Consider the following 72,089-nt stretch of genomic DNA (forward strand, 5'->3'; position numbering starts at 1 on the left):
TAAATCCGATAATGAAGCGTAACAGAGTTTCTGACACAGTTTGGAGGGTTATTACTCACAAGTGGCTACAAAAACTGCTGAAATGAACATATGTGCACGTGTGTGTGCTTGTGTGTGTGTGTGTGTGTGTTGGAAGTAATCCTTTAGATGGTCTGCTTTGTGTTAAGCAGAGATGAAGCAGGGACACCTCAAGGTCAGAGGCTACACAGATATTGAATTGCATTCTCCATAAAGACCATCTGCGGTACGTGGGAGAGGCCGAATGATAATGTCTGGAAGAGCGACCATTCAGCATCCTCCTCCTCGCCCTCAGATTTCACCTGGAAATAGAGCTATACCTCACAATAATGGATCCTCATTTTCATCTCAATGTTAAAGCCACAAAAAAAAAAAAGAAAAAAGGATGCAATGGTCTATATGATGGCATCTGAGAGCTTTTCATTATTCATCTCCACCGCTGCTATATGCAGAAAAAAAAAAAGAAAAAACCTCAGCAGCCTTTATAGGATGATGATTATGGTATATGCAAAACACTCACGAGGGACTAATTTAATGTTTTTCTGTCTATTTTATTTCAATCATGACCTTCAATATGCAGTCACTTAAAAATCTTCTCCAACATTGTGTTTCTGGGTGCAGAGAGGAGATTGAAATGTTACACCTTTAAATGAAACCACCAACCCAAAGCACTATGATCAGTTTATGAAGAAGACAACAAAACCTCTGTGGGCACAAAAACTGAGGACGAGATGAAAATGCTGCAAGTGGGGATGTCAGGCGTATTTTATTCCTTCATATCCTCTCGCTCCACCTCCTCCATTCATATTTCCCTGCATCCTTTCACTATCGCGCCAGTTTAAAAATAACGGGGAGACCTCGCTCTGGTCAGCGTCACTGACGCCTACACACAGTCACCGCCTTCCCTTTCAGGACCAGAAGCCTCCTGCAGCATCAGAGCGACTGAGCTGCTAATTAAGACACTGTGACCTTGATATAAATCTCTCAGAGCGATTACCGTGAGCTCGTCACGAAGAAACACACATTCGGAGGAGAGAAGAACGCTTGGTAATTACTACACCATGAAATAAAAATCAGCTGCCATTTAAACCATGCAAGATTAATACTGAACATACAGAGCGAAGGAGTCTTATATCAGGAGACATGTGTTAAATATTATGTTAAATTTAATAAATAATCTGTAACACTGTATTTATTTATTTTCCCATGATAGACTTGTAAATAGATTTAACCTATAAAGCTCTTTTCAACCACTTCAGCAGCTCCAAAGAGCTTTACGTTGTCAATCGCATTCACACACCAATGGATTCGGCTGCCATGCAAGGCGATGAATCCATCCACTGGGAGCAGTTTAAGGGCTTGGTGCCTTGCTCAAGGATGAGGATCGTCAGGCCCCACTTTCACAGTCTATATTGGGAATAAAGGAATTCTGAATTCTGAAGCGTTTATTCACTGTGATGAAGATAAAGAACTTCATCAACTCAGCAATATGAGTCTTGCAAACAGAAATCAAACAAGGCGAAAAGTGCAAACCTGTCTGTATTGGCTCATCTATTTTCACACCAGTCAACTAATCTACATCTTTCACAGTCTCAAGTTAGGTCTTTTATTAATGTCCTTCAAAATATTAGGAGCCATTTAAAACCTTCCATGAAAATTAATGTCAGGCTCTTTGATGAAAGACACGATTTGAATTTCAGATGCGAACAGGATACATAGTAACTGCTCGTTATAATACTTAAAATGTAAAAACTGTTGTAATCCGGAGGGCTTGTACATTTCATCTGAGAGAAAATACAATAAAATCTGTCTCAACCACTTATAAAAACCACTAAAGAACGAATCGAATGTGAACGAGTTGCCTTGCAGCAGCAGGTATTGAGTCAGAATCCAGGGCTTTTTGATGAAAACCCACACATGAAGTGGGAAAAAAACATGCAGATGCTTCATCCTATCGTCTAAACTGCGCTTCATGTTCTTGGCTGATTTTAAACTGACTGCGGTCGTGAGCAGGCATCTGTTAGAAACTCTGCCCTTGACAGAGTGATCACTAGAGTCAGGATTAACTGAGTAAGTAGATGGATTGAAAGATGGATGAGGTCTTGTCTCAGTCGTTTATCAACCCCCACCGGCTGATGCTTTTCAGGTACTTGCTTGCGGCAGCCCACACTGGTAATTTCAGTTTATTCTTAGTCCATTCTATGTGAATGTGTTGTGTTACAGCATGAAATATCTCCTCAGAAGTAGTGTAATATTTTACTGACTGGTCAGATCACGTCATACAGTGATGCTAATCTCTCTCTCTCTCTCTCTCTCTCCTCTCTCTCTCTCTCATCCTCTCTCTCTCTCTCTCTCTCTCCTCTCTCTCTCTCTCTCTCTCATCTCTCTCTCTCTCTCATCTCTCTCTCTCTCTCTCTCTCTCTCTCTCTCTCTCTCTCTCTCTCTCTCTCTCTCTCTCTCTCTCTCTCTCTCTCTCTCTCTCTCTCTCCCAAGTGACCATTCAACCTTTAATGTGTCTGATTCGTGCACATTAACACAAGACTTTTTCTGTGTCTTATGTGTAATTGACTTCTGAGCATCACTTTTAAAAATACCCACAGTTCATGTTTAACGGTTAAAGGTCTGTGCAGCCCTTTCACTTATTCCAGTTGTCTGTAATTTCCTATGGTGCATATGTTAACATGTGTACTCTCAGAGGAGGTGGGGTTGGGGTGGGGGGATGATACATTGGTGTTTTCAAGTCACTTTATTCATGCCTCAAAGACAAAAATGAAAACATGAAGGCAGACATAGAAAACTAGCGTATAAGCGGATAAGTTGTATAAATAGCTCACTATAGTACAGAAAAAAAATTACTAGAAAACAATCAGTAATAAAAAAACATCAAAACATTCAAAAAATACTTAAAGTGAAGCAAAGAGACTTGTGAGGGTGATTGAATGTGTCTAAAAATCATAACTGATGATGAAGTGGATCTGGAATCTCAGGTTTTGGGAGCTGGGCTCAGTTCACAGAGAATAGTTTTAAATAAAGCTGTTTCAGTCTCATTCAGTGATGGAAAGTTTGTAATCTGAGCTTCCATCACATCTGCAGCTGGTGGATTTATGAGTATCTGTTTGTTCTCGGTCTTCATCTTGTCCCTCGTCTTGCTTCGAACCTCCAACCAGAGCAGCAGAAAGTCTCCTCCGAGTCTGGTTCTGCAGGTTTACATGCATATGAGGCTAATCTCCAGTAGGAGAGTTTGGGCCAATGTTAGAAGGGGTCTTCTGTAAAAAAGATGGATGGGTGGGATGTTTGAGACAGCAGAATGTGCCATGGTTCCAACCATCTGTCACTGTTCAGAAAACATTACACACACATCCATAAAGCTGTATTAATGTCTTGTCATTTGTGTTATTCTGCATATGAAGCTTTTCATTCTCTTCCACCCACTTTAGACACTAATTTTCTGAAGTTACCATCCCCTCATTTTAAAGATGTCCTAAAGAAATATCAACATTTGGAATTTCATGCACTGAATGCTTAAAAAAAAAGATTTTGGGTTCTGAGGTCAATAATATCTGACTTGAGCCAGAGGGGAGAAAGAAAAAAATAAAGCTCATAAAGCTGCACACATGAAGACCTGCTCTAACAGGAAGCTCAAGTAAATACTTTCACAATGAAGGCGTGGATCAACTTGAAATATGGAACGTGAAGTTTGTATTTTGGGTTCAACTGAAACCATTTTGCTTTGATTCTGTTATTATTATTATTATCATTATTATTATTATTATTATTATTATTCCTCAAGGCATGTACTCTTGTTTTGATGGTCATAAGCTTAATTTCATTCAATAAATATATATCACACCATACACAGTCATGGATTTTCATGTGCATGTTCTTGAGTCCAACATTAGATCCAAAATTACATGATCTATCGTTAGATCCTGTAATTGATCATCTAATCTGTATATTCTTGTTGTTGCAAAAATGTACACTGCACATTTGCAGATTTTCATGCAATGGTCAAAATCCATCGATCGTGCAGGTTTATAATGGTACTTTTTATTAATTTTACAAAGGCCAATATGTGAGTGAGTTAGGATGTTGGAACATTACATGTTTCAGACGCCGCCCTCCTCTGGGATGCTGTGAAGTTGATCCATTACTGGCTGGATTTCCACTGTAAAAACGCGGGCAGGAAGCGGCTCGGTTCATTCTGGTGCGCTTCCTTCATGTCGGACCTCCGCGCGTCACAGCGGCTCTTTGCGCTGCGGCACGAGCGGAATATCATCAGAGAGGGAGGAAAAAGTGACTTACAGACATCTCCATAGAGCAAAACATACTTTTAAAGAAAAGTAACAGTTGGGATTGGACTGCTGACTGCTGCACGGGGACAACTTTCCAGATCGGGGTCTGTCCTCCGCTGGACGCGGTATGCGCCCCGGCTGCGCGCTCCGGACCGGACCTGTGCTGAGATGAGCAGCGGCCAGTGTGGGGCTGCCAGGGGCGCACGAGGAGGTCCGGGCGCACCGGTAAGAAGTGATGTGGTGGAATATTCCCCATTCTTCATCCCTCTGCCTTCAACTCACACAACTTTGATTTAATTGGTGCTCCATGGATCCGAGAACTCATAATCAACTTCTGAAGCGCTGCGTGTCTCTTCCACTCTCTTTATCCTCTGCAGATCCCTGCTTTTGTGTTTCTGTTCAGTTTATTTTACTCTTCTGTATTTTAAGATGAAGACGTGCGCGCGAGTGGGAATCGGATGCAGAACTCGCGCCACTTTAACGCATTGACCGAGAGAGATAAAGTCATTAAATCTGGCTTTTCCACCAACAGTTATTCATACCGTGATCTGTCACGTTGTTTGAGTGCTGTGTTGTTTTTAGTAGAAGTCAATGGAAAGCTCAGGATCACTGCTTGTAATCCATGAAATGCAGCTCTGGATGAGATGAAGATGATGCGATAAGGACATATGCAATAATTCCAAAGAGCCCATTTAGACTCTTTCTTCTTTTGTTGCAGTGTGGGTGGTTTCTTGGTTTAATCACGCGTGGAAGTGGAGCAAACATTTCCCAAGTATAGTATCTCAACAAAGGAGAATCCCTCATTACGACCTTATTTTCATGCCTGTGATCACTGTTAAAAGACACACCAAGAAAACAGTCTTGTGATATTTGATTTGTTAATCTGACATTTTTAATTAAAATTTTTCATTTTCAAATAAATATTGCACTGAATTTAGCCACAGGTTAGTTAGTATTGTAGTTACGATAACAGTGGTCTACATGGTCCTCTGTTTGATCATAATACAGATTTACATATTTACGAAGGAAAAACACAGAGAAGCGATCACTGTGGAAATAACCAAACCCACTCACTGATGAAATCAGACAAAGTGACGTCTGTGTTAGAAGCAAGTTAATAATAGGGTGAAATCAATGAAGTTGGAAAACCTTGTGGCAGGTTAATCTATTATTCGGTGGACCTATCGATTGATTCTTCAGTCAGCAGTGCATTGATTGAAATCTGTTTTGATCATTTCTTCAGTCCATTTATTTCCATGCTTTTGTACTCAGTGTAATTCTCATGAACCTGAGGATTTCAGCTTGAACCTGCTGATCCAGAAGAATAAGACATTTACACACCACTGGCAGCAGGTTTCTTCTATTTTTTACATCTAATATAATTTGATTGACTGAGAAAAATGGTTGAAAAGGGAAGCTTTAGCTGCTTTGTTATCTCAAGAAACAGAATCAGCTTGTATAGATTTTTTGCAGATTTGCCTGCTGGAGGAAGGGTTTATGTTTTCTCTCTGCTCTACATTGACTGAGTTTCCAGCACAATGAGCTCAACTTGAAGTATTTTTCATTCCAAAACAGCTTGATGCTTTTTTTCAAAGGTTATATGATTGGTTTGAATGTGAGTGTTTGGTGCTAGTGATTTCCCTCACTTTCTCCCGGCTGGTGTCCGTTTGCCCCCTTCTGTGTTTTTTCTTTCACTCCGCATGAAGCGAGACGTCAGTCGTTGTGCCAGAGGGCTCGGCGCTCCACCTCAGACATCAGGCCACTCTCTTGCGATGGCATGATGGCTGGAGATTTGATTTGTCTGGTCAGGATGGACCAGCGCACATGCAGGGAACGCTTCCAAAGGACAGATATTGATTCGCTTACAGTGTCCTGCAAACATGAAACAGGGTGAAGTGAGTCAATTTCTGTTTTCCCTTTGACTTCCTCCACCTGACTCAACATTTTCAACCCGTTGAGTCTTTATGCAAACAAAGACAGAAGATTGTTTTGGAGAAACGCTCCAAGATCTACTCTGTAATCTCAAATAGGCTCCAGTTACCCTCAATAAATAACAAATGTATAAAAGATGGATGGATAAAGCTGTCATGTTTCACTGGATGTCATGGAGAGTCATGTTCAGAGGAAGTGACCTTGAGTCGACATAAATCTTCAGCTCACACACGCAGCGCCTCGTCCGAAGTGATTCTACAAACGTCTAAATAGCGTTACATCCTGCTTTACAGCTCTAGCTGTCATAGTTTTTATCTAAACAATGGCTGTGGGGTCTGAAATCTTTCACAGCAAGACAGACTATCAGTCGGCCACACACACTTATTCAGACGGCCAATAAAAACCAAAGACACACAACCTGGAGGATCTGTGTGCTGCACAAAGAAATTTATCGTGGCCCAAACAGAGAACCTTCTGGCATTGTGTTGTTCAAACCAACTGTTACCCTCCATCCAGCCGTCCATCGTCTCCACTGGTCCCAGCTGACTGGCGTTCCCTTGTTCCTTTGATTTAGTGTCTGAGTGATCTTCAGCGTTTCATCGGACGCGTTCTTCATCAGATTGTTCTCGGGAGTCGCGATTGGCTGCTGGTGTTCTCCCACGTCTGAGCGCCGTGGAAAGATGATGAAAACACACACTGACGCACGCCGCTGCTCACCCGGTTATTGTTCTCTCAAAACGGGAGAAAATCAAGGCTCACGGTGCTGTGTGAATCCCGAGAGGAGGTCCGGGATGAGCTCAATGACGTTCCTCCTGGAAGCACACCAAAGTCTGCTCAGCATTTTAACATGCTTCTTTCTATATTTAGTGAACTGTGGAGTATGTCTTCTTTAATACGTTTGGCAATAGAAGAAGAATTACATTTTTTCACAGAAGCACAGGCCTGGGTGACAGGGTGGTGCCGTGTTAGCGGTGTCTCCTCACAGTGGGAAGGTAATTCAATTAGATTTGATTCAAATAGGGTCTGAACCCTTCTGTGTGGAGTTTGCATGTTCTCCCTGTGTGTGTGTGTGTGTGTGTGTGTGTGTGTGTGTGTGTGTGTGTGTGTGTGTGTCTGTCCTGTCCAGCTCCACCCCGCCTTCACCCAGCAACACCTGAACAGGATATAAGTGGTAAAGAGGATGGATGGATGGAAAAACATACTATAACTAGCACGATAACACACACATATGCAAAAGCAATAATATTAGAAGAGACTGTTTTACACACTAAAGGTCTTATTTTAAAGGTCTTGAGTTTCTTGTTGCACGTTCAGAGTTTAAGCGCAGCGGCGGCGTCAGAAACACCATGTGAAAAGGCCGTCCTGCATATTTCATGCACATTCTCTGTTGCAGACGACAACGTTTGATCTGTCAGTGATTTATTCAGCAGAGTGGGTCGAGGATCCGCTCTGACACAGGAGGCCTCGTATTAGTCCGTCTCCTCTGCACTCGTGTGCGCCCGCCGTGAATGTGCACTTAACTTCAAGCTGTATTTAAAAACTCCCTTCCTGGTCGTCCCTTTGCAACAGGAGTGCATTAAAATTCACACTAAGTGAGGTCCTTGAATGCATCATTTTAAAATGAACTACAGTCTAATTCTATGATTTTTCTAAAAATACCTGCAGAGGAACTTTTTTTTTTTTTTTGTCATGTCAAGTACGGGTGTGACAGCATGTTGAAAGGTGTATCGTGTCAGTGTGTGTGTGTATGTTTTATGTGTGTTGAAAGAAGAGCTGCTCTATAAACAGAGCGGTTTATTTAATCAACACTGACCCAGACTGGTTTGTGACGTAGCACAGACACACACGCACACACACACACACACGCACTAAGAGCACATTAGCATCACACTGCATGTGCCTGTGTTCTCTGTCAGTGTTAACGTCCCATTAATCCATCTTCTCAGCCTCCAACCGACGCCACTGACATGAGAAACTCCTCCAGCCCGGTCTGGGTGTTTACACCACAACATTTTCAGGCGAAAAGGCCAAAATGTTGCGGTTTGGGAGTCGGTTTGCACAGCGGTGCTCAGAGCCACTGAAAAGGCAACATTTTGAAAATGGCTCCCATGGTGGAACTTTTGGAAAACACTCCGACTCCATCGTCACGTAAACAGGAGACTGTCTCTTCATAGGCAGCGGAAACAATGTGCGAGTTGATGGAGAACAGCGACAATCGTGGCCTCCAGAGCGTCACGACTCCCCGTCCATGTTCTCCTGGGACTTGGTTCTCTTTCAATGTATTGATCTTTTTTAGCATATTGATCACGGCATACCTGTATATGGCATCATTTAAAAAAGGAACAACTGCCCAACATGAAAACTGCATCGTTCTCAGTATTTCATCCGTCCAACAAAAAATGTGACACAGCGAAGACTAAATGATCACGTGAAGGACGCCTTGAACTCCTGAAAGCTTTCTCTGTTTCACAAACCCTGTATGGTCCAAGGCTGTTTGAGCTCTATAACTGAAAAAAGTAGCTGTAGTCAACACAGAAGAGATCACACACACACACACACACACACACACACACACACACACACGAGCATTATTTACACTGAAATCTGTGAATGAGAAACTGAGGCAGTTCCATATATAAGTGCCATTGCTTGTCCTGTTTGTGTAATCGTACTTGAACCAGAGGAGATTTATATCTCAACAAAAATGTAAATTTCACTCAGAACAAGCACAAACTGTTGCAGCTTTATGTACAGGAGTAAGATAACAACAGCAAAGTGAACATTTGTATTCAGGGCACTGGCTTGATTTGATTCTGCAGGAACACCCAGAGAACAACATGTTAAAGCTTGTTCCACATAACAATACCAACTCCACCTCTGCTGTCCTCCATCACAAGCTTCATCTTTTCTGTCTTTTCTGCTTTTGTACCGTCTGATAACAAATGGAATTAAAAAAAAAAAGAAATCACAGGCTTTCATGAGCAGTACATGACCTAGCATAATTCAACTTTGTATCTATATGATGTCCTAAAGTTCAAATCATTTGTTCCTGCTACGAGGATAAACCCTGATAAGACCTCATCTTTTTATTAGTGCTTTAATTTTTTTCAGTAAGATTGATATATAATAATTACATTGAATTATGAATCAGTCTGCTGGAGGAAATATGCCCAAATAATCTAAACCAGATCGTCTCCGTCGCCACAGTTTGTCATGAAATACATCAAGTAGGGAAGAAGACATGTGACTATACTGGTCACATCAATGTCCGTTCTGATAAAATGTATGTTTTTTAGACTTGAACAGATGAAACCAAGTGACGCCATGAACAACATGCCTTTAAACTAGGAGTCAGAATAAAGTGAAATGTCCAAAAATTTCTACAGCTGCTGCATTATGGGTGTTTTTACAAGCTCACCCTGATGGCGTGACTTTAAGGACAGCAAGGAGGGAGCTGTCTGTCATGGCGGAGTATTGTGTTGTGTCCGTTCTTCTGTTTTCTTTGGAATTTTAACAGTTTTCTTGGCGGCCGGATTGCAGCCTCCTGCGTTCCAGTTTTGGCTCACGGGCTTTATGTTTGACACTCCTGCTTCAACCATTTATAACCAAATGATACAGTCTGCTCCCTTCGCTCCATCCTGTGTGTATGTTAACATATTAAAATGTATGAGTGAGAAAGTTTTTGAGGGATAGAACTACGCAGCTTTAAACGTCCTCCCACTGGTTTCAGCCACGTGAAAACATGTTTTTAATATCAGCAGCTTCTCTTCATTTCTCTTTTTATTTTATTTAATGGAGCAGTTGAACCTGGTGTAGAAAACCGTTTAACTCTCTTCATTCTGCAAAGTGTTTTATTTATTTTTTTCTCACAGTTTCCAGTGTGTGATGTTTGCGCTCGTGTCTGCGGCGGCACGGCGGCTCCTCCCACCGATGCATATCTGGGTGATTGGGGTTTTTTTTTTTTATTGTTGCTGCTCAGTCAGTTTCTCTGACTGACACTGAAATTAAAAGTCATGAATCAGAGCATCACATTTATTACATTCTTGCACCGCTCTGTGTTTCTGTCAGGCGCCTTCCTCTTATCTTCATACTTTTGTGGCATTAATCCCTCCTGGATGGGCTAAATACTCCCCCTCTGTTCTGCTGTGTGACTTTTTCCTTCCCTTTATTCAATTATCTCTTCACACTCCACCCTCTCCCACTCCTCCGGCGCTCTCTCACTTTTTCTTGAAGCGTAACATTGAAACTCTCGCGCCTCTGCCGATCACACTCTGTATTGTACGTGCGCAGATGTAACCTGCTCGCTCTTTTGTCAGCCTTTGGCTGTTATGTGACCCGGCGTTTTCAAATTTCACACTTTGAAAGCATATGTTTAGGAATCATCCAGACAGATTCTTCTTGTTTTGTAACTTAATCTTGTTCAACTAGTTCATAAAACACTGCAGGTTTGATATGTTTAATCCATATTCCTTTTGATTCAAGCTGAACACACAACAGTCTCATGTTTCTGGTGTAATACTGACTCAGAACAGCTGATTTAGCTGATTCTAGAGCAATAACATTTTATGACGCCTGGCCAGGACGGGATACTTTTAATTTGGAGGTATTAATAGCTCAGACAGAGTGTGTTTTCATCCTTATTGGCACTAAACAGATGCTCCTGGTTTTGCATTTGCAACCTAATTGCTGCATTTAGAACTGAAAAATAAGTTTTACACAAAACAGTTTTTGGATTTTTTTGAGCATAAAATGAAGCCAGATCATGTTTTGGTTCATTAGACTTCAGTTCTGTACTCATTATCCAGTCCCTCACGTGGTCCTCTAACTCAAGATATGACCAGTGGTGAATGTCATCTGTATTCCTGAAAGTTGGCGGCAGCTAGAACGAAGAGTTACCGTCATAAACAAAATCTACCGGGAATCAAAAGACAGCAGAGAAACCAAGAAGCGAGTGAGACAGACTGAGGGCTTAAGTACTCACAGTGGGAGGCAGGATGGATGAGATGCAGGTGGAAACACTCGAGGAGTGATTACAGAGTCGAGCCTCACAACACAAGAGGTCCTAACACACACCACACAAATTAAGAGTAATTAGGGGAGGGAGTCAGAGATGTACGAAACAAGACGGGAGTGAAGGAAATGACAAACAACAACAGAGGAGAACGTGACACCAAGTGAGACGATTGAATTAAAAATATCAAGCTGCTTTTGTTTTAATCTAACGAATCCAAACACTCTTGTCATTTAAATGGGAACTCAAAACACCATGAAAGTTGTGTGTTTTCACTTGAAAGCATCGTGTAAAAGGACCTAAATGATCTCGGCCAGATTTGTAAAGCAGCTAATGATCATACATATCGTCCAAACCGCCGAAGGTTTGCCAAAGTAAATGTGCACATGCATGTGGAAGCTGCTTTTCTAACAGGATGCACAAAGCAACACACAATAACCATCAAAAAGGTTTGCTTTCAGAAATATGTACGATCAGGCATTTTTTTCTAGGTTGTGCAGAGATCCTGGGTGGAGTTCACGCTAATAGATTAATGTAATGTAATAATTTAATGACAGCAGTGAAAATTTTTTTCTTTGAAGCGTGTCGGCTTGCCGTCGTTTCGTTTTTTTGTTCTACACAGGAATGAAAAATCACGAAACACACAAATATAATCTGTAAAGCAAATAAATAAATGTTACCAGTGTGTGATTATGTATCAACTAATCCTTTGAGGAGAATGTTATGGTTCTAAACATCTGAGCTGAATTCCCAGGAGGCTTTTTAAGGCTTCCATGTTCCACTAAATGCAGCAAATGGGCTAAAGATAGTCTTGAAGCGAGAGGATGTTGACCCAGCATCCACAGAGCGACGGTTTTAATGTGCCATGGCGAAGCCGACGAGGCGGGAGTGAGGAAGGAAAGACAGACGCCGCTTCCAGGAAAAAGGATTTCAGGCAAAAGTGCAAAACTTTTGTTGCGTTTTGTGTCTGTTTACATGACTCCCCAGGTTTGTCAGCACAGACATGTAAGGATTATATCCACCGAGTGAAGGTCTTCCCGGCTGGGGCCTCTCGCCCGGCCGTGCATTCCTCTGCAGCTGCATGTGCTGCCATGTGGAAGCCATGCTTGTGGAGACAGTATTTAGAATGAGACAGGTGAACGTTCACCCTCCGGGATATCGCTTACTTACCCCTCCGCGTCTCTCGCTCGGCTCTAATGTTTTAGTCATGCCGCATGTCTGTTGTCATGACTGCTGTTGTTGAGACGACCGCGATCCCGGCTTTCCGCGGGACAGCTGGAGTTCATCCAGCCTGGTGCGGACTGCCCATCCATCAGCGAGCAGACGTCGCTAAACAGTGAGCGGACCGTGGAGCAGATGGACGGAAAAGTGTTCGATCAGACGTTTTGTGGTGCTTTTGGACACAGATGGAAACTCTGAATTTCACCTGTTAATAAAACTGAGTCGTCTGTCTTATGATCTGCAAGAAAATAACAATAACAAGGCATTCGATTACTTTTTGGGCTATTTTACTGGTTGCTTTAACGCATCTTGGAAAAGTAGATTGATGAATTGAAAGTGCATGTAGTTGTGTTTCAGTGACACATTCGACCCAAGATAAGACCAGATAGTATAAGATCTAATGTTGTATGATAAGTAAAGAACATAAAAAACCCCAGATTTTCTGGATCAGAGGGAAAAAAAACACCCAGACCTCATAAATCAATGTTTATTTGTTAATATCTTCAATTCAGCCTGTTTCAGTCACCTACGTTAAAGACAGCATTGTAGAAGTCATCAAACACACAGTGGAAAAAATTTTGAGTTGTTTTTGTATTTAGAAAAACTATGTTGACTGGACTATTTGAAGAAAAACTGCAGTATTGCTGGGTTCTTTTGGAGAAAGAAGTGTTAAATTATCAGAGCTCTCTGAAACTAACAGTTTCTCCAGTGTAAAGTTCTGCTTTGACAGCGTGGAGAGTGTGAACCTTTATATGTCTTAGTAGCTCAAGAATGAAACAATCGGTTTGATACAGATTTCAAGGGAATAAGCTTTTCCTGTTTGACGAAACAACTGGAGCGATTTGTCGGTCGGAGGGGGGTCGGGGGTGAGGACGTGTTCAGGCGCAATCAAACTGTCAGACAGGCTAAATAATTCCACAAACTCACGCCGTGATTGAAAAACGCGAGGATCATTTGATGCCCCCTGTTTGTGATTTATCCCGCTGACAGCTCGGCGACAACAGACTGAAATTTATGGAGGACGGCCACGGGAATCCACACAGGTGTTCAGAGATATTACAGTGTGCTACACGCTCCCGCTTCCTTCCACGTTTGACGCAGCTGAATTTCAGCTCTAGTCTATTTATATTTCCGATCAATAACACGCGCTGGACCTGTGGATAATGCAGGTTGTACACTGTTGCAGTGGAGTGCCGTGTGTGTAATGTAAGAGGCGGCGTTTGAGATTGTGCTTCATTGATTCTGAGAGTCAAACGAGTGCAGTGAAAAACATTCGGAGTCGTATTTGTTCTTTCAGGAGAGGTTGTGTCTTTCAGTGCTGTTCATTGTCATCGATTGTCAATTCCAAGCTATCTGAACATAATCTAGGTTTATCTCACCGCACTGATGGTTTCTGGGATAAATAATCTGCAGTCAAATAAGAAGTGGGAACTGGGAAAAGGAAGGGTCGATAATAGCAAGAGGAAGTGAGTTCTATTTATATTTGGGGCATCAAAAAAACAGGAATTGAGTTTGTATAATGTCTGCGGATTGCACCGGAAAAAAGAGGATGCTGCACATTTTTTACACCTTTCGGAAGTTGAAGCATCTGTCATATCTTAACGCTCTGGCGTTTCAGTGTGGAACAGATCTGAACAGATTAGGCTCTCAATATAAAAGAGATGTTTTGAGACCTGAAGTCTTGGTCCACAGGGAATGTCCAAGGACAAGCAGCACGAGGCGGAGCGGCTATCGATCGGGAATGATCGCCACCTCCACCGCACGACGGGTCTGGACTCTTTCGAGCGGATTTGCTGAAGAGGTTGCATCTTTAAGCAAAGTCTGACCTGGATCAAGTGAAGGATGGGACTCTGGGGCACCGCTGACCTTCGTCATGATCGTCGGTGTGTAGAGTGCCTGTCCGGCTCACTTCACTGTGCTTTGGATCTTAAGCTGCGGAGATTAAGACGCTGATTATGATCTCCGGGGCCCTGCTGGATGACCTGAACAGATCCAGACGCCCTGCAACCGCAGCACAAAACCTGAAAACACGCGGCAGATCTAGGCCTCAGAAATTAACTTGAATGACTGGAAACGCAAAACATTTCTTCTTATGAATTCGATTTGATAAAACCTGACGGTTAAGATTTGGTCTGATAACGTTTTCAAAATAGATTGTATTTATTCAAAGCATCCATGCTGCAAGAAGCAAGTGCTGAAAGGGGCAGAGAGCCTCCTTCAAGCCTGGACCACGTGATCAGCATCAAACAATCCACAGAAAAAAAGAAAAAAAAAACTCACCCTCTCAGCCCCTCAATCTGTAGGAAAAATCAGCAAACCTTTGATGTTTGTGCTTTCCATGGTATGGCCGTCCTTCAAATGTATTAATGCAATTCCCACAAGCCGGTGTCGTCTTTTGATATGAGAAGAGAATCTGATTGTTTGTTGTCAGTGATCAGACTGAAGAACAGCTGAGGTGGCCATGATGTGCAAAAACACTGAAAAACAAGTAAAATTACAAAGAAACTTTGAACCGTTCGCTGATTATTTCAGAATTTGCTCCAGTGTTTACCAGGCAAACATAGTGGAAGCTCTCACTACGAACCATCCTACCAGGAAGGAGCGCTCACGTGACTGAGGAGTGATTATCTGGCGTTTTGCTGCTGTAATATCATCAGGTTCAACTCTTTTTCCAAATGACTCCACTTTTTTTTTCTCTCTCTCATGTTGCATCTCTGAGCTCGCTTCAGACTCTTTCTGCCGGACTAGATGATTACAGAGGGAGACGATTTCATGCTCTGATTTGGTGGAACAATTGAAAAATTGCATGCAAATCTAAAAAGGGCTCACAGAAAACTGAATTTTTGTCGAATTTACACAAGCGGCGGTCTGAATGTTGTCGACTGTCGTGTTCAACACAAAAGTCGACAACAGAACAAAACGTCACATGGTGTTTCCTGTTCTGACGCTCCGTGTCTTTCAGGGAATGTCTGCGGTGGAAGAGCTCCTTTGAGGTTAAGTTGTAGTGTGTTATTATGCTGACGTGTTTGTTCTGCTGCTGCAGTCATATTAATGGTGTGAATATGAAAAGATAAACATCCTCAAAGCGTCACGGAGAGGGATTTTTTTTTTTTTTTATATCCACATTGGAGGAATGTGATGGGGAAACTGTTCCGTGTCACACACTCATGACTGCTGTTGACTCATGAAAGTTCAACATGAACTTTCCTTCCTTATCTACACAGCTCCGCCATCTGATTTGTTGATTGATATTTATCTGTAGTGTGTTTCTTTGACTTGTGGGAAAAAAAGTAGTGAAAGACTCGATAAGACATGATGAGACATGTTAAGACAAGACATAAAAATAATAAGACAAACAGCTAAAAATGAGGAGAAAAATATGACACAGAATGAAACTCTGTGTTTGTCGTGATCACGGCATGTTTTTCATGAAGGAAGGAAATTCACAGCGTTTGACAAAGAAACAAAGGGAATACGATGAAACAAGACCCTCATCTGAAGCAATTAAAATGATCAAGAACCTTTGAAAAAAAAAAAAAAAAAAAGAGAATAAATAAAGTAAAAGCATCGTAAATGCAACAGCAAGGAAAGCCTGAGCAAATTTTCAGTCCTGATTTTGAGTGGCCGTACCAGCAGTCCTCAGGTGTTCAGGAAGCTGCTTCACCGCCCAAAGACTCTGAAACACTGTCGACCTCAGGGGTCTCCGTGTTTCATAATCTTCTAGTTAATCTGAGATGTGCTTTAACCTGAGACCGTTCAAAGCTTCACCGAGCTGAAGTCAGGTTGTTAAGTGGATTTTTGGACAGTCACTGCTCTCACTGATGTATACGGTAAATCTGTCCATTATTCCCTCTCTCGTCCTCTCCGTGGTTAATCTGATGGAGAACAGCCAGATGGATGAACGGTCGAGGCCAGTCTGAGTCGTGACACTGACGCTTCACAGTCAGGGTGAAAACAAGCTCCTCCAACCACTGGCTTTGTTCTCTTCTTCTGTTTTCTCAAACGGTTTTCAATCAAACCTGTCGGGCTTCATTCAAAGTCAGTAACACTCTCTTTATCAGTGTCTTCCCTCAACCTTTAATTCACTCAAACAAACACCGGAACGCGTTTTCCTGGTAGGTGTCTGTTCTGTTCTTGACCCTCCGAGGTGGTGTTGACAAAGCAATTCACCTGCTGAGCCTGTCTTCACCTATCAATGCTCAGGACACACACACACACACACACACGCGCGCACACACACACAGTCCTGCTGTTTTCTCTTCAGGTGCTTGATTCTGCCCTGTGCCGGCTATTCACACACCTTTTACTCTGAGCACACACTCATGCAGACACATCCTCAGACCTGCTGAGTGTAAATATGTGTGTGTGTGTGTGTGTGTGTGTGTGTGTGTGTGTGTGTGTGTGTGTGTGGCGGCTGCCAGCTCTCTGCAGAGCCGTGCACGCTCGGCAACATTAATAATGGATGGTGGGTTGAAGCACGGACGGGACAGAGTGCTGGGGTGGAGGGGTGGAGGGGTGGGGGGGGGGGGGTGGGGGTGGGGGGGGGGGGGGTGGCAGAATTGAGGATACCAGCTGTGACACTCAGGTTGCAAAGCGTGGTTCTGCAGGGATGAAGACTTGCTCGCATTGGAAAGTTATTTGCTCCTAACTACTGAAGTGGAGGTTCAGAAAGAGAGCTGCTGCCGCTGGCTGGTTGCCACTTTAAGTTACTTTTGAATCTTCCAAGCTTTAAATCATGCATGGTTTATGAGTTTACATCAAATCGGTTTTGCTAGGAGCTCTCTAAATAATGCTTTGTCATTTATTTGAATAAAAAACCAGCATTCTTTATGTCCATTTCTTTCTTTCTTGCTTCGGAAATACCAGATTTTCTTCGCCACTGTACATGTGGCATGCATGGCTGCATATCTGTCCGCAGTTCTCCTCAACAGGGTCTCGCTGGAAATGGTGTGAAATTGTGTGTGTGGCTTTGGTCTGCGGCGTTATTAATGTTGATTAGGAGTGAAGTGAAAAATTAGACCTGCGTGACGAAATGTGAACAGTTGAACGCTCTCTTCCTCTGACGTGGTATCATTAAACACATCACATAGCAGCCCCTATAGCCTGCGCACGCAGTAGATAAGCTTATCTGGCTCGTGTCTGGAGAGACGATGGCTTGAATTTCTAATTGAATCAGCAGATTCGGCTATTGTGTGTGATGCGATGCCAAAAGAAACACAGCTTGCAACAGTGCATTAAGATGTTTTCAGTCACATGAGCTATAGCGCTGAAAACAGAGAAGTGAAGAAACGCAGGATTTTCATGGCTACTGAGAGAAGGATGCAGCTCAGACAGACTTTAGGCATCATGTTTAAATAGAAAAGGACACTTGGTGTAATCTTCAGCAGACTGAATGGCCATGAGTTCATGAGTCAGTGGTTTGTTTTTTTATATTACTTTCTAGAGTTTTGGAAATTTTTGCATTTGTAGATCATCACTGGTTTTGTCTCACTTTGCAGCCTGGAAAGTTCACGACATCGTGGCTTTAAATTGCCTGTTTATCTTATTCTTGATGATGTGTCTGTCTGTCTGGTTTTTCATTCATTGACTGAGGTGGGAATGTTCAGACAGGAAGTGAGAAAGAGGGGAAGAAGGAGTGTGTGAGTGTGTGTGTGTTAAATCCATTTATCTTCCCGTCACCCTTGTTTTAAATGTCGTCGTGTTATCAGCGTGGAGAGTAAATAACCACAGACCTAAGTTTCTGCTGCAGCTTCCTCCAGCTCTTCTGTTGCCCCCCCTCACATCAGCCCGGGCCCTTTGCTGACTTCTGGACTCTGTCCCAGCTGGACGTGTCTGCTGGTCGACCAAGAGAAGCAAAACAACTCTCTGCCATTAATGAGGAGGAGCGGTTGAGCTCCTCACTCTCTCACAGGGGCGTCAAACTCAGAATTTGATCTTTAATGGCCTGGCACAACAAAACAGGAGAATAATAATTGAGGGGGGGAAAAAAACTAAACGCCACTCTTTGCTTAACTGCAAATAAGTCCAAATACATTATATTACATACATCTTTTTGCAGCTACTGAACAAGTTGGAAAGATTTAGAAGAAAATGAAGTTGAAATTAATCAATCAAATGAATTGAATTCCTATGAAGTCAGTGTTAAAGATGTTCAGTCACTCTCCTGTGGGTTTATTTCTCCATGATGTGTGGCAACGTGCACCTCACCGTCACACCATGTACCGTGACATTTCCATTCTCTGTGAGGTTTTCAGTGTCCTCCTGATGGAAAATACATAGCTTTGCAATTTATGCTCATTCTTGACCTTTATGCTTTCTGAGCTCATCTTCTGTTGCATAAATGTCCAGAAAGAAAAGCGTGTCTGCCATTTGTGTTTCCTCTTGCTCCTTAGACCTTATCTCAGAGCTGTGCGGTGTGTGAAATTCAGCTTAACGAACTCCACCAAGATAAAATCACGTCTATGAATGAATTTTGCACCCAGCAATCATTGACTGTAAAGTCACTGTAAAAAAGTGTGAGACATGGACTGCCACTTTGGTTGCGGAGCATTTGTAGAACTCAATAGTGGACTGTCAGAGCCAGCAAGGTCTTCTCTGCTGATCTAAACACTATTAGAATCACTAAATCTCCTCATTAATATGTAATAAATTCAACCAAGTTGTCTTCATTTCGTGGCTTTTCTCCTGACAGTGCAGCTTCCAGATTCAGAGTTTCCATTTGCATCGTGTGTTGATAAATTCAGGCAGGGATTTACACGGTCTCTCGTAGAATTTAAAGAAACAGTGCAGGAGTGAAGACTTCTCTCTTTCCAAGTGATTGCTTGTCAGTTTTTCAAAGAAAAGGAAAATTAATGCTCTCTGAGTTTGGTTTGATCCCAAACCAGGAGGCTTCACTTGAAGATGAGACGCTCCAGATAAGAGCAGCCTGGTGCTGCAACGCGGCCACACATTTAAATTCCACAGGCCGAAGCTAATAATTGCATTTTACTGTGTGTTGGCGGCTCGGGGTCCCCGTTATTGTTCCTGCTACTTTACATGCATCGCTCACACCTGAGCGAATACAATTGGCTTCACCAGTCAAAGCGTCTGCTGGCCCACTCCGTCCTCATCTGACTGATAATCAGTCAGACTCACTGAAAGAACACGAGTGGCTTTTTAATTGTTTTAATCTCCGATTGTTTTGCTCGCCGAGCTCGTTTCTGCCGCCGTTGCCCCTCACCCTAACTTCTGAAAGGCACGATGAGAACAAAAAGGACATTTTATTATTATCTATATGTGTTCTCCCGTGGTATCTACACATCCGCCATAGCATTACATCCACTAAAAGGCGGGGTGAATAACTCTTATTATCTCTGTGTAATGGCGCCTGTTAGTCAGGAGGTTATGTTAGGCAGCAGGCGAACATTTTGTCCCCAAAGTTAAAAGCAGGATAATGGTTAAAATGCTTGAGCGAGGGTGATGAAGCCAAATTGTGATGTCTGGACGTCTGAGTCCGTCTGCCTCCAGAGCTGCGGCTCTTTCGGGGTGTTCCTGTTTATCAGTGTCTCATCAAAGGATGTGAACTGTGACAAAGTCACACTGCGGAGTGGAGTCTGCGCTGTGTGCTGCCAAAATAAAAGACTGCTACGGCTACAGTTCATTCTGGTTCTGACAGAAAGGTGTCAAAATATGCTGATTGTTGTGTTATCATCTACACAATATTATTGTGGACCACCACTGAAAACAGCAGATATTTTGAGTAGCTCTATTTTTAAGGTAATTAATTGGGGTGGTAGAACAGCTGAGCTCTGGCCGCAGGTCGTCTTCCCATCATCGGGTTCAGGCTTCCATGTTGTCCTCTGTGTCAAAGTGTCCTCTGACAGGACACTGAATCCCCGTTCCAGATTGTATAAGCCTTTTGCAAGAATGCATGAATGTGTTGTGACGGAATGAAGTGAGAAAAATATGATTCATAAGCAATAAAGTCTTTGATTCAGTTTCATTAATTGGTAGTTGTGATGTGATATTTATGTAACAGTCTGTCAAACACCAACCATTATTATCGATTCATCTTTAATAGACAATAAACATGATTATTGTCACAGGGAACGTTCCAAGTGAAAACACATGGTTTTTACTTTTTCCTTTCACAAAAGTTTCGCGTTTACATGACAGCATTCTGAAAACGGTGTCTATTTCCACAGAAATGACAGAAAAAATGAAAGTCATGACACTGTGGAGGCCGCCGGTCTTGTTATTGTCCGTGTGTAGAGGCAGTGTGTTATAAAAGTTGTGTTTCACCCTGTTTACACGGAAGCAGAGGCGGAGTTTTACAAAACAGTGGCTCCAAATACTGTGGTCATGTAAACAGACACTCACAACGCAAGTAAAGTTTCCCGTTTTCACTTGGAAACTTTGTCATGTCATCAGGGCCTGTTACTGTAGGGCAGCAGACACCCTGGACATGATCTGCAGCAGAATGATCACAGAGAGGCAATTAATTCTATTAACTAGAGCCCGACATAATGAACCACTTCAGAGCAAGATGGGGCAAAAACAATTGAGGCATTACATGTTTGAGCTCATTTGCTTTGCAAAACCTTGCTCGTTATACAGGTTTGATTACTGTCGTCACACCATTTTATTGCAGCAAAGCAAAATATAAGTGAACATGACAGGAAGACCTTTTCTCTTCCATAATGCATCATCCCACATCGAGTCAGCGTCTAATTAAGCAGGAATATTAATGTTGCTCCCGCTCGATGTTGTTGCTGCTACACGCCAAAATGTGCACAAAACTAAAAATAGTCTTAATGTTATTCTTCACTTTCTTCATTTATCAAAAGAATTCCACCTCACTTAATTCTTAAATGACTATGACAATCTTTCATATCAGTAAACGACTGGAAATGCAAACCAGTATCTTTTTGTTGACTTCAGAGTTTTGTCAAAAGGGCGATAATCAAATTCAGAAATGTTTGACTCCTTTTATGAATGGTTTTAATTTAGGAGACGGCGTGAGGGAGGTTTTGTTCTTTTACTCCTGTGTAATCCTCTGAAGACAACTTCATAAATCTGATTATGTGTAATGTGATTCAAAGGCAAGCATGCATGTGTGCGCGCACACGTCCACACACACACACACTATCTGTGTGTTCCTGTATCACACACAGGGTTACACACAGAAAGATTAAACGTTATGCCTCCAGTGCATTTCAGTCTATTTAGCCGGAGCAAAGTTATCCAATTATGTTTCTTCTCTAAATCTGAAATCTATTTCATTAGGCAGAGAAAACTGAACACGAACCTCCTCTGTCCTGCTCCGTCATCTCATTTTTCATGCTTGTATGAACTCCTTGTTATAGATCGAGGACATAAGTGACCAATAAGACTCAATAATCTTTTTAATGGATTTAAATTCAGATTCAATAAACAAAATGCACAACTGGATGAACCGCCAGTATTCAAGTGTATGAAATTAGAAGGTGATTCTGGCGTGCGTGGTCACTGTTAATGTAGCAGCATATAGTTTGTGAGCCACGTTTGCGTCTTTCCCCCGGCTTATTGGTACCGATCGTGTCTACTGAGTGACATTGTTGGTGTCAGCTCCGGCCCGTGGCCGGTGAAGGCGAGGAGGAGGGAGGCACCATGCGGCCACTCCCTCTCCTGCAGACGACTCGAGGCTGCAGGCTGTCATGCGTGCAGTTTTAGAGCATCTTCAGCTGGAGCTGGCACAACCCTCTCGGTCTGCTCCTGTGAGGGCCTCCCTGAGGTCCCACCATTCCTCACCAACTCCGCGTTCACATCAGTTTTATTCACATCAACGTTATTCACATGTTCACATCATTTGTTTTTTTTTTTTTTTACTATATCGTACTCTCTCGTCCTGACTGTAAAGAATCTCTTGTCGGAGGATCCCGTCCTTTCATATCAATTATAATGAGACGGCTGACTGCATGCCATACGGGTGATATGCAATAAAAAGACGCAGATATGATAGCGGAGGACTTTCTGCCCATTAGATAGATTCACATCCAGATGTGGTCGTTCACTGTAATGGTGCTGCAGAAATCTGGACTTTCCAGTGTTCAGAACAGACTCCACATTGCCTGATAAGACCATACATTGCAATGTGGTTTAAATAATTTAAATAACACATCTTGATGAAAGTAACAATTCTTTACTACATATTTGAGATACTGCTGCCATGATGAATATATTTAATTTATATCTCATGAATAATTTGATGTTAACAGGTCTGACTCAAATGCACATGATTGTTTTGGTCTTGCTTTTTGGTGTTTGAGTTCATTCGGCCCTTCCTTCAACATTTCTTGGTTTTATTGAGTGTCGATCTGCCCAGTGACAAAGGCTCGTGTGGCTGTGAAGGGAGAGCTGTGGATTTTTGAAGGACACTGCTTAAAAAGGTATCCAGCTTTCTGTCAGTAAAGAAAAAAGGCTTTATTTTCCTTAAACTGCATCTTTGTAAAGCATCCGCCTGTTATTGCTTTTTAACGGAATTTCAGTTCGGAAAATTCGATTTCTAGATTATAGGAACTGAAGTCTTTATAGATGGTGGTAATCTTTCCAGTGTTTTCTGTTTCTGCCACCCACCCGTCATATTGTGTCTGTTTTCATGTTCTGTTGTGCTGATGTGGGTGCCATGAGTACATACATGCAGGCTCACACGTAAACACAGAAAAATGGACCCGTTGCCCGTCATGATGATGATGACAAATCTATAAGTGCATGCTTTGTTTCTTTGTGTTGCCGGCTCATACGGAGACCTTTTGTCCCGATAATCCTCGTTTCCTGCCGAGTGTTGGTGCCATTGTGGACCTCTGTGGAGCTTCTCGGTGTGCGGCGGGGTTTTTGCGTCCCTCATGTTTGCAGCCGTCACAGTGTGACGGTGTGTGACAGGCAAGCTGTAGGGTTAGTTTGGATTTGACACACACTAACACACTCGCTATGGGAACTATGGAACAAACCGAGCTCACCTGTCCTTTTGTCCTTTGGCGTTCCACTTTTTCAGTCTTTGATGTCAAACAGCAGCTACGCGGATCTTTTAACTATTAATGTACAAGACGAAGGGTTTTCATGAAGTTAAGGTACAAGCACACCCTCACAGAGCTGTTTGCCACTGCCCCACTGTGCCACCCTGCCTTCGCACTTTCAAATCTGTATTTTATTCAGTGTTTTCTGTCGTTTAGTTCCAAACTTCTTTGCTGTAACTAAGCTGGAAAGCTGAAAAATCTACATGGAAACAGAACAGTGAATCATTACTGCTTGCTGGGACACCTACACACAAAAATACATCGGTAGGAGAAATAAAGAGGACATGCTGTTTTACAGGTTTTGGAGCTTTATTACCATTTTCTTTAATATGTGCAAATTGAATTCAGGGCAGAGAGTCATGGGATCCCTGGTGAGGAAGCAATTTCATAGATCACCTCCGTCTCTTCCTCTGTGCAACATTTTCTGCACGTGTGTGTACTAGCTGAAGGATGTAGACAGCGGTGTGTTTCCATAGGAAAGATGATGTGCCCGAGAGGAATTTCATTCTCAAGTAGAATATATGGCAAATAGAATATGTGTAGCATTCGTGAATCAGTTTTATGGAGCAACCCAGAGAGCAGGGCTGAGGATTTAGCGTCCGGCCCATAATGTTCTCCATGGGACGCTGAGAATGGTATGTACTGGCCGGGCCTTCATCCCATGTGCTCTTCAGCTCGCACTATCTCTGTCTCTCTCTCACTCACACGGTTTTTACGATGCTCACCACTATTCATCCAAGATCCACTCCTGGATGCCTGCCTACTGGTGCAGAGGAGCCATGTTTTAATCCTGATGAGACAGAAATAGCTTCTCATTCTGAATCTTGCACACAGTTAAAACTTACTTAGGCCTCCTGCCAGCTGCTGAAAAGCACTGAATTTTCTTTTTCTCCAGCTCAGATATCTCTTAAAAGGACGTGTGATTGAACATTTTGAACACTGTGTGCTGTTTTCTGTATGAAACGAGTAGAAACTGATATTAAAGATCTTGAGCATTTGGCTTCCTTAAAGTAGATTATTTCTGCTTTAATGGCACATTAGGTATGGCACATGGTTCGGAGGAGTTGTACCGGTTCTATCAGTCATGAGTGCATGTTGTAAGGTGGCATCAACCAGCTGGAACACACATTACTATCCTGAGGGGAGATTTGGTTGGCGGTCACATATGCCTGTCAGGAAACTGAGGTGCCCAAGGAAAAATATATGCATCCATGCACAAAGACTACCGAGGCTGATTGTCAATTTGCTGTGCCGTCATGAGGCCCATAATATTAATTCATATAGTTCATGCACACTGTCTGTACTAACAGATAAAAAGTCATGAAGGAACAAAGAGAAAACATCATCAACCGTTGTAAAGTAACGAATAGTTAATGAAATAAACATCTGATGTGTCGTCGTGTCGTGAAACTGAAACAGTATAAACTATTTAGGAGGAGTTTTGACTTGTGCCAGCACTTTGCTGCATTCTGAAACACAAACACATCTATTTGGATCTCAGTGGGAAAATAAAATTGAGTGTCGAACTAACAGGTAGCTCTTTCCAGCATGTGGCACATGGCTGTCAGTCTTTCTGAACAGACTGTGGAAAAGGTTTTTCAATTCAGCATATGACCGTCTGTTTTGAGAAATCTTTTGTTTTTCACTTTTTGTTTATAATTTTTGGTTTGTTGTTGTTGTTGTTGAGGCTGCACCTCAGTCACTCTGTCAGCTGTCATTGGTTGTACGGTTTGATCGCTCTAACTCGCCTAGATTGATAACTCCCACCGTAAAGGGTGTGCTGACCTAATGACACAGTGTCTACTCACGCCTCGGACACTCCAAAACTGTTCTTTCACCGTATTTATTGAAGAAAAACACAGTTTATCCAGCCAGTGTGGTAGAAATCAACTCAGCGTCACCGGTCAACATCGCCGTCTGATTGAAAGTAGATCCGGCACGTACTATAAGCGCGGATGCATCACAGCGTGCCCTATTTTTCCAGTATAATTATGCAGAAACATAGGAACATAATAAAATTTCTACATAAATACAGGGAGGAAACAGCAGTAAAGATGAATATGAATTAAACAATGATAATAATATAAGAAAATCCACACACCTCCCACTTGGGCTACGTGTCATTGACTAAGTAGGCCACAACAACAACAGGATCATGGAATGAAGCACAGAACATATTAAACCTTTAGGTATTGAAATAAAACAACAGCATACACTGAAACATTCTGGTTTAAGATATTTTCAGAATTCACAGTCTTAAGTTCTGTCCAGGTACTTAGGGTGGAGTATGAAGTCCCTCTTGTTCCTCTACTGGCAGCAATACCACCAGCCTTCTTACATCCCTGTGAAGGATGGTGGAAGGACAAGGCTCCAAGTCTTTTGTTGCCTTGGATGGGCCGATGGGGTGGCTACAACAAGTCTTCACCTTGACATCTCGGACAACACCCTTATCATCAGGGTGCGCCTCCACAACACGACCCAGCCTGAATCGTCCCCGGAGGGCGTTTTGGTCCGCCACCCAGACCAGGTCACCAACAGACACATTCCTGGCTGGGGCATGCCACTTCTGTCGCACAAACAGGTGAGGTCCTGCCAGCTGGCTCCAACGTCTCCAGAATTTGTTCACTTCCACCTGGACTGCGCGCAGACGACTGAAAGGGTAGGCAGGGAATTCAAAACCCTGGTTGTCACCTCTGGGCCCTGCACGCCCCAACAGTAAGGAGTTTGGCGTTACAACATCCACAGTCTCCTCTTGAACCTGAATTCTGGCACCGATCGGCCTCTCATTGGAAAGGTTGGCAGCCAAGTAGAGGAGGGTTTGGAACTCCAAAGTCGTCAGGTTACCATCCACACCAACGCCGCCCAAGGATCTCTTCAACACACGAACAGCTGCTTCCGCTGCCCCATTTCGATGTGGCGAGTCAGCTGGACTAAACTCCCACATCCAGTCAGTTCCAGCCACGGCTGCTCTCCTTTGGACCCCTTCTTTGTCGATTTCTGTCAGGAAGCCATAGAGGTCCTCCAGTACTTGTTTGGCTCCCACGAAATTGGTCCCCTGATCAGACCAAAGCTTCTTTGGGTGACCCCTCAAGGCAGTGAAACGTTGGTACGTCTTGAGAAAACCCTCTGTCGACAAGTCTTCAACCACGTCAGCATGGACTGCTCTTGAGGCCATACAACTGTAGACCACGCCCCAGACTTTTCTCCTTGTTCGGCGCTTCACCGCATCCCTGACTGTGTATGGGCCAAACAGATCCAGTGTTGTGTACTCAAAGGGGGCTGTTGGTCTCGTGCGTACAAGGGGGAGATCACCCATTACTTGAGTGCATAGCTTGGCTCTGCATTTTCTGCAATATATGCACGAGTCTATTACTTTGCGGGCGACTCTAGGACCTTGCACTACCCAGGCTCTTTTTTCTCATCCGAAGGAGGGTGCCGGCAAGACCTTCATGGTTAGCATGGTGAGCTTCGATGGCAAGAAGGGTGCTGATCCACTCATTGCAGGGGATTAGTGGGACCCCAGGGTTTTCCTCATCCATGGACTGGACTCGACCATAGCACAATAGGAGCCCTGTTGCGTTGTCTTTGGTGGGGAAGGTTACACCAGTCTGAGCAGCGAGGCACAAGTCCTGAAATGCTTCATTGCGCTCCTGGACCGTGAGCACCGCCTCCCACTGTTCTTGCTTGCCAGCTTTACTCCTACCACTTAACCAGAAGTGTACAGCTCTGCGGACGTAGCCCACAACCCCACAAAGCCTGGATAGGGAACTGAACCGTGAGAGGTCAACTTGATGTATGAGGGCCAAACCCCAAAATCTTCTCCCATTGTAGGTGTTCAATGCTGTCGGAAGGGACCCTGTGAAGTCATCTGGCGGAGAGCCCTTAGCAGGAGAGAGTCCTGTGTTTGCACCATCTTCAACCGTGGCAACAACACCACCAGCACTGCCAGGACACGTTCCATTCTTCGCCTGGGCCCTTGTCGTAATGGCAGTGAAAGCCTTCCTCTGGAGTCTACTCACAACTTCTCTGGTCCCAGACGCCACCTCCGCAGCAGACTTCATGGGCCACTCCTCCACCGGCTTGGTCAGAAACTCGGGGCCTCTCTGCCACAGGGAGTCACTGTTGAGCTGTTCAGGGGAACAGCCTCTTGTGACCAGATCAGCCACATTGCACTGGCCAGGGATCCACCACCAGTCAGTCACAGGCCCAGTCTTCTGTATCTCTCCCACACGGTTGGCGAAGAAGGTTTGGAACCCATAACTCTCACGCTGGATGGCACCTAACACAGTCTGGCTGTCGACAAAATGGTACCACCTGTCCACTTTCAACCGCCCCTGTTTCAGAACGTACCCCTTCAAGCGGGCAGCAAAAACAGCTCCACAGATCTCTGCTTTCACCGCATCACCCTTCTGGTCAAGTGGAGTCAATTTGGCCTTTGACTCCACGAGCCGGGTAACAACACCTCCTGATGTTGCCCAACGCAGGTACAAAACTGCTCCATAAGAGTCACAGCTTCCATCTGAGAAGGTTATTCCCCAGGGTTTGCCCACCCAACCGGAGGGAGTGATGCTCCTGTGAAAAGTGATGGTGCTCAGCCGAGCATACTCTTTGAAGAGCTCGATTGCTTTTACACGAAGCTCACGAGACAATGGCCTGTCCCACGTGTCTTTGGTCAATGGTCCGGCCTCCTGAAAGGCCCTTCTGACCAGGATGACACCCTTCTGCTTCAGAGGTGTCGCAAGACCGAGAGGGTCGTACAGCCCAGCTACCTGGCTCAAAAGCATACGGCGGGTAAGGGGATCTGGCGTGTTTCTCTCTACCTCCTCCATGGAGAGGTCAAGTCCCGTGCGCATCTTTTTCTTTCTTGTGGAGAAGTTAACGGCCACCATGAGAAAGAGCTTGTCTTCCCCCACATGGTAACCAACTCCAAGCGCCTTGTTGTCCTCATCTCGTAACTGGTTGGGCAGCACGATAGTGTCTGGTTTGGTTGGATCAACGCCTTGCCTCCCACTTTGACCAGATCGCACCCAAGGCTTGAGGTAAAACCCACCAGTTGCGAGAATGGTCTCAACCCCTTCAAGAATTTCACTCAGTCTCTGGGGGTCATTGTGGGATACCAGGATGTCGTCGACATAAGCGTTGTCTACGATGACATGTCTCTCATCCACTTTGTCTGCAAATTGTGGCAGGTGCGCAGTCTCCCTCATAGCTACCTGAGCAATACAACCGGCCGGTTTATCGCCCATGTTCACCCGCACCACGGCATAGTCCTTGATGTCATCTGCTGGAGAGTCTCTCCACAAGAAGCGGTGGACATGGACCTCCTGATCTTCCAACCAGACCGAGTTGTACATTTTGGTCACATCACCAATTGCTGCATGCTCCCCCTCCCGGAAACACAGCAGCACTGCCCGTATGGGGTTCAAGACATCTGGACCCTTCAGCAGAATGCTATTCAGACTGACACCTCTGAATTCTTGGCTACTGTCCCAGACAAGCCGCACAGGCGTGGAGACTGAGTGCGGATTGGGAGCCATCAGATGATTCACCCACCACACAGCCCCGTTCCATTTATCCATCACTGCCTCAGAAAGTCTCACTGCAGCCCCTCTGGTGACCATATCACGTACCTGCCTGGCATAGGCCTCCTTCCACGCTGGATCCCTCTCAAGGCGCTTTTCAGACTTTAGGGACGTCGCTTCAACAGCTTTGCGATTGTTAGGCAGTGTAGCAGGATCCTCCTTCCAGGGATATTTTGCATCCCAGTGGGGTTTGTCACTGTGCTTGTCACTCTGCTTGAACGTCAATCCTCCCCTGATGATCTCTAGCTCCCTTTCATCGGCGATGGACATCTCTTTTCCTCCTGGGGCACATTTTCCACAACGGCACCCACCGCACACAGGGTCACACGCAGCGCCGATGCTGTCCCACTGTAGCCACTTGACGATCTCAGCATTGCTTGCAGCTGTGGTTCTGACTTCCACTTTACTTTTCAGTCCCTGACAGTGGTCGTGGAGGACCTTGACTCTCTTGGACTCCGCCCTCATGGAGCATGCAAAGTGGGTTGATGAGTGGCATGCAGTTACCTCAACATCCTCAAACAGGTCCGGGTGCACACCACTGACAGTTTTACCCAGTGGACCATCCCACAACACCAGGTCACCGCATCTCATCATCCTTTGGGGGGCGAGGCGGCCTTCCCGGGTACTGATGAGTAACTCAATCTTTTTCGGACGTATTAGTTCCCCCGGTTTGACAGAACCCGGGAAGAACTTCTCCAGGCGCTCGGAATCCACTGCTTGGTCCATTCTAGCGATCTCTTCCAGACCGTAGCAGACCATCTCATGAAGTCGCCAAGTTCCTTTCTTCGTGGCCACTTTCAGACTCACAATGTACTTCTTTGTTTCAACCTTCACCTCCATGCCACCTACGCCATAGACGACCAGTGTGATTGGGTCACCGAGTAAGCCAAGTCTCTCAGCCGCTTGGTGGGTAATATAGTTGGTGTCGGAAGCAAGATCAATGAGAGCTCCAACCCAGTCTCCCCTCCTGGTCGTGACATCCACCAACATCATGAGGACTGGATGCTCTTTAATCCCATCGTCATCCACTTGACCTTCGCCGGCACATGCTGTTGCAGATGCTTTATTTGTGCAGGCCTTACGAACAGCCTCCAGCTGTTCTGGGGTCAGACCTAGACTGGCGAACACGGCCTCTTGTTCTTCGGTCGGGCCACGGGGTTCTCTCCTCGTTTCCACTTTTGTCCCCCCTTTAGCTGTGTCCTTTTTGACTGGGGATTTAAGGCATAGGAAGAAATGATGGTCTGAAGATGCACCACCTTTCTTGCATTCATCAGCACGACACAAGAAGTTTGTATTACAAGGACCATCACTTCCATGTAGATCGAGGCATTTAGGGCAAGCCTTCATGCTTTTCACTTGAACCCTCCTCTCTGTTGGGGTGGATTTCTTGAATGTTTTACAGCGATACAGACGTCCTGTATGACCCTCTTCACCACACAAGGTGCAAGGATTTTGTTCTCCTTTAGACTCACTTGCTGTGGCCTTGGTGAAGGAACGTTTCTCTTGCTTTCGATCTCCCAGCTTCTCCCTCGGCTTGCCACGGGAGATCAGTTCACTTTCCCTGATGTAGCTTGGCCGTCGAGTGGACTGTAACTGCTCCAGTTGCACCAGAACTGTCTTCTGATCTTTCAGAAACTGCCACAGTTTGTCAAACCGGTTACGTGGGTTGACATTATTAGCTGCATCACATCGGTACAGAAGCCACCTCTCTTTCATACTCTCTGGTAGCTTGCTCTCAAGTGACCGAATCACCAGCTGATTTTTTATGGCATCTTCACAACCTAAGTCGATGAGGTCCAACAGAGCACTTTCCACAGCTTGGATCAATTGCAGAGCCTCCCTCGGTTGGTTGTTACGCACGGTTGACAATCCCTGCAACTCCAATATGATGTCGTCTGCTATTTGTGACATGTCCCCATAACAATCCTCCAAAACCCGGAAGACTTCAATAGCAGTGCGGCAGTGAGACAACCTGAGCTCGCTTTTCACTGAGTCAGATATACTGTCCAGGAGATGAAAGAGCTTGCACTCGGGGGAGCCAGTGGGTTCTGCTAAGGCTTGCAGTGTCTCCCAATTACTCTTCCAGCGCCAATACCCCCTCCTGTCTCCAGAGAATTTTGGCAGACTCAGAGGTGCAAGAGCAATCCTTGGTCCCATTGATCCCTGAGAAGCGGCAGACCCACTCCGCCCGGCTCCAAAGCTGTCTGGCAGCATGGCGTGCGCTCCTCTCTGCTGCTGCTGTGGTGTGCTGGAGAAGTCAGGTACGAAAGCTGGACTCATGTGCCACTGGGATGGTCGCCCTTGTGGTGATGGTTGGGGGGCACGTGACGGAGCACCTGAATCTTGTGCTTCACTAGGACAGTCCATGTGACCACCCAGTGCACTGTCACTTGTAACAATGGCTTGGTTAGTGGTGGAGCCAGCACCTGCACTTTGTGCACCACCACCTGGAGCAGCGTCGCCGCCACCACCAACAGTAGGCGGATCAACTGGTGTATCAGTAGTAGTTGCTCCTTCTCCATCAGCACCACCCTCATCTTCTCCACCATTTTCGTCCTCCTCATTTTCAACGCAAGGCATGTTACTTGGATTGCTGTGTGCATACCTTTTGCGCTCATGCCTATTTTCAAGTGCAACAAGAGTGATCCTTCTCTTCTCCTTAAAGTCTTTGAGGCAGGTACGCATGACATTCACCTCCTTCTCTGGAACGTAGCGGTCCCAGCACCTTACAAAGTCCTCCATTGCTTCCAGTCTGCTTTCCAGAGCAGTGTGCACTGAATCAAACTGCTCAGAAGTCATGTGACGCCCCTGGGATGTATCAGCCTGACCAATCACGTTCTCCAGATCTGCTTTTAGACTGTCAAACTGTCCTGATACACAGCGGGTCCAAGCAGTCTCTTTTAATTTTTGGTCTGTCTCTTTGTACTTTGCACGGCACTCTTGCAGTTTTTTCTTCACATCAACTATATCAGCTGCAAATCCACTTTCATCTTCTTCTTCCATAACAGCAATATAGTCAAAACTCTTGTAACAGACTTCTTCATAACAGTCTTTAAGTGCCCTCATTTCGGACCTCAGGTCATGCTCATTAAAGAGATCCACATTAAACACAGCAGCATTTAATCTCCGATTGAAGATCCCCTGTGCAGAAGATCGTGCCTTCTTCAGCTCACCACAGTCCGCCATGGTTGTCTGAGGCGCCCTCTGCTGGCCGGAGGTGTGGGGTGACGACTGCACTTCCGGTCCGTGCAGGCAAGATGGCGCCGACTTCCGGTAGCTTAGCTGCTAATGTAGCTGCTAACTTAGCAGCTAACAAACGTTTATTTGCAGCGATCGGCTTATCCTATGCTGTCGCGCTAAACAGTCACTGTCAAAGTCACTCAAAGCACAGTAGTAGACCAACCGATGTCTTGATGATGGCTTTAATTAAGCGCGAAGCGTCGTCGATCGGCCAGGAAGCTCCGCCGGGCTCCGTCTAAACGCTGGCGCGTTGCTTTCGACACTGTCCGACCTCCGCTTCTCCGTCACGGGGCAGGCTTAGTGATTTCTACTGTACGGTTTTATCGCTCTAACTCGCCTAGATTGATAACTCCCACCGTAAAGGGTGTGCTGACCTAATGACACAGTGTCTACTCACGCCTCGGACACTCCAGAACTGTTCTTTCACCCTATTTATTGAAGAAAAACACAGTTTATCCTGCCAGTGTGGTAGAAATCAACTCAGCGTCACCGGTCAACATCGCCGTCTGATTGAAAGTAGATCCGGCACGTACTATAAGCGTGGATGCATCACAGCGTGCCCTATTTTTCCAGTATAATTATGCAGAAACATAGGAACATAATAAAATTTCTACATAAATACAGGGAGGAAACAGCAGTAAAGATGAATATGAATTAAACAATGATAATAATATAAGAAAATCCACACATTGGTGGAGGAAAAAACAAAACACTAAAAAAAGGTACAAGCCAAAAATGCCCAAATAACAGCGAGCTATTTAGTGCTGCATTTCTCACATAATGGGTTATTATACTTATTTTGGTTTTTATTGAGTTGCATCTTAAAAGAAAAACACAGGAGGAGTGAAACTACAGAGCAAAGCAAACACATTGAGCGAGTATAGAAAAGACACACTGAAACCAAAATGAATGGATGGATTAGTGGATAGACAGACAGACAAGTAAGTCAGCAAATAAATGAACAAAAACAAAAATAAACTTACTGATGGACAAACAATCATAAATGTTTGAAATGGATGGACAGGTAGAAAAATAAACGTGTAAGCTTTTTATTGAATGACTGATGTTGTGAACGTGTTGTGAGGGTCTGCTGGGAACGTCTGGTGGAACCCTCTGTCAGCAGGGTTTTCAACTCCCACCTCCGGGAGAGCTTCTCTCATGTCCCGAGGGAGGCTGGGGACATTGAGTCCGGGTGGACCATGTTCTCCCCTTCCACTGTCGAAGCAGCTGCTCGGAGCTGTGGTCGTAAGGTCTCCGGTGCCTGTCGCGGTGGCAACCCCCAAACCCGGTGGTGGACATTGGAAGTAAGGGCTGCCGTCCAGCTGAAGAAGGAGTCCTATCGAGCCTTGTTGGCTCATGGGACTCCAGAAGCAGCTGACAGGTACCGGCAGGCCAAGCGAACTGCAGCCCGAGTGATTGTGGAGGCAAAAACTCGGGTCTGGGAGGAGTTCGGGGAGGCCATGGAGGAAGACTACCGGTCCGCCTCAAAGAAATTCTGGCAAACCGTCCGGCGCCTCAGGAGGGTAAAGCAGGTCTCTACTAACACTGTTTACAGTGGAGGTGGGGAGCTGCTGACCTCAACTGGGGATATCATAGGACGGTGGAAGGAATACTTCGAGGACCTCCTCAATACCATCGCCACATCTTCCGTGGAGGAAGCAGAGGCTGAGGTCTCAGAGGTGGACTCGTCCATCACCCAAGCTGAAGTCACCAAGGTGGTTGGTAAGCTCCTCGGTGGAAAGGCGAGGCGAGGCAAGGGTGGATGAAATTCGCCATGAGTATCTTAAGTCTCTGGATGTGCAGGGACTGTCTTGGTTGACACGTCTCTGCAACATTGCGTGGTGGTCGGGGACAGTGCCTCTGGATTGGCAGACCGGGGTGGTGGTCCCCCTGTTTAAAAAAGGGGACCGGAGGGTGTGCTCCAACTATAGGGGGATCACACTCCTCAGCCTCCCTGGGAAAGTCTATGCCAGGGTACTGGAGAGGAGGATTCAACCGACAGTCGAACCTCGGATTCAAGAGGAACAATGCGGTTTTCGTCCTGGTCGCAGAACAGTAGACCAGCGCTATACCCTCCATAGGGTGCTCGAGGGCTCGTGGGAGTTCGCCCAACAGTCCACATGTGTTTTGTGGACTTGGAGAAGGCATTCAACTGCGTCCCTCGTGGTTCCTTGTGGGGGGTGCTCCGGGGATATGGAGTCCGAGGCCCCTTGTTAAGGGCCGTCTGGTCTCTGTATGACCGGAGTACGAGTCTGGTCCGCATTGCCGGCAGTAAGTCGGACCTGTTCCCGGTGCTTGTTGGACTCCGGCAGGGCTGCCCTTTGTCACCGGTTCTGTTCATAATCTTTATGGACAGAATTTCTAGGTGCAGCCAGGGCCCGGAGGGGGTACGGTTTGGGAACCACAGGATTTCATCTCTGCTTTTTACAGATGATGTGGTCCTGTTGGCTTCATCGAACCCGGACCTACAGCATGCACTGGGGTGGTTCGCAGCCGAGTGTGAAGCGACAGGGATGAGGATCAGCACCTCCAAATCCAAGGCCATGGTCCTCGACCGGAACAAGGTGGCTTGCCCCCTCCAGGTTGGTGGAGAGACTCTTGCCCAAGTGGAGGAGTTTAAGTATCTTGGGGTCTTGTTCACAAGTGGGGACGGATGGAGCGTGAGATTGACAGGCGGATCGGTGCAGCGGCTGCAGTGATGCGGTCGTTGTATCGGGCCGTCGTGGTGAAGAAGGAGCTGAGCCGAAAGGACAAGATCCCGGATACAAGCGGCTGAAATGAGCTTCCTCCGTAGGGTGGCTGGGCGCTCCTTTAGAGATAGGGTGAGGAGCTCAGTCACCAGGGAAGAGCTCGGAGTAGAGCCGCTACTCCTCCACATCCAGAGGAGCCAGCTGAGGTGGCTCGGGCACCTTTTTAGGATGCCTCCTGGACGCCTCCCTGGGGAGGTGTTCCGGGCATGTCCCACCAGGAGGAGATCCCGGGGAAGACCCAGGACACGCTGGAGAGACTATGTCTCTCGGCTGGCCTGGGAACGCCTTGGGATCCTCTCGGAAGAGCTGGAGGAAGTGTCTGGGGACAGGGAAGTCTGGGCATCTCTGCTGAGACTGCTGCCCCCGCAACCCGGTTCCGGATAAGCGGTGGAAGATGGATGGATAGATGGATAGATGGATGGATGGATGGATGGATGGATGGACTGATAAATTTGTGTTTACAGTCTGACAGGCATTTAGATCATTCTTTTCACATCTAAAGTAATCTTCTGTTTCAGAACTTAAATCCACTGAAAAGTGTGGTGGTTTCCTGTTTGTGTTTTGTTATCAGCTCCATGTTTCATGTTCACACTTCCTGACACACTCCCAAAACATGGACAAGTAAAGTCGGTGACTAAATTATATTCATTGGTAACATATGATCTAACAGAGGATAAGCACTCGAGTTAAATCTGGCAAAAGGTGATGCAGAGAAGCGATATTGCTGTTTAGAAGCTGTCAGTCACTTCTGAACACAGAAACAAAGTCATTCCAGCCCTCTGCTCCGTTACTCTGCTCTGTTACCACCTACACACTCCCCATACTCTAATTGCTGCTTCTCGTCGCTCAGGGTAGACGTTATTGATTTAAACAATATAATTACGAGGTGCTCGTAGTGGGTAATGCAGTTATTCAATAATAGAAATGCACAGAGTGACCTAAACTATAATAGGAATCGGTCTGCCTTGATGACCGTGTTCCAAATCGTTTGACCATTCGGGGTTAAAGTCCTCAGTCTGTAGTGGGATTTTCACTTCGATTTTTAACCAAGCTCTCACTTGACTTCATTTAGTCTCGAGTGCTCTTTAATCTTCATGTTTCTTTTTTTTTTTTTTTCTTTCTTGGTAGAAGAATATATGCTGTGCTGCCCACCTAAATGGGAATGTGTGGGATTAGAGGAGAGAGCCGCGGTCGCACTTCTGACACACAATTACAAGCAGGTAGAAAATGAAGAGCAGCCTACATTTGGAGCTCGTGGAATGGAGGAAAAAATAAAAATGCAAGAGGCACAATGAGTTTTCCTCATCCTTTTTAGGAAAATATACTGTATATGTGTGGGCCGGGCTTCAGCTCCATGTAAGTTTGGATACAGCGGCTATCGAAGACGGATGAAAGACTGGGCAAAATAATGACCACTGATTAACGGTCGCTCCGGATAAGAACCTCTCCGAGATAACAAGTAGAACTTAGGCCCGATTTACAGCTTCTCCATAGCAACAATCCGACTTGGTTGTCTATTTATGAGGTGAAAGCGATCATAATTTGTAAAAGTGGAGATCTCACACCTTCTTTCTCCCAGGAGAGCAGAGGAAGACTGAGAGAGGGACGAATCCGCGGTGAATTAATGACTGACACTCCGCGCGTATCTCGTGGGAAATGTGACTATAATAGTGAGCACAGAGGCAAATGCATGCATAGGCTCTCAAACACGCGTAGTGTGTATGATGTCTTGTGTACTGATATGAAGACTGTTGAAGGATAATTCAAAGAAAAGGATACGGCTGTGAGTCCTGCAGGCCGATTCTGCTCATTCAGTTCAGAGAGCATGGTGGTCCAGATGTTTTAGTCTCCAGCTTTAATGTCTCAATAACAAAGATTCAAACACTTGCAGGGTTCTGAATTCATCCAATATTAGTTCAACAGTAGCTGAGCAGTCCCTGATGAATGTGTCCAGTTTGAAGGATTCATGAAATTAAGAAAAAAAAAATCTTATTGCAAAAGTTCAGTCCAGAAAAGCACAACTGGAATGACTTTCACAAACGGTTTTCCATTTGTACTTTCACCAAAAAATGCAATAAAATTCCTTAATGCTCCCAGAATTACACCATCATTTATAGAAAGCACATTACACACAGCCACAATATTACAGCTGTGCTGCTTTGCTCCTGCTCTGCTTCCCGTGTTTTGTGATCTCTATCAGAACCAGCACAAAACTTTTATCTCCAGGAGCTCGTCTGGTCAATCAGATCACGCAGGTAGCAGCATCGATGCAGTGATACAGTCATCTTGACGTCCTAATTTGTTTTCTTGTCAAAATCGTTCCAAAACTTGCACGCTTGTCCACATGCACTACTACTACAACTACTACGACTCAGTGTGGCACTGAGACATTATTCAAAATATGCGACTATTGCAAAGGTAGTTCTTGGACTGGAGGCTTCACAAAGGCACCTTGAGCTGTGTGTATTTTAATAAAGACAAGATGCCTCAGATGATCAGAGAGACGGTCGTGAATGTACTCTTGATATTCTGGATGCTGGCAGGACATGCAGGCTGCTCAGCAGGCTTCTTGAGCGAAGAGCCCTTCAAAGCGAGCAGGAAACGTTCAACAAGCTCAAATCAACCAACAGCGAAATCTAGCGTAAAAAAAAAAAAAAAAAAAAAAAAAAAAAAAAAACAAGTGCAGTGCTTGTGATGTAAATCAACATCCTCATCTATCCTTTGTGTTTCAAATGTATGCAACATCCATATGTTACCAAGTTATTTGTTCTGGAAGAAAAACTGTCCGGTTGGTTTTGAAATTCTCGGATTCGCTCCGGCCGATGATCTTTTCAGAGGCTGGGATCTGGAGGCTGCAGGTTCGACGTGGTGTGTGTCAGTGCACGTGTGAATGCATGAATGTAATTAACAGCGTGAAGTGCTTCGGGCGGCTTTCAGGCGGTTCCCAATCGATACGGGGCCGAAGAATAATAACAGGCTAATGCTTCGGGTCGAGCATCAGAAAGTCACCTATTGTGGTCAGAGTCAGGTTGGAAACTCGGGACTGTTGTTAAATTAGAGAATCGTGTGTGCGTGCATACACGCCTGCCTCTGTGTGTGTGTGTGTAATGTAAAAGCCCCCCCGAGGTCGATTAGACTATCAGTCCTGTGATGAGACGCTCCTCTTGTGGAAACGGACACCAGCACAGACGCTCACTGGTTCTCGTCCAGTCGCTCGCTGCTCAAAGTCACAGAACATCTGTTTGTGAGTGTGTGTGAGTGGAGATCAGAATGGGTCAAGGATGAACTGAAGTGCATTGGTTTCATTTAACAGCCATGTTTCATATGCTAATGAAGCAGTTGTTTTGTTATTCTGGTTTTAAGTGAAATCAGTTCTTTCTGTGTGACTGACAGTCGTATTTATCACAGAACGGCCTCGGTATTCATGGAACTTATTCGGTCCTCCTGACAGTAATGTCAGTGATGTGACGTTCAAGGTAACTTTACTGTAACACATAATGAAACTGTTGCATTTGCCAGTGTTACCTCAATAAATGTAAATATTGCAGCATTAAGCATAACCAAAAGTGAAATAAAGCCCAATTATATCATTGTGGGTTTTTTAAATATAATCAAACCAATGATGTTTTGATTATGATGTAATGATAGGGAAACAGTTTAAAACCATAGATGAGCTCCACAGTTTGTATCACTATGAAAATGACAACCATGGCACTAAAGTAAGCTGCGCAAAAATCTTTTATAATCAGCAAATTTCATCATAATTTTGTATAAACAGTAATTTTTGTAATTACTTATGAAAACGACTGACAAAACATTCTAATTCTTCATTACATTATTGGCAATTTATTAAATTTTTTACTTGATTACAGATAAAATAGGCATAACGGTGATGTTATTGGCAGTGTATGTGTTAAAGATTGCTACAGGCCTTTACTGCACCTGGATCTGAACAAATTCGAACCCCAAAGACCTCATTCTATATATCTCCACTTCACATGTACTTCATGTAGAATGAGAGAGGAGAGGAGATCAGTGCAGGTCTCCCAGCCGAAAGTGAAAATAGACGAATCAAAAAGTACCAAGAGTTTCAACTGGCTCATCCTGAACACCACTGGAAACCTGTCAGGAGATTCAGATTATGTTTCAGAACATAATGTTTCAGACTTTCTCGGACTACTTGAGCCACGCCACCCCCACAGAAGTGCCGCGGCGAAGCGATAGCTGTTCGCCGACGGACCTGAAGCAACTCGAACAAAAACAGACTGGAACAGCGTTACGTCATGCAGACATTTCAATCAGATTAGGATGGATCGGAGGAAGTGGCGTAATCCTGTTAACGATACGATCAGAGTCCAGATATGTTGCTACGAGCTCGGTGCTCATGTCACTCATGACGCTCCTCGGCACACGAGTTCGGAGACGGCGCCGAAAACTGAACATCATGAAAGACTTGAGCTGACCTAACGGAGTGGGTTGTGCGATCATCTCTGCATGAATGGCCGCTGTCTCAATGCAAAGGATTATGGGATTGACCCACTGACTGGAGTGGATAGAGTGCATGTAAACGTCGATTTGATTTCTTTCCAGTTTTGGTGTTGTTCTGGGACGAATCCGGCCCCATTGGAGGCGCCTCTTTGTGTCAATTATATCACAAAATGAAAAGTCTGTGAAGAAAAGACTCATTTCTAATGTGTGTCAGCAGCAGGCAGGAGGTTTCTTTTCACTCCAGTAATAAATCAAACATAATTTGCCCAGGGGAGTCCAAACTGTTGCTTCTGAATTAATAATTCTCACTTAATGCTCTGCCACCACAGAAATAAGAACTAAGACAAACAGCGTGACGGATGGCTTACAGGATTAAAAATGCTTGTTTTACTGCCGCTGTCAACAAATCTACAAGGACAGCTAAATCAAAAAGACAGTTTGCCATTAAACAAGATCAGGATTTTACGTACACCCGGTAAGTTTGCTCAGCCCAGGGATTTAAACTGAAGGTGTACAAATGTTCAAGATTTTTAAAAAGGATCAATAATTCCACAAAACAGCAGAATCGGTGTTTACTGAAGACCTAATATAAGCTGGATGGAAAACTCGTCATGCTGCTACAGATGGTTTTCACTGGAGGTTGATAAAGGAGTGGAAACTGCAGCTGCTTTTTCATTTAATAGCAAAATACATATTTCTTATCACTTGTGACAGTCTCATTGCTTTCTATGTCGTTGCTTCTGCTCTTCATATACCCACTGTTTTATCATGATATTGTATTTCACACTGTCTTGTGTTTTAATGTGTTATATATGTCTGTGAATCCTATATGCCTCAAATGCTGTCTAAACTTATCTCCTTTTGTTTTTTTATTAATAAACTTCAGATTTAGATTAGAAAAGATAACATTGTGTGTAATACATTAAAAACAAATAAAAAAGCAGCAGAGAAGAGCTGAAAGAGTTCCCCAGGGTATGGCGCTGCTTCCATTTGGATGATTCAGGTTCATATTATTGACAGATAGCTTTTAGACCAGTTTTATCTCCGCGATCACGACATGTGGTTATGAAGAAGCACATAGTTTCTAAGCCTTTGCAGTTTTGGCTCTCTGGTTCTTTGTAAAAGGTTTACCTCAGCCCCGGAAACGCAACACTTTTGTGTTTTGGGCGTTCATTTGCACAACAGCAGTGGCCACTAATTAGCCGTTTAGTGGCTAAACGGAGAATACGCATCTTTCTCTCGCCTCTGTTTCCATGGAGATGCCTAAAAAAAATGCTGCACCGAGGCTGGAGAAGGCGTATTGTTCACTGTGTGGTTTCATTTCAAAATCAATCAACAGCACCCACTAGAGGCTCCACAGGAAAACTGCACCGTTGAGACCTAAACAACTTAAGTAGCTGCACTGTGAGAATTTTATTTTTGTGCCGTAAGTATAACAAAGATATGACCGTTTGCACTCATGAAACTCAGAGAAATGGCTGGAACCAACTTGAAATCCTGACGTCGGGTGTTCCATGAAAGGTTCTGTTGTGACAATAACTTCCTGCCATCAGTTGACTCGGAACACTGATTACAGTCTGAAACGTCCTTCATTCACATGGAGTTTTGATGTGTTTTGTCACATCAAAATATATTTATTGAATGTGTGTGTGTGTGTTTTTTTTTTTTTTTGCTAAAACTTGAATTGCAAGGAGTTGTTAAATTTGGTGTTTTAATGAAATGTAGATATTTCTTAATCTTCCACACACATACACATGTATGCACACACACACACACACACACATCCTGAAGATGTTCATCAGCGGAGAGATTGGAACAGAATGGAATTTGAAACGTTTTAGCCAAAAATGTTTCCATGGTCAAGGTGTTTTTTGCAGAAACGTTTCAGATTTCGTTTTGTTCTCCAACTGCGTGGGTCAAGATTGATGCTGACTGTTTTACCCGGCCACAAGATAAAACTGACTGGTGATAATGATCAAATACATACATTCGGATTTATTGATCTAAAAGGTGAATTCAGAGCCCTTCATTTAGCTCTTTGCATTCAATTAAGAGTTCTAGAATTTTTTTTTTTTAATTCAAAGAATTGAGTGTCCTGTTTTTAAATATAGTTTGCTGTACTTTTAGGACTTGACCAAGTTTCTCCATACTGTGCATCTCATCAATGATCTCCAGCCAGTTCCTCTGAGTCACAGCCTCCTCTTTGTGTCATTTAGCAGTTTCAGTTCTCATTTATTATGAAGTTGTTTGTTAAAATTTCGTCCTTTTTACAGAGGATGAGTTTTTTGGTGAAACTGATCCATAGTCAGCTGCTAATCTCTGTTGCCTACTGTCCCTGGTGACATTCAGAGATATTAAGATTCATGATGGGTGGATGGATGATGGACGGATGGATGGAGTAAAAACAACAACCTGAAAACACACAAGTCAGTCAACCTTCCTTCTCAGCGCTGTGTGTGTGTGTGTGTGTGTGTGTGTGTGTGTGTGTGTGTGTGTGTGTGTGTGTGTGTGTGTGCAGGCCACAGGGTGAGACGGGGCCTCATGAGTTGGGCCTCCTCTGTGCTCTCGTCCCCTCCGACCCCCCTCCTCCCAGCATCAGTGGGATGTCCCAGGTGTGTCTCCTCTTGGCCCTGCTCATGTTCTGCAGCTGCACAAAGGTACAGCCTCCAGCCGCTCTTCGCACTGCGACGTTTTCAGTGATGAGTCGCGATTTTAAAAGCTTTAAAACTGACCTGTTTTCCTCACAGGTCTCCTCTGCTAACTCTCTGGAGCTTGTAAAGGAGAAGTGGAGCAGCTACAAGAACCAATGCCTGGACTACCTCAATACTACACCCCCTGCTACAGGTCCGGCCGTCTCTTCGCACCAGATCGACGCGCACGCATGCAAATGAACTCACAGATGTGCTCGTCTCTGCAGGGCTGGTGTGTAACAGGACCTTTGATTTATATGCCTGCTGGCCAGATGGACCTCCGGGAACTGTTGTCAATGTCTCCTGCCCGTGGTTCCTGCCTTGGTATCGTAAAGGTGCGTGCACGTGGTCAAAGCTGGCCAAAGCCATTATGAAGGCCTTTTCAACACTGTCACCATTTCTGTTTCATCATTTCAACTGCGCAGCACCTTTTCTGGGGAACAAATGCAGAATTCATCAGGGTGGGAGTGTGCACAAAAGATGGCAGGTTTTTGCACAAAGCAAAGGGCAAAACCCCAAATACAAAAACTGTATTGCATTTTCAAGCAGAAGCAGCGGCACATGTTCCCATCAATCACACTGAAAAGACAAGCAAGGCACTGTTCATATTTGTGGTGTTGCTTGTTGATCTTAAAAAAAAGGAATACTAACACCACTCTTGCTTTCCTCAGGCAGAAATTGGCTTTTAAAATTAGATGAAAAGATGCCGGGAATTCACATGCTAGGGAAAGTACGGCACACCATTTCCATCACCATGTCGGGTTACAGTGCAAAACCGTAACATGATGGTACATTTTTATTTGATACTTATGACCACTGAAGATTTGAAGTTATATTGTTGGTTGTGTTTGATATTTTCCATTTTTATTTCATGGCAGCATCAATGATACCTCAGCTTGGGTCTCAGTGTTGTGTTGTGTTCTCTTAAAACCATCTAAACACAGTGCTCTCTTAGTGACTTGGTTCTAAGCTGAAGCAGCTCAGCTCCAGACAGAGGCGGAGCGTGGGTCTCAGTACAGAGGGGGCGGAGCATTCTCGACGGGCCCTTGTGATAGTAATCTTATCATTCAAACAATCCCTCATGCTACCATCAAACAACACACTAATGCTCACTTTTATTGAGCCAAGCAAACCTATATGCCTCAGAAAGCAGAATAAAGTCACAAACCAGTTCACAAACTTGTTCTGAAGAACAAATACACATACGCACGCACACACAGACAAATGCAGCATGACAGCTGTCAATCTCAGAGCGTCCGCTGTCCATGGTGCTGAAAGCTCAGATAAGAAGTCACGGGCTAAATCTGTACCATCTTTGATACAGCTTAAATATAAAATGAACACAGCTGGTCTAAAATTACACAATCTATTCAGATAGATATAGACACAGCTATCTATATCTTTTGGAATTCACGTATATTAGAAAATAAAATAGACTTGACGGTCTCTTATAGTTGAGAGCAACACAAGGCACATTCAAATAGGCAGGTGTTTAAGACCACAGCATTCTGATAAAGATAATATTTCTGAAGGTTTCACTGACTCACCAGTGGCTCCGATGTTAGGTTTTGGGTAGTACCGCTAGCGGCTAGCATAGTGTTTAGCATACTGTTTAACTTCCCTCCAAAGAGTTCAGATCAAGTGCAAAGAAAAAACTTGTTCATGCCGCACAGCCAATCAGCGCTGGCTTACAGCTCTGATGCATTCATGGACAGTCGTAATGTAAGAATTGGCAAATTGCAGCCCACACTCATATGCGTATACCTTCTCACACACACTGCACATTTTATTATAATAATTTATTTCCAATTAAATGTGAACGCATCACATGAAACGGGCCCCTATGACCGCCCCCTTGCCCCCACTCTGGCTCCGCTACAGGCTCCAGAACATCTGAAACTGAAGCTTCCGTGTTATTCAGACAGATCCACACAGCAGACGGAAAACTCTAAAAGGGATTCCTTTCATTTTTTAAAAATAAATCATCATCATGATTTCACATTCACAGTAACATGCTTGAAAAACCATTAGAAGAAAGTTGAGATCATTTAAACCACAGTACATTCATGTTCCATTTATTTCTCTCTTTAGAGCTCAAGAGCATGAAGAAATTTCTTAAAGTCTAGTTTTACGTGATGACATGAGTTTTTGTGTGTATCTAATGAAGTGGATCGCCATTGAATTTGTCCACTTGCGTGATCGGATTTTATCTGATTAATTGCTAATGACATGCTTGATTATCCTGCCTGGAACTGTGGAGCGCTCGTCTGACGCGGAGCTACCTGAGTGGAAACAGTGCTTTCCCACGCAGCTCGTCAGGCGTCCTCGACATTCAGTCCCACGAAGCAGCCTGAAAGCCGTTACTGAATGAAGCATTGAAAACAGTGTGGGTTCAGAAAGGAATTATTTCAGTATGAAGGCCAAATTTTTCTCTAATCTGTCATATTTATCGACCTGAGGGTGCCGAGTCGACACAGTTTGAGTGAGAGTCAGCTCTTTTCTCTGGAGAATTAGCCTTTACATCACGTTTGGGTCAGAAATATATAATTTGGACTTTGACGACAGTAGATCCAGCAGTGTGCGTCAAATTTAAGGAAATGGTCCAAATTAGCTGTGATGTTTTCACAGTGTGATCATTATGACAAAAGATTTTTCTGTGTTGTAAAATCTGAGCATGTGTACGGAAAGTTCTTTCTGCTAATGCCTGGACTTATTTTGCTTTTGTACCATTAGAAGTGTCAAAAAAAGTTATTAACAAATGTACGGGGTAGGTCATATCAATGCAGACGGAGCAATGCAGAGTAGAAAAATAGTTTAAAAATGATCTGGAACAATAAAAATCCATTGTATTCAGGTATTAAAGGTTAAAGAAAAATATTTATTTTTCTTTTTTTTTTCCAGTTGAAAATGTTAGTTATTGATTGATTTGTTTTGTTGGTATATTTAGGTAACCAGTGGAAGCACTTGTTAAAAAAAAGCAGAATATAATGTCATGCATGTTTGTGTGTGATCAGTTAAACAGGGTTTGGTCTACAGACTCTGCAGCGAAGATGGGAAATGGGCGAAGAAGAACACCAGTGAATGTGAGGACGACCCCGGGGAGGTGGGTGTGTGCGTGCGTCAACGGTTTCTGCCTTTGATCCATCTGGTCCGCATTCTTTTTTTTTTTTTTTGGAGTCGTTCTGAAGTTCATGTCGGCGTGTTCGAGTTCCGAAGCGTAACGTTTCCTCTCCCCCTCCCGTGCAGCAGCGGTACGGCCGCCTCCTCAGCCAGCTCCGGATCATGTACACTGTGGGCTACTCGCTCTCTCTGGGAGCGCTGCTGCTGGCCCTCGGGATTCTCATCACTTTCAGGTAAAATATGCAGAGCCGCCGTGGAGGGCGAGGAAAAGAAATGAAAGAAAGAAAGAAAAATATATCTGAAGATAATACGCACCTAAGAGGGAAAAACAAGAATAAGTGGAAAGTTATTGAATACACCCAGGAGGATTGATTCAGGAAAGAAATTGAATGAAACAGAAGAGAAATCGTCCTTTAAAAAAGATTAAAAAGAGACTGAAGAGAAGTACAATGAGTAATGTAGTTTAAAGGCAGAAGGAGAGATGAAGAATATTGTGCAGGTTAGTAAAAGCACGAAAAATAAAGCAAGCATGATTTATTAATCCTTTTGGCAAAATCTCTTTTTCACATTTACCCATCCTGGATGTGGTCGATCTCTCCGTTTATTGGTCTTCTTCGTCACTTTGTGCAGCTTTTATCCTTATTTAAACCAATCCGATGAGAGTCCAGTCCAGACACACACCTGTTCCAGCCACAGTGACAAGAAACTGGAGTCCGTGCAGAAAACCTTTGCACAGGGAGAACATGCAAACTCCACAACAATCACCAAGCCTGGGTTGATTGAACAAAACAAATTCCGCAGAATTTTAACAGAGAAAGCTGAAATTGTCAAAGGTGATGTTGTGGTTTAGGCCAGAAAAAGCATTAGTTGAAAAAAGTTTGAACATAGGAGTGTTGAATTTAAGTAAAAACATAAAAACAGGATTATATTTAGAGCTTGATAAAACTTAGAAATGTGATAAATAAATGGAGGGAGATGGATGAAGCACAGGTCTGGCAGGTCGAGTAATGCCAGATGGAAAGAGTGTATAATGAAACAGCACAGCGCTGAAATGGATGAAAGGTTACAAAGAGATGTGGGAAATAAACTGAAATAAAGTAAAATATGGCGAATAAAGCAGTGTCGAAAACATGAAAAGCAGAGGGAGTGTAGAAAATAGGCAGCGGAAATCAGAAAGCTCAGAAGTGGAATAAAGAAAAGCACGGTAATAACTTCAAATAAAGAATAAATCCTCCAACTTCAGGAAACATTTCCTTTTAATAAATGATTGCCTCTGAAGTGTTTACTTTATACTAAAAAGCAATTAGAAGGCAATTAAAACCTGAAACAGTGAGAGTGGACTAGCAGATGGACTGTGAGGACTGCATTACTTCTGAAAATGAATGGTTTTCAAACATAACAGGGACAAACGGACGAGGAAATGTAGAGAAATAAATCAACTGTACTGTATCAGTGATGGCCTGATGAAAACCCTCGTACGAACAGAAAAGTACGCTTTGTGTTGCATTTTCAGCTGAGTGTCTTTTCTTCTTGTAAATATCAAAAATCTTTGATGATTAAATAAAAAAAGGTTCATTAAAGTGTATCTGGAAGGTTCTCCCTTAGATATAAACACACGTGTAAAATGTGTCGTGTACGTGTGCGTGTGTGTGTGTGTCAGGAAGCTGCACTGCATGAGGAACAACATCCACATGAACCTGTTCGCCTCCTTCATCCTGAGAGCCGTCTCCATCCTGGTGAAAGACGCCCTGCTGACCCTCACCCTGGACCCCCGGAGCGGCGGCGGCGGCGGCGAGGCCGACGCGCAGGCCTGGGTCAACATACCGGTCAGAGCGCACACTGCGCCGCATCACCAACACCCGCAGCACGCCGCCTCTGTGGCTAATTACAGGTCAAAGGTCAAAACTACAGTCAACCCCATTACTGCTGATGAAAGAGTGTGGGTCTTCTTATGTAATGTAAATGTCAAGTAGTGAATGGGCTTCACCTGGACACACACACACACGCACACGCACAATGCTACAAGCTGAATTTTCCCTTCGGTCGGTGAGAGCAGCAGCTTCTCTCCATGAAGCCACAGTTCTGCCTGCTTCAGCGTTAATTTCAACAAAATGAAGGACTTGATGACGTCTCCAGGTTGATCTGTGTGGGTCTTCCTGCCTATCGGCTGCTGTGCTCTGTTCGCTGGAGATGTAGATACTTCATCTGGTTCATGATATCGATTCAGGCAACAACATCGGGGCTTATGTTTCAGAGCTGAATCAATGAAACTGAAGGAAATAGAAAATGTTTTTCTTTTAATTCTCAGAAAAGTTAGTTTATTTAATGCACGATCCTGCACGAACTGCTCCAGGTTTAAGTCAAATGTGCCGTTCTATATGAAACAAAAACTTTTTTTTTAAGCGCTCTCCTCTGTTCAAGGAAGCGATTGTCTAAACCTTCAGATTCGCATCTTCCAGACATCAGACGAGCTTTTCTCACCAACACTCAGACCTTGTTTGCTGCGGCGTGGAGAACACAGAGAACGCTGCGGGTTTCAAATGCAGGACCTTGTTTTTGGAGTTTGTTGTGCTTCATCGTGACTCAGAATCGCTTCAGCTGAAGAGCAAAAAGCAGATTTGACTCCAGTGAAGCTGCTGCTGGAGGTCGGGTGTGAAAGCAGCGGAGACCTTGTGCTCAGTGTGTGTTTTTGTGTGTGTGTGTGTGTGTGTCTCGTGTGGCGGTCAGGCCGTGACGTGGTGCCGCGGCGCCATGGTGATGATGCAGTACAGCGTGATGGCCAACAACTACTGGCTGTTGGTGGAGGGCATCTACCTCCACAGCCTGCTCGTCATCACCGTGTTCAGCGAGAGGAAGTACTTCTACATTTACCTGGCCATCGGATGGGGTGAGCGCCGCGACTCTCATTCACACAGGAGTCGATTACATCTCAGTGCAGTTTGGTGTGTTTTGCAGCAGCAGAAAAGATAAAAACATAACAAGAAATACGATGGAATAAATCAGAAAATTCAATTCTTGGTATAAATTACATTTAAAACGGTTAAAAAAGGAAGTCAAAATCTTCTAATGCACAGACTGAAGAGTGTGCTTTCATTAAGGTGAAACTTTGACTCATTTGCAGTAATGACTAAACCTGAAACTGCTCACTGGCAGGTTCGCTTCATTAACATCAGAGTCTCTCTCCGATTATCAATCGATTAATTTTATCCTGATGAAGGTGTCACACCTGAGCCGCCGCTCCGTCGTTTCACACGTTGATACGGAGGCTTCATTCATTCATAGAGGCTTCCTCAGAGAGAAGATTGAGAGATCCAATCAAGCTTGTTATAATGATCACATCCAGTGTAATATCACACCTCACACCCCGCGGAAAAACCCTCAGATTAATGGAAAATCATTCGGCCGACTGCAGTTTTTTTCTTTCCAAAACCGCGTTTTGTGTGTGTGTGTGTGTGTGTGTTTCTAGCATGTTTAATAAAATAACCCGATTGTGTGAGTTTGCAGTAACGATTTATTTAGAGATTTAAATATGCTAATTCTGTGTGTTTCGTCCGGTCTGTTCGTGGCATAACGTAGATTACGATCAGCGCACACACCCCTGGCGGAAACCCTGTGTGATGGTATTAATCTCCGACCTGTGTCCTCCTCAGGTGCGCCGCTCATATTCGTCCTGCCGTGGATCACAGTGAAATATCTCTATGAGAACGAGGAGTGAGTTTCAGTGTTTCCCTGCATTTCTTCTGCGTCACGCACAGATGGAGCAGCTGCTTTTCTGTGCAGCGCAATAAGTTATAGTGAAACGTGTGTCTGTGTGTGTGTGTGTGTGTGTGTGCCTGCAGGTGCTGGGAGAGGAATATTAATATGGGATACTGGTGGATCATCCGTTCCCCTATACTCTTTGCTTATCTGGTAAGTCTGTGTCATTTTCTCTTATTACCCTCGATTTTCTCAAGTTAATCAGTCAATACAGGAGTGAAATACCTGCGGTCAGCACATGGTTTGGGTTTCTTATGTGCTTCATTCAGGTTTAGGTCGGGAATTAAAACGCAAACAGAGATTCTGACAGCTTGAGTTTCATTAATTGAACAAAGTTTACTTGCTTTAGTTTAAATTACAATAATTGTGATTTTATGCAGGAAGTACTGTCTGTGGTGTGAAATGCTGCTGCTTTTTACCACATGTGAAGATTCTGCGTGCTCGATCAGTCTTTTTGTAAAACCGCATATTAACCATTTATTACATAACAATTAATAAATCATTAGGTATTGTACGCCTCATGACTGTGAAATACTTTGAACACCACACTCACACACACTCACACACAGAGGAGGAATCCCCTCCTGTGTGTTTCCTGCTTCTGGTTCCCATTCAGATAAACAGCTTTATGGATGGACACACTTAACTTTACGCTGCACATAGCAACCTTTGTGACCTTGTGCGAAAAATGTGTACGTGTACATATACACATACACGCCCGCACGCATGTGCAGTGAAACGTTCAGAACTTGTCATGTCCATCCCGGATGGTGTGGGCCACTCTGCATTGTGCGCTGTGGAAATATTTTACACGTCGCTGTAATCGCTTCAGCTTTCGTCGCGGGGTTACATAATTCATAAAGAGTCATTTGTTGCTCTACAACGATCGTAACACACTCCCAGGGTGGTTCAGACACACACTCACGCAAACACTCCTGTCAACACACAATACACACTTTACCAAACTTGGAGCTCTAATAACACGAGTGCAGGAATAATTAATGTGTTCTGTCATCAAAGAGGGGCCTGCACTAGATCACAGGGCGTGTGTGTGTGAGCGTGTGTGTGTGTGTGAGCGTGTGCAATTATGACACTTAACTCTGTTTATCGTGTCTTATTGGGGAACATAAAGCAGACCCTCATAATTTTATTACATCCATTTGGGTCCCAGGTTAGATGTATAAAACTATGGGTCACAATAAGCCTTCAGAAACAGAGTGAAGTCATTCAGATCGCCAGAACAACTCCCTCACAGTCAGCGGTTCTCTCTTTATCACTGTCATGCTTGCTGACATTCCTCTTTTCTTATTTCAGATTAACTTCTTCATATTCATCCGAATCATCAAAATCCTGATGTCTAAACTTAGAGCTCACCAGATGAGATACACCGACTACAAGTTCAGGTGGGAAACATGTCTTTACACGTTTTGCTTCTTATTATCATACATATATGCTGACCTGCAGCTCCGACAGTGCTGGAGTCAAAAACGTTTGTCCTGTTTTCATGGTTTCTTCTGATATTTCTTCGTGTGAAGACTTGCGAAGTCCACTCTGACGCTCATCCCTCTGCTCGGGATCCATGCAATCCTCTTCACCTTCGTCATCGATGAGTCCGTCCCCAAAGGCTCCATGCTGCGCCTTATTCGACTCTTCTGTGACCTCCTCTTCAACTCCTTCCAGGTGTGAGCCCAACTCTCCATCCATCCATCCATCCATCCATCCATCCATCCATGATACCGAATGATTAGAAACACCAAGCAGACCAAAAGAAGGAGCAACTGGATCAACAGACTGATTCATGGCTTTCAGAACATATTAATCAGTCTTTCTTTCGTTCTGTTAAATTAGCCGCTTTCTATGAATTATGTGAAACCTTAAAGGTCTAATACACGATTTTCTCGAAAAGACGAAGCCCCAAGTCTGTTACTCACTTTTTGAACAACGCACATGCGCCAGACCATCCGCCCGGCTCTCCTGCTTCTCCCAGGAAACGCGGAAGTGTACGAGCGCGATCTCCTCTTCTCCGGCGTGCACGGCTCTGTTTACAGTTTCTGCAATCCGCCTCGCTCATAAATAAAGCTTTTTTTCCGAAACAGTTACAGTTTCATTATGTCAGACTCGCCATCGGTAAGTACTAGCTCAGAAGCTCACCGGCTACGTAAACACTCGGAATGCGCATGCGCAAAAGGGAGAAGCTGATTGGGCGCAAGCACGTAGAACCGCCTGCACGTAGAAGCAGCTCGTCAGAATGATTGACAAACAGACCCACCAATTATTTAGGTGATCCACCCGGAAATCAAAATCGTGTATTATACCTTTAAGTAATGAATGACTAAGTTTTGATGCTGTTGTGTTTAATCCGTGTTGCTCTTCCAGGGTCTGCTGGTTGCCATCCTGTACTGCTTCGTCAACAAAGAGGTGAGACACGTCTTTATACAGCTTTATCCGTTTCTTTTGTCCCTTTACTGAGAAGAGATGATTCTGTAACGTTGTATCTCTCTGTTCGCTTTAATATCTCTAAAAGCTCCTTTTTTTTTTGAAGTTTCACTTTATCCTTTTATAGTTCCATCCATCCACGGTCTCAGTTTTTCAAAACAGTCTTTGGCCAAGAGAAGCATCGACCTGATGAAGAGCCTCTTGTCTGATCTGATCTTCATCACGGCTCTCTGCTCTCCGTCGTCTCTCAGGTTCAGTCGGAGATGCTGAAAAAGTGGAAGAGGTGGAAGCTGGGCAAGGACATTGACGAGGAGTACCGCCACACCCACAGCCAGACGCCGCACGTGAAGAGCGGCAGCATCGCCACCGGCAACCTGCCCGACCTTCACGACAACAACACCGGGAGCGACCCCAGCGGCGACTCGCCCCGGCCGGGCCGGGCCGCCCGGGGCCCGTCCTGCTCCGCCGCGCCCGAGGAGAACCGCAGGCTGGTGGTCTGCTACAGCAACGGGACGGGGAAAGGCCGGCCCGCCAGGAGCCGACACAACCTGCGCTTCTGTTTCCAGCCGCGCCGCGGCGCCACCAACGCCGCGAGCGAGGAGTTGCGCCTGGAGGAGCGCGCGCCGTACCGCTCAGGCCCGGCGGAGGGGGAGGAAACGAATGTCTGACTCATATCAGCGTTGATCGTTCGCCAATAGGACGGGTCGGAGTGGGAAGAGGAAGAGGAAGTAACCCACACTGATCTGGATGTTCACTGCCGCACATCATGACAGGAAATCTGGCGTCAGCGGCTCGATGTGCAGATCTGGAAATCAGTATGTACTGCTTTCAAAAACACACTGATTGCAGACATCAGGAACGAACGAATGACAAATGCTTTCCTGAACAAAGTCAGAGCGCTCATGTTTAAATTATTCAAACTTTTAATTAGCAAAGCCACACGAGGGAATGATGATATCTCACGGGACTTATGTGAATTTGCAAATATTAAATCGTTTTTTAAGTTTTTACTCTTATTTCAATCTGTCTTTAGACATTTTCAGGTCTGTCCGTGGAGGTGAAAGGCATATTTATGTGTATATATGTAATTAGAAATGCATTGGTGGGTTTGTCCAAGATCTGCTTTATTGATTTGCTTTCCTGCAGATTAAAAAGAAAATGACACATGATGCTCAGGCGTTTCATTGGGTGAAAGTTTGACTTGAAAAATGTGAATCTGAATGTTGTATTAAAGTTGAAGTTTCTCCAGTTCTCCACAATTGCACTGTTACAGTCATTGTTGGTGCAACAAATGATTTTTTTTAATTATGTACAGATAAGAAAAAAAATGTAAACTGTCCCATAAAACAGGAAAGTTTTGTATTGAAATAATAATAATATAATGTGTGACTTTTGTGTGGATAGACCACTCGTCTTTCTTCTCCTGAGGATCACGGCTCACGTGAAAGCAGATTGTGCCACTCTGATTTTTTATTTTTATTTTTTTTCATTTTGGAAAAAAAATTCAACCAAAACTGCAAGGATTTTCCAACAAAGTGACGCTCAGTAGATTTTCCGATCAGCAAACAAGCCCTTCTGTTTGAAGTATGCACTGTACCTTGTGAATACCAATAAAAGTGAACATAATGAAGACAGTGGCGGGCGGGTGGAGGGCGTGTTGTGCTGTACTTGTGTTTGCAGTGCAGGTGACTCCACAATGGCATCAGGACTAACTGTTAAGTCTTTTATGTTACCGAACATGATTGTAAATATAAGATCTTGTCTTTCCACTGAAAACTTTGCGTTGCCGTTGTCGGAAAGGGCCTCAAACAAACAGTGTCAATCAAAACAGAGGTTTTTGCATTGAAGCCAAAATACTTTGTGTCTTGTACATTTCTGTGGATTCAATTAAAATGAATTCTGTTAGCAAAATAAGTCTCTGTGCATAATTAGTGTTTAAGGTCAATTGAATTAATGGCAGTCATTTTGCAGCAAAATTCAACTAATATAGTTCAAGTCTGTAGTGTGAACTTTTTTTTTTAAGCCTGTTTTCTGGACATCTGCTCAAAAAATAATAAAAATTGCGACACTGTATTGCCTCTCCGATCCTGAAGGGTCTCTGTCCTGGATGTTTGGGTCTCTCTCAGTTGCAATCAGTAACTCATGTTTGGGCTTTTTAACCAGCTTGATGATCACACTATAATTATATTCAGGTGTGCTGAAGCAGGAAGAGTTGGAAGGCCCCAGTCACACTTTCATTTTGAAGAGAAATTGCATAATTTTTGCATTGTAGTTCGCATGCAAGGCCACGAGCTGCTGTTGTTGGGTGTTTTTGTAAAGAAACCACACACACGTGCACAGAGAACAGTACTCAGCGGTCGTTAGAAATGGAAGTACTCGTCCGTATGGACGACCGGCCATGCTGGGTTGTTAATACAGTGAATGCAACTATAAAACAAGTAACTTCCTGGAGAATATGGAGCGGGAGTCATGACGCCCTTTTGTCCAGCTACTCGTCCACAGAACTATTTACTTTGGCCACGGTCCGTTTCTAAAGCGATGGAGTCATGGCATTTTCAAAAAGGTGTGTTTTCAGTGACTCTGTGTGAAGCATGAAATATCGCATGCATATTGCAAGTTGCTCTGTTTATTATTCAGCGATATAAGAACTGAAAGATTACAAAGCAGACGTTTTGTGGCTTCCTGCTGTGCGGCTGTTCCTCAGCCGGAGCTTGAATTTAAACATGAGAGAAACAGATCAATACTGCAGATGGACCGCTGTCTCCACCATAAGCATGCATATCACGGCGCAGGTCTTCATCGTCATGTGACTGTGGAAAGCAATCAGGGGACTCGTCCAGCAGGTTGCCTTTCTAGATTGCTGCAACACGGAATTAGGACTTATCTGTCTGCCGTTGTGTGGAGAGTAATAAGTTGTCAGTGGATGAATTATGTGTTGGCTACGCGCACGTGTCCAACCACGTGCGTGTTTGCATGTATGTGTGTTCTTGAGCGATCAGGAATTCTGTGTGAAAGTCCCTCCCCGGCCATGTGTTCATTTACATATAACAGGCACCATAAAGCGCTGGAGGCGGCTCGCTGCATGATAAAGTCTGCAGAGAATATTAGTTCGGGCCGGCTCGCTGTGCCTCTCGGGGCAGTCAGCTGACTCTCCAGCGTGGAAGGACGACTCCTGATTGCCGAAGATAGAGGGACGGGGGAGATTAAAGACTTGGGGCCAATCCCAATTCTACCCCTTACCCCTACCCCTTACCCCTAACCCCTACCCCTATGATATGCGCGTTCACGAGGCTTAAGGGCTATCCCAATTCTCCTTTTTGAATAGGGGTAGGGGTAAGGGGAAGGGCTATTTCACCCCTTTCAGCGAAGTCTGCATCGATGCTCCCTATTCTCAATAGGGGTAGGCGGAGTTTCACATTGGCCAGAAAAAAACAACATGGCGCCCACCACGGAGTCGCACAAATGTAAGATTGCTTTCTGTATACTATTTAAAAAGCTATAAAAAGTGTATTTGCTTCACTGAATTTATAGATAAACTAGCGTGACAGTGTCCCAGTCATGGATTAACGTTTTAGCGCTGCGCAGCACCGTTTCCAATCGTGAATTTGTAACTTCTTTAGAGCACTAATCACTGAATTAACGTCATCCTTTATCATGTTTTTAACGTAATATGTTAGACACAGGGACCCCCGATGAAACCCGACTGCTGATTCAGTTTAGAGCCGGGTTCCTCAATTAGCGGACCGCGGTCCACGACCGGACCGCGGCACACCTCGCTGCTGCCCCAGGGCAAATGTATGGAAAAAAAAAAAGAAAAAAAATCTTTCTTTAAACGCTCCATGTTCCGTGTGAGCACCGTTCTGCACCGCGCCGCTCTGTGCGTGTCCAGCGCACTCCGTCACACCGCACTGCTCGGCAGTCCTCGCTATCGCCCCCCCCCCCCCTCCCCCCTCCCCCCTCCTCCCACAGGGCGCTGAAGTCCGGACCCATGCTTGTATAAAAAAAGCAAATGTGGACCTTCAAGATTTGTATTTGAGGACCCCTGGTTTAGAGGTTAAAAAGGAAGAAAAGTTTTTGAAATCAAAATACAGCACCAAAACACATTGGGAGTAAATTATATTATTTGTCTAAGCTATAATATGTCAGTAATAAAACGTGTTTATATAAATATATCTGTATTACTTTAGGAAATTCATAAAAGAAAATGGCTTGGAAGGGGAAGTTACAGCCCAGCAAGCTTCAAAAAAGTGGGAGAACCTCAAAAAGAAATATAAGGTAAATAATAATACCATTTTTAAAAAAATAAAAGTAATTTCTAATGTAATTTCTATCATTTCTAATATCCATAATTTTTTGTTGTTATAGGAGTGCGGCGGGGCTTAAAGGGCCAAGGGGTATCCCAATTCATAGTGCTGCAAAGATAGCCCTAGCCCTCAGCCCTATTCTAAAAGGGGTAGGAGAGTGATAGGGGTAGGGCTAAGGGCTAAGGGGTAGGGGTAAGGGGTAGAATTGGGATTGGCCCTTGGACAGGTTTGCTAGCCGTAAACATTTTATGCCCGGTGGAAAAAAACTGGCATTTTGTGCTGCTCTATTTATCTGCGCTGTACATTATTGTCAGTGTTAAAACACGTTTTCCAAAGTCAGAGAATGCGGTGGAAGTGATCACATGAGGCAGAGACAGGAAGACGTCGCCCTACACGCTGTCCGCTTTGTTTTAAGCACTTCTGCAGTTTTTATGCAAACGGACATCGTTTTCAAATCTTTACTGTAAGCATGAAACTTTGCTGAAAAGCTGTCGTGTAAATGGGGCCTGATAAAGGTACGGATGAAATTTACATTACTGTACAGAGAAATTAAAGATTTGAATACTTTCTAGCAGCATATGATGAAAATCCAGACTTACACACACAACTGCTGCGCTTCTCCATGTTAGTGCATCACTGCCGAGCTGAGACTGCAGACTGACAGCACAGTAGTTACATCGATCACTATGTTGCTGAATTCACATTTACTCACAGAAAATAACTGTAATCTCATTAAAAATAGAAAATCCAGCCCATGTAATGTTTAAAAACAGATTAAGAAGTCCGGTCTGCTTTGACTCTGGACTCTGTCCATGCAGAAAATGTCTATTGTAAGGATTGCCAAATGACTGGGACCAGCGGACACCCCAGAGGGATATTAGTGATTCTGAAGGTCTGTGGGGAGCATCATGGAAAATACATTACACTTGGGCGACCACTGAAAACATCCTACAGTAAATCTTCCATACATCTTCCCTGACCGTCCCCCACAGGATCTGTCTGCTATAAACATCTACGAGTGGACTGGGCTCACTTAGAATCAACTTACGGCAAAAATTTGGACTTCCTGGAGTTTTTTGGATGTTGTGATGCTTTGTAATATAGTTATCAAACCTACCAGACGGTTTAGGACACACTGAGGGAGATCGTCATAATCTGAATTCTGGTCACTTGGTGAGATCCTCACAAATGGCATAAAGCTGTGACTGAGTGGAGATGGAGTCCATCAACTGCCCCGAGAGCCACCTGCAAGGAAAAGTCCATTGTAATTACTGAATACATTATTCAATACGAAATATTCAATACTGATTGAATCAATATTTAAAAGCAGAGACCAGTTCTCTCGGAAGATATCCTGACCTTTAGTGGCTGAGATGAGCTCGGAAACGGGGAGCTTCAGAATGTGGAGGGTGGATGTGTTGAAGTTTTAATGGAGGAGGTTTCAGAGGGTTCACCGGTCAGTGTGTGTACGTGTGTTTTCACCTCGACTCACGTCCTCATGTTGTTAAACATTATCTAAGTTTTTCTTCAAAGACTGTTTTTGAACTTAGAGCGAGCAAAATCCTCGACGGTATTAAAAAAGGAAAAGTGTGCACGTGCGAGCGTGCACACTTTTTCTTTTGGGGGATGCATTCCCAGAAGAATCCTTGCTCGGGTTTCAGTGATGACTTGTTTATGCTGAGTTCAGGGTTCTAAACTAGCAGGTTGAGTTTAGAGTGAATCTGAGGAAAATACTGAGTCAATGCAACATTCAAGCGCTCATGCTACATGCCTGAAGAGACCTAAACATGATTGCACACTGATTCACGGAAATTTCCTGGAAAGTCTCCATGACTGAAACTGAAATTTGCAGAACCTGTTATATTGGTTTGCTTTCATGTAAATCTGATGAAAAGTGAATTTATTCAATTTGGTTTCCCCAAAAAGTACTGAAACATCTGTCTTCACATGTGTGTGGTTGTCTCCTTGTTGACTTAAGGTCCCCGACGTCCTGTGAGTTAAAAGTGGACAGGAAGTTGCACACACACTGCGCTGCATGCAGTCACCATGTTATTTCAGGATCAGGACAAAAACACCTTTAGGAGCTGCATGGAGCAGAAATCAATCACCGGGGACAGGTCTATTGTGGAAGGCACTTGAGTCCTAAAACCAGGAGGGACAGCGTGAGGCCGAGAGCAGAGGATGGAAAAACACGGGTCATATATGTGTGTTAACTGTGTGTGTGTGGTGGGCCGGGATGGGGGGCCTGTCGATATCGGAAAAAAATCGTGACACGGCTCATGAGCACAATGCAATTAGGGCCGTGATATGAATCAAATGTCGTTTCCACTTCAATTACAGCCGTCACTCTGCTCGGGCGAAGCGGTCAAACCGCCCCGTCCTTCTGAGACCAGCGGGTTCTTTTCATTTCAAGAGAACCGCCGAATGAAGCTGCAGTCGGCAGACTTCTACTCTTTGTTCTGCACAGACACAAATAGGAAATGCCACAGAGAGGCGGGCAACTCACCGCCCAGATCCATGTCAGGTGAGGCGACTCTGTAACAAGGATGAAAGTAACTGATTACTCACATTACTTTACATAAGAATTACTTTTCTGGTGATGGTTTGAAAAGAATTTGTTTTTGTGCACAGAATATGTGCAGATTATGTGAATAAATGATTTGTGAGCCCCTCACCTTCACCAAATAAGATTGCTTTCTCATTTCACTTAAATATTTTTTAACAGTCTTTTTTTAGAGAGAGATTTCATATGTTCTGTTGCGCCGAGTCTGTTTCCTAATCCAGTTTGCTTGGACATCTCCAGGCTCCAACACACCTGATTCGAATGGCTCCGCTGCAGGGCCGGATGGAGAGCCGTCTGTCTGAGAGCAGAGAGACGTCTAAAGCATGCGGGACATGAGCTCCTACAGGATCAGGACTGTGAAACACTGCGTGGGAGGCAGTTCATCTGGATTTAACCCCAAATGGAATCTGTGGTAAATCTAGTCTGTGATCCTGATGTGACACATGAAAAAGAAAGTCGATTTGTGACCCTCCCGCCCGGCTCTGGACGCTCCTGTACTGAAGAATCTTTCACTAGAATTTACTTCCTTAAATTCTTGAGGAGTGGCAGAAATAACAGCAACCTTTCAAACTATCCTCAATATCATGCAGTCAGGATGAGCTTGTAAAAACATGCTGAATACAACAAATATACATTTTTTTTTTTGACAAGTCACTGGATTTTGCACAAGGTTTCATTCAAATAGGCTTCACGTTGAGATTGCAGCCACTTCCAGTTGAAATGATTTGGTTTTGCAAAAATATAGACAGTTTCGTTACGTATACTCTGCACCACAACAACACAGAAAAGGTATAAAGTTTAAATTTCAGCGTTATCATGGCTCTACTTTACCTGTCTGAACCACTTGGGATGAATCTGATCTGTGGCTGAACTAAATGGTGTTTGACGTCTCTGGTTTGCACAAAAAATGAACACAAAAATTCAAAATTGTTTAAAAAAAAATGTTTATACATTAAATTGCTGAACATTTCAATCTGACTCTGTTCATGTCTGTATGAAGTCATTGGCAGCCGATTCCCAGATTGGTAGGAAGATCAGATATTTCTAAGCCTGTCAACAAGTGTAGTTAAATCCATTAGAAGCCCTCACATTCTGGAGGCTTCACTGCCTGATTAGTGGTTAGAAAGTCTCAGTAAAAATTCAACATAACAATATTCTGACTTTTGAAGGTCGATATTTGAAAATTCTAATCAATGTTTTCCATTCGTGTCTTTAATATTTATTTAATCTTCGCAGATTATTGCGAGAAAAAAAAGAAACCTTAGTTTTAATCTTCATTTGAAATGCTAATGGGGGACAACATGTGATCCGCATTGCATCTGAAATATGCAAAGTATGCAGCATTTGCATTGTTTACACTCTATATGTCTCTGTGTTGAAGAGGATGGAAGCTCTGCGGGGATGAAGAGAGACAAATGTGCTTTTCTCGTCTGGCTGAGTGCTTTGTGGAGGAGTTTGAACTGTGAACGTGAAGCTTGCAGGATTGTGTGTTTGTTCGGAGTTCTTGGACAGTGGCTTTGGCCACTGCGTGTGAACATTTCCCATCGTCTCTGTTCTCCTGGGTCTCCAGGTCCCTGAAGAACCATCAAACAAGAGGCTCAGCGCGCTTCAACAGCTTCAGTCCTGCGGGAAGAACGGCGGCTGCAGAATGCAGATGGCCGATGCCTCATTAGCTCTTAATATATGTAACACGCACGCTGGGCTTGGATTTTCTTAATGGCCAAAAATAGTCAGTAAAAAGTGAAGCAGTACTTCTTTGCCCGACACCACGTATTTATCTTAAAATAGCTGCAGTACCAGTCTTCACCACCTGTTTCTCTGAAAGGGGACAAACCTTGGTTGAGCACATATTCACCTGGCTATGCAGTCTGAATTTTAATTACAAAGAGGAGATTGACGCTGACGACTAGAATCACAATACAGAGCTTCTAATTAACATAAATGTTTACTCTCCAGGAACAAGAAGTAGTAACATCAAAACTTGTCGGTGCAACCTTGAGCAACCTGAATGCACCGTAACATGGAATAATCAATCCTGACTGACATTCAGGGGGTTCAGGTTGCTTCCATCTGGCCATGGATACAATCCGCCGACATGGAGGACAAAAAGACTTCAAAAACTCATTTATACTGGCTGCCATGAGCATTCTACATAACTCAGTCTGATTTCTATGCTTTATTGTTCAATACTGTTTGTCTGATGGTTGTCCTTGATACGTCGTGCAGTTCCTAGAAGTCTTGTTCACCCGGTACTGGCAAAGGCGTCGACGTTTCTCACTAATTAATTGTAAAGCATTGTCAGTCTCCGGCAGCGCTTTATTGAGAACGATATAAAAAGTACAATAAAGATGTAATATACAGCACAGGGTTCCTTCAATCTTGTTTCTAATTCCCAGCAAGTTTAATATTTTCTCTCTTCCAAAGACATCTTGTTCAAATCAATGAGCTGGTGTTAGACTTTTATAGTGCTTGATAATGACCCATTCATTTTGATGAAAGCTTGTGGAGCTTGAAAATGGCCTTACGTCAGAATTTAATAAACACTCAGGAACTGCTCCATTTCATCCTGTTCAGAAAAATTAGCCAAATCTTTTGCCAAAAGCGTGGGATACAAGTTTTAAATCTGAAAACAGTTATTGGTCAAGCATGTGCAGCATGTGATTATTTCTGAAAAAAGGACTGAAGATGCAAACATAGAATCCAAAGCAGAAGGCAGTCTGTTAATTAAGATACGCAAATTAAAAAAAGAAAAAATGGTTTCTCACACAGAGCCTGAAGCAAGGTTTGAAGAATGGCGAAAGGAGGACTATAAACCAGGGGCAGAGAGAGATGAGAGGAGGAAAAAAATGAACACATGGAGATTTTCTGTAGAACTCAGAGGAGACGGGAAGAAAACATAAAACCAGACATTGTCGATACCTAAAACTAAAACCTGAAGAACATGAAACACATGAACAAGCAGAAAGAAGCGGGAAAACAGGGTTAAGGGTTTAAATAGAAAATGTAAACTCAAAAAAATCTAACCATAACAGCATGTCTTTGTTTTCACTTCATTTACTGGTTTTCCTGATGTAGGTGAGATCTATTTGTAGAGCTCTGAGCTATGAACACAGCTGACTGGAACGCTTATCGATAAGCTTTTTCCTTCAAGGCTTCTGTTACTTGATCGTTATCGGTGGTGGAAACAGAACAAAGCTGATTTTACCATCCATCAGAGAAGTCAAAGATCCAAAAAAACCCAACTTCTCTGAAGAGACGTCCTCAGAAATCACAGTAGAGCTGCAGCTCGGGGAGATCAGAGACAGAACAGCCACTCCGAGGCGCAGCAACACCGAGACGGGAAACACGAGGACGGCCCCTTACGGAGGCGCCGGGCGGCGACAAGCACTCAGGTGCAGGTGAACGGCGTCGAGGACGGGGACGGTAATCAAACATGAGGAGGTGAAGACAGAGTTCAGTACCACATAAAACAAGTGAGGCGAAACATGAACCCTGACAGCCTCAGAAAAATATCAGTCATGGTTCTTATCTCCACTCGCGCTGCTGATTGTATAAACAGCAGCACATTTTTGGGAGGAAAAAAAACCCAAAACAGAGCCCTATGGGACTCTGTGTTGTTTGTTTATGAGCGCATTAATGACAAACGGTATTGTCAGTTTACTTCCCTCAGCTGTTTATGTGTAGATCTTTGTGAAAATTGTAAATCTAAGGCGTGGAGGGATTAGGATTCAGTTTGACGGAGGGAACAACAACGTGCGCGTTTATGTTTGCGTCATGTTTTATAATTGCGACACGATCCTCGATGTGGGGATTGAGGAAACAGCAGAGTTGGGAAGGCGAAGCCATTTTTCTAATCTGATCTGAATTTCAACGAGCTTCAAACTGAGCTGGTATTCTCAGAAAATCCTGTTAGAAGTGCAGAAAAGAAATGCCTTTAATTTCCCTTATTTCTGTTGTGGTGCACCGCAGTAGCTCAATCATTTAGTTGATCAATCAAACTTTGCATAATAACAAGCAACTACGAAACTGTCAAATCAAAGTACAACAGATTGTGTTACAGTATGCTAAAATACCCACTCACACACACACACACACACACACACACACACACTCTGTCTGCACTGTACTGTGCCTCAACATGTTTCAACTATGACAAAAAATAAACTGCCATTGTTCAAGATTAAAAACATAATCATAGACAATGATTTTATTCCTGCAGAATAAGTGAATTAAAAAAACTTTGTTATCATGTTTATTTATAATTTACCTTTGATCTAATTTCATTTAGTTGATAAAATCTGGGGGCAAAAAAGAAGTGGTTCTTGCTCACATGTCTGAACTGACAGCTGAAGACAAGCAGTTCTACTCATTTCAGGGACTCTGGGAAATTATGTACACAGACTGTGATTAACTGAGGTTCATTCTTGACACTGTCCTTTGTGTGTGTATGTGTGTGTGTGTGTGTGTGTGTGTGTGTGTGTGTGTGTGTGTGTGTGTGTGTGTGTGTGTGTGTGTGTGTGTGAGAGAAACACCCGTACACGTTGGTTTCATGCAGCAGTGGTGGTGAAATACGCGGTACGCCATACCATGACACCGCCAGAGCCTGTAGTTTTTTCGTTCCACTGTTGGTGGCTGTCTTCTGCAGCACCAATATTCTCCAGATAAATTTAGAGCACTACAATAGAGCATGAGCAAGGTGCACCCACTACAAAGCCCTGCATACCAACACTTCTCCACTAAAGACTTCGATGTCATTCTTTCTGTGCAGCTCAATGTCACTGCGGTGGGTAATACACACCACACCGTACGTCCCGGGGAGAAAACAGTCAGGTGAAAAGGAAAAGGCTCTAACTTCTCCTCCTTTGAATGAGTTTCAGGGTCACAGATGGTTACACTCCTTCTACTCTGAATGCATTGTCGTGACTGTTTACCGTCCTTGAGAGGCAGAAACTATTCACGATGAGCGATGAACAATGACTGTTGTACCGAGATCCTCCGCTGCTCAGAAGACTCGTGTCCATTGATGACTTCTTCCCCGTCCGAGCAGCTCTGCTCAGAGAAGTTTCCCCTGATCAATTTTGTTTTAGTTTAATTCAGTTGGTGGCCTAAGAGATCCTCTTAGGTCTGTTTACACGACAACGTTTCAAGTAGAAGCACATCTTTTTGGCATTCATTGAAGAAAAATTGTGTGTTACATGGAAAAATGTTTGGACAGACGACGAGGGTAGATTTGCCATTACTGGTTACTCTTAACTATAAAAGTAAAAACTTCGAGGAGAATACGGACTGGCGGTCAGGACACTCAGATTGCTGTTATTTCTTCACATGTGCAGAACTTTCTACTACGGCCATGGTGCACATGTGCTGCTGTAGTGACCCTGTTTCAGCTGTATATATTTATTAAAAAAAAAAAAAAAAAACTTTCCCAGTCTGACTTGAATCTCTCCTTAGAGCTGCTGTGAATAATAAAAAGGTAATTCAGCACTGGAGTGTGAGTGCATTCCACTGTTATATTAAATGGGGAGCTCTAAATGTGCTCCGACGTTAGTTTCAGCTCCTAAAGAACGGAGCTGGCGAGCGCTCTTTAATCTCGAATAGCTGCTGTATATGGCAGAGATAAGAGGAGCGTCAGTCCTCGCCAAGTTTCGGCAAAAGAAATCCTTCCCAGAATGCTGTGCCGTTCATTAAATGTGCATATGTGTCCTTGTGTTTCATTTGGACATCTGCACTAATTCCATGGTGTTTATAGCATTTCAGCCTTGATCTTGTGCAGATGAAACGGCATGAATAACTGATGTACTCGCTGAGCACCTTCCAGATGATACATCAAGGAAAGCGTGGATTTCAAACAATAAGGAGGACGTAGTGTCTTTAAAATGCATACTGTGCATGCTGGGAACCAGAGACAGGCTGTGGAGTTTGGAGTGAACGTGAGGCTGAATTCCAAATATAGAAATGAATTAAACAGGGTTAATAAACTGAGTAAAATGATCATCTGGCTGCACTGTGACTGCCTCAAAAATAATCTTGTTACTCTTCAGTGTCCCCAAGGCTCTTGACCGTGCTTTCAGAAACGTGGAAAAAAAAACATGTCAACAGTCCAACGATATGCATGATTAATTACGATCCAATATAGTCTGTGTAAATGCGTATACAAACCACAGTGGCAAAATTTAAAGATGATTTAGCTGCACTCATTGAGGCTCCAAGGTCGGTGTCGGTGCTGAAGTGTTTATGCAAAGGGAGCAGAAATCCACGGAGGATTAAAACTGCCAATGAGCCAAAGCAGTGTGAATTATTTAGAAAAATAAACAAAGATTAGTGGCATTACTCACAGCCCCTGTAGCAGAGACGTCATCTTTATTCTTCTTCATTTCGTCTCTCTTTCAGTCCTCGCTTTTGTTCTGCCTCTTTTTCTCAAAGCCTGTGTTTGAGCTCTTGTTTTGGTTGAAGATAAAAAACATAAAGGAGGACCTGGTACACCGAGTACAAGGGTTCAGGAGGGTTCATTAACCTGTGGGGGGAAATGTGGAGCACAAAAAACAAACAAAAATTATACATTAATGAAACAAGTTCATGTTAAGAGGGAAAAAAATCTGAACAGTTCTACTCTTTTCAAATCCTACTAAGGGGAAACTACAGTCATAAAAAGAAAATGACATCTTGTTGGAGTCTGTGATTTACTCCCTGTAAGTCTGGGAGGGAAATCATTTTAAATATGTTACTTTCCATGCACATATGATCACAGCTCCTCCTCTTCCACCCGTCCCTTCAGGTCGACCAGTGAGTGCTCAATGCAAACTGATTGTTCAGTCAATCAACTAATCAAACAACCAACCAGTCAATCAACTAACTAATCAACTAATAACAAAATCACCCAATCAATCTCACACTCAAAAAATGCATGCATGCATAAATCTGCACCCACACACACACACACACACACACACAGAGTTGTAAGCCTTGAACACGCCGCCACTTTTTCTGTTGACTATTGGCTTGAAATTCTCACCAGATATTTTCAACAACCCATGTAATCCACAAATGCAAAGACATCAAAGCATAGATATTCATAGATTTAAAGGGATACGTCAACATTTTGACAAATTGGCCCATTTTAGCGCAATTCCTTAGTCATTTCAAACAGCATACTTACTTTTTTTGCAAGGGCGAGCTGTTGTTTATTCAGAGGTGAGTCGGGGAAGGTTTTCGGGACGGACACAATGGAAGTGAATGGTATTTTTGTTCCCCCTCGTCAAACTCATCAAATACAAAATCCAACAACCCCAAAAACACTTTGGTGGACACGTTATAATCCGCACATTCACTACGCTGTGAAATATTAATGCAAAATTACGAGATTGAGTTGTTTATGCGATGATTGCTAAAGTGGAACTACTTACTAAACATGACGTCTGGGCGTAGTGATTTCAAAAGAAAAAGTAGTTCCCAGTATTTGATTTGATTTGATTTATTTATTTCATTCATTTAAATAAAACAAAAAGTGAATGCAACATACTTGCATCTGCATACTTCAGCACAGATATGAATGAAAAGGTACAGAAAGAAGCAAAAGCTTATAATATCTGCCCCTTGTCAATTCAGAAATCCTTTAAACTTCCGATGTGCGCGCTACATTCAATACATAACAAAGAAACAATACATAACAAAAAAACAAGTTGTCATCATACAACACAAATTTCAAAGATGTCCTACATGGCGTCTTTGTATCTATCCATCAGAATTAGTTTCACACTCTTTTTGAAACAATGGATGGATTTTGAGGTTTTGATTTCACACTCAAGGCTGTTCCATAGATTTACACCGTGGACTGAGATACACCTTTCCTTTGGTTTAGTTCTAAACTTAGGTTTACAAAAAAAATCTGATCCTCTTAAATTATACTTACTTTCTTTCTTTTTGAATCTATTTTGCAGGTTTTCTGGTAATGTTTTCTGGTGAGCTTTATACATACATTTGAGAACGTTAAGTTCAACCAATTCATTAAATTTTAATGTTCCTAATTGTAAAGAAATTGGATTTGTGTGAGCTCTGTATCCACTGCCATTTACAACACGAAGAGCACGTTTCTGTAAAATGCAAATTGGATCAAGGTAGGTTTTACATGCATTTCCCCACACTTCTATACAGTAAGTCAAATGTGGAATAATTAAGGAATTATACAACAGTAATAAAGCATTCTTATTGAGAGACTCTTTAACCTTGTGTAACACAGCAACAGTTTGGGATAATTTTGTTTTAACACGTTCTGTGTGTGATTTCCATGTTAAATGTTCATCAATTAAAACACCCAAGAACTTTACTTCGTGCACTCGTTCGATCTCTAACCCTTGAATGGAAAGTCTTGCACCAATATCTTTTTCTTTACAAGTAAAGACCATAAATTTTGTCTTGTTAATGTTTATAGATAGTTTGTTAGCATTAAACCAATGTAATACTTTCTGAAACTCATTTTCCACTGTTTGTAACACCTCATTTATGTTTTTTCCCGTGTAAAACAATGTGGTATCATCTGCAAATAAAATACATTTTAGTACATTTGAAGCAGACACAATATCATTCACATAGAGGAGAAAAAGAATTGGTCCAAGGACTGAGCCCTGGGGTACCCCACAAGTTATATTGCAAAAGTTGGATTTTGTGTCATTAACTTCCACAAACTGACTTCGATCTTTTAGGTAACTTGCGACCCATTGATGTGCGACTCCTCTGATACCATATTTGTATAATTTTTGCAGAAGTATCTCATGGTCTAATGTATCAAATGCTTTCTGAAGATCGACAAAGATGCTTACTAAAAATTGCTTATTGTCCATAGCATTGGTGATTTCTTCAGTCAGCTCCATTAATGCTGTTGCAGTTGAATGATTTGCACGAAAACCATACTGGCTGGGACTTAAAATTTTGTATGTTTCAATAAATTTATTCAGTCTAATCACAAACAATTTCTCTAATACCTTTGAAAATTGTGATAGCAAAGCCACGGGTCTGTAATTTGAAAAATCATTTTTATTACCTTTTTTAAATAGTGGTATTATTTTAGCTACTTTCATATGGTCAGGAAACAGTCCGGTGGTGAATGACAGATTACATATATACGTAAAAGGTTCAATAACAGCATCTATAATGTTCTTTATCAGCAGCATATTCATGTCTGTATAATCGTTGGATTTTTTGTTCGCTAATTTATTCACAATTGACAAAATTTCGTTCCCATGCACTCTCTCCAGAAAAATACTATTTACATTTTCTGCTATATTACAATCATTGTCTGTGTTTACCTTAGTAATTGCTTCAGTGTCGTAACGCTACAATATTATTTGTTGGTGTTCCACAGCGTAGTGAATGTGCGGATTATAACCTGTAAGTAAGATTATAACCCTATAAGTGTCTGTCCCGAAAACCTTCCCCGACTCGCCTCTGAATAAACAACAGCTCGCCCTCACGAAAAAGTAAGTATGCTGTTTGAAATGACTAGGGAATTGTGCTAAATGGGCCAATTTGCCAAAATGTTGAAGTATCCCTTTAATTATGAATATTAATGTGAATTGACCGAGAAAAAATATTGAATACAGTGAAATTTAATTTATTCTTTGTAATTTTTCACCTGTGTGAAGGACGGTCAGCTTTAGGACGGCTCCTGCATGGACAAACTAGTCACATGCGGTGTGACTTCGGTCCATTGTTTCATCTCCAAAATTCATCATTGGTTTACTTTCTCATTGGTTTCAGCTGCTGCCTTCACTTTGCATATTTTTTTGCACCTGTCTTTCCTTATGTGTTCAATACTGTTTCCCTGTGTCATTTCACGTTATCACGTATAACGTAATCTTTGCACATCTATGGCTTGATTCCTGTGGATTGACTGCGCTGTTACCAACATCTGGTCAACAGCACCAACAGAAATACATTTACTGAGAAAAATACATACATACAGACGATAAATGCATACATTCATTTGCGCACACACACACCCACACACACACACACGCACACACACACGCACGCACGCACGCACACGCGCGCGCTTTCATTTGTTCTTTCCTTTGGAGGAGAGGGGAATTCAATATCAGTCTGTCACTGTGAGGACTCACATCTAGTGTTTTATCTGTGAATAAAAATGGAGGGACGTGACGGTAAGTGTGGGATATTAAAGTGAGAGTGTGAAAAATCCTTCTTGTCATTTCCAGATAATTTCCCTGAAAAAAAAAAGAAAGAAACGTGTCTCCTTGTAATTGAAACGTTACCTAATGTTTTATTATTAAATTGAAGTTCTATTGTTTCAGTCTGTTGGCTTCGGGCATCCATCCATCCGTGTCTTTGTACAGCAGCGCTTATTAAGATGTTCGACAGAGTGAAACGGGTGATTCTTCAGCTTTAACTCAGACTTTTATTTCAGCAGTGTAAGCCTGAAATTACACAGATGCAAGAGTTTGGGTTGTCTTATCCAAATCACATCCAAGCTACACCGAAACCTTGAAAAAAGCATTTAAAAAAAACACAGAAGGAAGAAAACAATACAACAGGCCACTAAATGCCAAACGAGTAGAAAAAAGGTATAAATTACTTGTCTGTTTTGAGGACAAAATGTGAAAGGAAAAGCAAAATCAGAAACACAGTTTCATTTGTTTTGGCACAGTTTCTGCGACCTGTCATTCGAGCATATTCTGTTCTTTTAGATAGTTTTTTTGTTGGTTTGTTTTGTTTTTGTCAATGCCACAGGAGGAAACATAGATTAAACAGCCAAACTACATTTTTTTGCTACTTTTTCTTATTCAGCGCTGATCGTTAATCGGGTTGGCATTCTCCACAAGATGGGACCAAACTGTCCTCTGAGACCTGTTTATATGGCAACGTTTCATGTGACAACACGTCAGTGTCACTGTGGCCGAGCTCCATGTAGGGCGGAGAGGGAGGCGGTGAGCTGGCTGCAGGGAGGGGTGTGGGGAGAGATAATTGAAGTCACCTGTGGGTGATTATTGATTGCCTCTCCCCTCCCTCTCCCATGGCCAGCAGAGGCTTTCAGAGAGCCACTCCAGGAGGAGAGAGTGGCAGACTGCAGCGTCGGGCCTGATGTTCAATTTAGAATCACACAAATCACATCTGACAGAGTTAAATGCATTAATCTTGATTAATTAATATAAGGCTGTCAAAAGATGTACTTGCAGAATTAGGGTTAAACTGTATTTGATGTGGACACTGTATAAAGTTACTTTACATGACACTTTATTTTGAAAGAAAATCCAAAAGCTCAAAAAAAAAAAAAAGTTATTCTTTGTGTTGATTAGATTCCTAATAAAGACACTCTGGTAAGAAATCAGTCCAACAGGAAGTTGTGATGCTGTAATTTCAACAATGAAATTGAAACCAATCACTCTATGCGAAGTCCGCAGAAGTCACTGAGATTGGCTGAATTGAAATTAATGGGGTATTTTCACAGCTTCACTACTTCCTGAAAATAGCTGTGCAGATTCATTTCCTGTCTTGCATTATTGGCCAAACTGATTAATCCAGGTGTGTCTGGTTTAGACTGCTGCAACAAGACACACCTGGATTAATCATTTTGGCCAATAATGCAAGACAGGAAATGAATGTGCACAGCTATTTTCAGGAAGTAGTGGAGCTGTGAAAATGGCCCATTGTTGAAATTCCAGCATCGCAACATCCTGGAAGGACTGGTGATTGCTTTACATTATGAGCTTAAAGCTGCCCTGACCAGCCGCCTTAAAGTGGTGGGGGAGTTTGAATGCCCAGACTAAGGGCAGGTCAAAAGCCCCAATGAAGAAGTTTAAATCAAGGACCGTGACATCGCCAGGTATGGTGCAGCCGGGGCCCCACCCTGGAGCCAGGCCTGGGTTGGGGCTCGTAAGTGAGCGCCTGGTGGCCGGGCCTTTGCCCACCGGGCCTGGCAGGCCTCAGCCCGAAGGGGTGACGTGGGCCAGCCCTCTGGTGGACCTACAACCCGCCGAGGGAACCGTAGGGGCCGGGTGCAATGCAGTGCAGACGGCAGGGTGCACGGCGACCCGATCCTCAGACACAGATACTAGCTCTAGGGACATGGAATGTCAGCTCATTGGGGGGAGAGGAGCCTGAGCTTGTGAGGGAGGTTGAGAGGTACCGGGTAGATATAGTCGGACTCACCTCCACACATAACCTGGGCTCTTGAACCCAATTTCTCGAGAAGGGCTGGATTCTCCACTTCTCTGGCGTTGCCCGCGGTGAGAGGTGGCGGGCTGGTGTGGGTTTGCTTACAGCCCCACAGCTCAGCTGCCATGTGTTGGAGTTGAACGAGAGGGTCGCATATCTGTGCCGGCTTGGGGACAGGTGCCTCACTGTTGTTTCGGCTTACGGGCCTTCTCGGAGTCCCTGGGAGGGGTCCTGGACAGTGCTCCATCTGGGGACTCCATTGTTCTACTGGGGGAATTCAACGCCCACGTGGGCAGCGACAGCGAGACCTGGAGGGGGGGAGATTGGGATGCACAACCTCCCTGATCTGAACCCGAGTGATGTTTTGTTATTGGACTTCTGGGCTAGTCACAGTTTGTCCATAACAAACACCACCTTCAAGCACAGGGGTGTCCATAAGTGCACTTGGCACCAGGATACCCTAGGTCGGAGGTTGATGATCGACTTTGTTGTTGTGTCATCTGACCTCCGGCCGCGTGTTTTGGACACTCGGGTGAAGAGAGGAGCAGAGCTGTCAACCGATCACCACCTGGTGGTGAGTTGGATTCACTGGCGGAGGAGGAAACCAGACACACTTGGCAGATCCAAACGTGTTGTGAGGTTCTGCTGGGAACGTCTGGTGGAACCCTCTGTCAGCAGGGTTTTCAACTCCCACCCCCGGGAGAGCTTCTCCCTGATCACGAGGGAGGCTGGGGACATTGAGTCCGAGTGGACCATGTTCTCCATCTCCATTGTCGAAGCAGCTGCCCGGAGCTGTGGTTGTAAGGTCTCCGGTGCCTGTCGTGGCGGCAACTCCCGAACCCGGTGGTGGACACCAGAAGTAAGGGCTGCTGTCAAGCTGAAGGAGTCCTACCAAGTCTTGTTCTTGCTCATGGGACTCCAGAAGCAGCTGACAGGTACCGGCAGGCCATGCGAACTGCAGCCCGAGCAGTTGTAGAGGAAAATACTCGTGTCTGGGAGGAGTTTGGGGAGGCCATGGAGGAGGACTACCGGTCGGCCTCAAAGAAATTCTGGCAAACTGTCCGGCGCCTCAGGAGGGGAAAGCAGGTTTCCACTGACACTGTTTACAGTGGAGGTGGGGAGCTGCTGACCTCAACTGGGGATATAAGAGGACAGTGGAAGGAATACTTCGAGGACTTCCTCAATCCCATCGCCACGTCTTCCGTGGAGGAAGCAGAGGCTGAGGTCCCAGAGGTGGACTCGTCCATCACCCAAGCTGAAGTCACTGAGGTGGCTGGTAAGCTCCTCGGTGGCAAGGCACCGGGGGTGGATGAGATTCGCCCTGAGTACCTTAAGTCTCTGGATGTGCAGGGACTGTCTTGGTTGACACGTCTGCAAAATCGCGTGGCAGTCAGGGACGGTACCTCTGGATTGGCAGACTGGGATGGGGGACCGGAGGATGTGTTCAAACTATAGGGGATCACACTCCTCAGCCTCCCTGGGAAA

At 43.9% G+C, this 72,089-nt stretch overlaps 1 protein-coding gene across 1 annotated transcript; it reads left to right on the forward strand.

Annotated features, from left to right (window-relative positions):
- The first annotated feature begins 4,351 nt into the window (after positions 1–4,351).
- Positions 4,352–53,397, forward strand: LOC115390854 (glucagon receptor-like). The gene is made up of 14 exons (XM_030094881.1): positions 4,352–4,535; positions 42,086–42,224; positions 42,315–42,411; positions 42,485–42,592; positions 45,272–45,360; positions 45,504–45,610; positions 47,038–47,203; positions 48,105–48,264; positions 49,028–49,088; positions 49,217–49,286; positions 50,448–50,536; positions 50,669–50,813; positions 51,510–51,551; positions 51,821–53,397. Exons 2-14 carry the CDS (start codon positions 42,171–42,173, stop codon positions 52,235–52,237), a joined length of 1,605 nt encoding a protein of 534 aa, XP_029950741.1. The 5' UTR covers positions 4,352–4,535; positions 42,086–42,170; the 3' UTR covers positions 52,238–53,397.
- The last annotated feature ends 18,692 nt before the right edge of the window (positions 53,398–72,089 follow it).

Source organism: Salarias fasciatus, chromosome 6, assembly GCF_902148845.1.
Source record: "Salarias fasciatus chromosome 6, fSalaFa1.1, whole genome shotgun sequence".
In the NCBI taxonomy this organism is placed as follows: Eukaryota; Metazoa; Chordata; class Actinopteri; order Blenniiformes; family Blenniidae; genus Salarias; species Salarias fasciatus.

Bases quoted from the DNA above. Each gene is read 5' to 3' on its own strand.
- LOC115390854 (XM_030094881.1), top strand. From the start codon at position 42,171: ATGTCCCAGGTGTGTCTCCTCTTGGCCCTGCTCATGTTCTGCAGCTGC. The intron at 47,204-48,104 runs GTCAGAGCGCAC...TGTGGCGGTCAG, and splicing joins AGGCCTGGGTCAACATACCG to GCCGTGACGTGGTGCCGCGG. The intron at 48,265-49,027 runs GTGAGCGCCGCG...TGTCCTCCTCAG, and splicing joins TTACCTGGCCATCGGATGGG to GTGCGCCGCTCATATTCGTC.